Below are 60751 nucleotides of genomic sequence, written 5' to 3'. Positions count from 1 at the left end.
AAATAAATGTTTTCAACTCTGAAATTTTGGGTGCAATAATGACAAAATTGGTTTAAAAAAAATAATCCCATTTAGTCACATATTTTTTTCATTTAGTCTTTACTGTTCAAAGTTTTGCTTATGTATTATTTTATTATGAGAATGTGAAAATTTAGAAAATCAAGAATGGTGATCCTATCTTTTTCTTTAATATTTGATTATTCTCATATGCCAGAATTAAAAAATCCCCGATAACTTTTAAAGTCTCCTGGTCTTCCATGTGTTGCTCTCTGGTCTGATCTTGTGTACAAGTATGTTTCACTGTCATGAGCGTCATTTGACCCAAACTCTTCTCAACTACCATGTACATCAGAGTCGTAGCTATCTTATCACTGCTAAGGTATGCAGTGACAGTGACACTTCAGTAGCAGGGCGGTAACTGACAGTGACACTGCCCGCAGGGAGTAGCTGTATTAACTTAATAATTTTGACAATATTTTTGTTAAGTTTATACAACTGTGTTCTTGTTCTACTCCCTACAGCATGTTGAACTGTTCAGTATTCATCTTGCTATCACAGCCTGTGTGTACCATGCATTTGTATCACTGACAACTGACTGTCAGTCTGGACTCTAATTAAATTATCACCTAATACATATTTGTATATACAGGTTTTGTTGACAAACTGGATATTGTGTGTTTGAGGATGCTATGGGGAAACAGCAAGAAAGCGTAGTTGATAAATTGAACAGAAATATTGCAAAAATCATCAACAATTGCAGCTTCTGCCCTGTTACTGGGCTCAAGTTTGTTTTTTACGACAAATCGTAAATGTTTAGATTATTTCAAGATAAAAGTCAAGAAATGTGACAAAATGGTTCTTTTTCTACATTTTGTTAAACTATTACAGACATTACAACAACTGGATTACATAAAAATGGTATTCATTTTTCATTGAATTACCTACAAAACTTGGAATTGGAAACTGTCAAGCGTAAAAGGTAACCAAAAATTTTGAAGTCCCCCCTACAGGCACAGCAAAATTTTGACGTCCCTCCTCTACTATCCCCATAATTTTCGAATCCCCCCCCCGCTTTCCTCCAGCGTCCCTAACCATTTTTGTGAACGCAGCCTTGCCTAAAACAAGTTATAATATTATTGTGAAAAATGCATGATTATATATTATAATGTATTGTCTACATGTATTCAATTTATTCTGACCTCCCTGTATACGTAAGCAAACTTTCCTTTTCCTTTCTTAAGACGAAAGAGAGTGGTAAGATGAACATATTAAAATATGTGACATGTCAACGTCGATTAATAATACATTTGATTGGATAACACACAGGATCGGAAAGCATTGTCGGAAGAAAAGGTCATCCTAGAAACCCTTTGCATCAACTGGTTGACTTACAAGGAGTCAAATAAATCAATAAGTCAACCAATCGTTTAATCAATGAAGTAATCGATTAATTGACTGAATGATTGATTTCAAACAACTTTCCAAAGTGCAATGTCGTGAAAACTTAACAACTGACAAGGAAGGAAACAAAACGTTTTCGGAGACATTTATGCCACAGGACGCCCGAAATGCAAATGTTGATCTTCAACTGTCACGTGTGTTTGTTGTCGTCGTGGGGTTTCACTCACTCAAAATAGCCGAGAGGTACTACGGGGATTGTAATAGTTACAGTAACCGGAGCGCACACAAAGTAGTCAGTTGAATTCACCGTTTCAGATCTTTATTGCAAACGAAGAGAGGCACTAAGTTCGTACTCAGTTTATAATGACAGGTTGATAATGGAAAAAATAACGTCTGGGTCTTCTAGATGGAAACTTCTCAAGTCTCAGATTGAATCTTATTTTTGTTCCTAAATCATTTTTTTCATACAGTTCTGTTCTAAAATTATAACACAGTTATAAAACGTATGTTTGCTTCATTTAATCAGGCTAACTGAGATGTATTCATTTCACGTGAGGTACGTTCATTCCATGTGAGATATATTCATGTAACTCCATCGTTTTCATTTAACGTGATGAAATTATACAATGACTTTTGTGAGTAAAAGGTCAAAATATCATAGATTGAAGGTGTTACACAACATACCTTTTACCGTCACGTTGAACCAACAGTAAGCTGTATTGCCGAAAGGATCTTCCGCTATGTAAGACACTGTCGTGATGCCTATACTAAAGTTACTACCACGTTCATGGCTGACGGACAAGTAGGCGGTACCAGAGTTGTCTGAGACACTCGGAGGTGACCATGTCAATTCAATGGTACGCATGCCTATGTAAGTGCTGGTTTCAATATCGGATGGACAGACAATGACGGGCTCTTGACTGTCTGCAAACAGAAAAGAGGTATAATTAAATAATACAGATTATAAAATAGAAGCATATGCTGATAAAGTAATAAGATGGAAAATATGGTAAATCAATGGCGATATGCCATGTGAACTGAAATTGTGTAGTTGTTGTTGTTTTAGCTGGTCATCAGACATTGTACTTGCAAGCCATGTTTGCAAGCTGAAATAGAAATGTGAAGTTCTTTAACATTGATCTCACTTCTTAGACCTTCGTTTCCCTTTTATTGCAATACTAAATAGCAATGGAGAGACATATATGAATATATAATTGCTGGTGTAATCACCAAAAGGGGACTCTCTCTCCTTCTCTCTCTCTCTCTCTCTCTCTCTCTCTCTCCTCTCTCTCTCTCTCTCTCTCTCTCTCTCTCTCTCTCTCTCTCTCTCTGATTGTCTAAAACACGGTTTATTTGAAATCATATTATTTTCGAAAAAAGAAATAATTTTATATAATAATTTATTGTCTACTTGTATTCAGTCGACAATGTTTCCTCTGGTATACAGAAGAAATCTGTCCTTGTTATGTTCTATCTTTAGACCTTATACGGCACATTATGCAAAGTGTAATAAACTTAATTCATTTATGACCGCACCTTAAAATAATACCCCACGTAATTGAAATCGTGTGACCATACCTTCGAGAATAGCTGAAATGTGATTTGTAAGCGGTTGTAGAGGTGGTACGTCATGTTTGAACCAGCACAGGTGATTATCTTCGTGATAAACCAACGCCTTGCATAATGCATTTTCAAGGCAGGCTGTACAGCAATCTTCATAGGTTAACTTTTCAATTGGCATGCCATAAAAATCGAGTCCAGGACGATCAGTGTTGTTTTGAGAGAAACATTTTCGTGTCACTTCTATAATATAGAAGCACGGAAAGAAATAATATATTGTTTAAATATGACATAGAAGAACATTTTTAACAAAAATACGATGTTTGTTTGTTTGTTTGTCTGTCTGTCTGTCTGTCGTCTGTCTGTCTGTCTGTTTCTGTCTGTCGTCTGTCTGTCTGTCTGTTTCTGTCTGTCCTAATGTATGTATGTATGTATGTATGTATGTATGTATGTATGTATGTATGTATGTATGTATGTATGTATGTATGTATGTATGTATGTGTGTGTGTGTGTGTGTATGTCTGTCTGTCTGTCTGTTTGTCTGTCTGTCTGTCTGTCTGTCTGTCTGTCTATCTGTCTATCTTTCTATCTATCTGTCTATCTATCTATCTATCTATCTATCTATCTATCTATCTATCTATCTATCTATCTATCTATCTATCTATCTATCTATCTATCTATCTATCTATCTATCTATCTGTCTGTCTTCTGTCTCTCTGTCTATCTTTATCTACCTTTCTTTTGTTCTTTCTTTCTTTCTTTATTTATTTATTTCCACTATCTATCTAATCAATCAATAGGTAAATCTTTGGGATCCCAATGTGGGCAATTAGCACTGCGGCAGTGACAAATCTATATCAATTTCACAAACCACAATTGAAATAACACCTATTTAAATAATGGCAGCACACAGTAAATTCCGATAGAAAGCACGGAGGGGTAAAATGACAGAAAGAAAAAATCTAAAACCTAGTTGAATCTGTTTAATGGTCCAATAGCCCTTTTGATAAGAACATTTAGCTCTATTGCTTTTTAAAAAACGGTACTGTATAACGTCAGCCAGATGGGAGCAAGTAAAATTAATGGTATCAGCCTGCATTCATTATTCATGATGATGTTTTCTGCTGTCATGTAATTTGTAATGTTTTTCTGCTGCAAGTGGTGTACCAAGTTGAACTCTTTCTTGATGAACGACTTAGACCTTGAAAAGTACGGCAACGATCATTCCTTAAGAAAAACGATATTTAAATATCCATGTTTTCTTTTTATGTGTATTCTTATTATCTAACATGGCGCACACGTATTTCTAATAATGGTAGAATTGGCAGTTTAATGTGCATCGTTGCTCAAACGTTTTACCAAGCTCGAGCATAACCTTTGTTTTCTAGGCAAATCGACTTCAAATGAATTTTAAATCCATGGAAGAAGTCTTGCTTCCCTCAGAGATCAAGATTTATTTTCCCTCTAACGCGAGTCGCACTAAAAACAGTCTGTGTTGGGAGACAAATGTTGTTGACCTGTCGATACTTATATACTGTATTGCAATTCGTATACACCATAGTTGAGAATTTACAATATCGAAATGCAAATCAAAATGGCATCCATGCATAATTTGATAAAAACTTCGCTTTTGTGCGAATCTGATATAACGATATAGACAAGTAAGGTAGACTGCAACTACTTTATACTGCAACTACTTTATATCAGCTGTTCAAATGTCTTTATGTTGACTTGGCATTTTTCTGTTATAGGTTTGAATGGTGCATGATTCCTTTAAAAGTAATCGCCTGCCATGCCAAGTCCAAGATCTCACTTTTTCGGTTATGAAAATGTCTATTGCATTCCGTTTCACACTTCGAAAGAAAAGAAAATTCCAAAAACCGAAACTTACCCTCAGCCTCACCAGCCTGTAAATTGCAAGCCGATAGAAACCACGACACACATATGCATACTACAAAGATTCTACACCGTCTCTGCCTTCTAGCCATTGCTGTAAGCATAATGGTGATCACTTCGTGCGTCAGCACGAATAAGTACTCGTTCTGGCCTGGTGAGTAATCGATTTTCCAATTATGGAGTAATAATAGCAGATCATATCAATTTGTTCGTCAAATGAAGATTGGATATAAGACACGTAAAGGTTGCGTTGAAAAGATAATGCTTTGAATTATGAAATAGTTTTCGGAATGGAAAAACACTTAATGAAAATCACAATAATACCAACTTGTCGACATATATTATATAAAGCTCCTGTGACCTTGCATCTATTAAAGTGTAGTGCTCACAGCTACAACAATATTAACTTGAAGACTCCATCAACTCCAGACAATATAAATTGTAATAGTCACCGATTTGGCACAGGGTGCAGGTCATTGACATTCAAATTGATTTGCTAACAGCAACGTGAATTGATCTTTGTTTCCCCCTTCCCTAGCAACTGAAACCATACATAAATTATCCAAAAGATAGGTTCGAAGATGCGTTGGATTAACTCTTAAATTATGTAAAGTCAGCCGCTTTTGTAAACAACATACATTAATACTTTAGAAGCACGAATATATCACATTGTCAGTAGATTATAATTGGATGGAAAATTGTACCTGCGTGTGTGCGTGTGTGGCACAGTAGAAAGACTGACATTGTTTCTAGCAGGGTGCATTCATGTTGAAAGAACTATTGGCTAATTTCCTTTAAATGTCAATGTAATGATAAACCTAACTATCAGAGGAGGGGTTTCAAAATGTCATCACGTCCAGCAGTGCCCTTCGTATGCAAACGGTATTGATTGTCAATGCGCTTCGTATCAACCAGTCGTCAACTGACATTGCTGTAGATTAGTGGGCTAGCATTGCAAAGGTACTACCACGGGAATATATTTTTATTGAAAACACGATAAAAAATCATAACGTATGAATCGAGGCAGAGTACTTGAACTGAAGTGAGGTGAAGTGTATTAGTGATCCGAAAGCGCCAAATCTTGCAGATATATTAGTGACTTTGTGAAACTGCTGACAACATGGACCACACTTTGATTGAGCACAATTCTCAATCAACTACAATTGGAGACGCATATTTTGCTACAATTTTTGACGATATCGGACCTTTGCTCTCTCGGTAAACTGTTACTTCACCGCTAGCGAATAGCGCCGAAACCACCTTCTAGCACGATTGACACACGGACTTTAGCATATTTCTCGCAATGGGTACCTGGATATTTTTTGAAATAGACTCCCTACAGAAGTGTCAGACGTTATGATTTGTTTTGATGATGGATGAAGAGAGCCTTATCAATGCTTAGGTGCTTAGTAAAAGTAAATCTACGTAGAATTAAAGGAAAACCTAAAACATGCAAGAAGTGATTTCTCTTGTATTTGCCATCCGTATACATTCCCTTTAATTCCAAGGCCGCTTTCGTAACATGGGTAGACGTATGACACTACGTTTTAAGAATAATGAAAACCATAGACCCTCGAGTTTCTCGAGAGTCTATGTGAAAACATACTCTTTAAATCTCTTAGTTACAGTAGTTATCCAGGTAAACTACTACAGGATGAGGCCTTCAAGGCAACACTACGCCTTTTAATCGATACTTTGATGGAATTAGTTCCTGTGTGACGATTTCTTCATCAAATAGGATTAAATCTCCCCAAAACATGATAAAAATGTTTCAATATATGGTTTGGTGCGATAGATAAACAATTTACATCTGCTTTTTGAGCCAAGTATTGTTCTTAATTGATTCGGACTCGTGTCCGATTGAATTACATACTAATGCGATTTGTGTCAATGAATTTATTTATTCATAAAATAAAACAAAACATGTTTGAACAATGTTCACTTCATGTATTCTTGTAAACGCCATGACAGCCGTCAAACCTGGCAGGAAATTTTGAATCAAATGTATTTGTCACATAACGTAAATGTGTTACAATATGGAAATGTGAAAATATGTTCTTATCTGAGAAGCACTGTATATCAAGCTAAAAGATAGTCAAAAGTTTGTTTTATGCTTCAACTATTCAAGATTCTCAGATACAACAACATTTACAACTAACTCGGGGCGTAGCCTTACTTTCTTCCAATAATGTAGTTCCTAACATGTAAGAGGGCCCTCAGAGAGAACTGCACAGATTACCAGCGCGCTTCGTATAAACAAGTAGTCAACTGAACTTCATCCTGCAGACTCGTGATTCAAAGGGCGGTTCCTGACATTGAAAATGTTCTACGATTTACCTCATTGAAGCAACAGTGATGGATAATTTTATAATGTGTGTATCATGCCAGCGGTCTTCAACTAAAGCCATTCGAATGGTGTTGATTATACGAAAGCGCCAAATCTTGCAGATATATGAGTGACTTTGTGAAACTCTTCACCATATGGACCACACCTTGATTGCGCACAATTCTCAATCAACTATAAATGGAGACACATAGGTTGCTACAATTTTGACGATAGCGGACCGTCGCTATCTCGAAAAACTGTAACTACACCGCTAGCTAGCTAACTGCCGAAACCACCTTCTATCACGACTGACACACGAGCTATGGCATATTTCTCACCATTGTTTCATGGGGATTTTTAATTGACTCCCTATATACAGAAGTATCAGACGTTATGATTTTGATGGATGAAGAAGCTTCTTCAATGTCAAGGAGCTTAGCAAAAGTAAATGTACGAACAATTCAAGATAGGTCTTAAACAGTCAAGAAATGTTTTCGCTTCTATTTATCATCCGTATACATTCACTGTAATGCCTAGGCCGCATTTGTAACATGGGTAAGATGTATGTCAGTAAGTTTTAAGAATGCTGAAAACATACTTGACAGTCCTATTTTAAGGTCCTGTGTCGCTTACTTATAGAGATTATCCAGTATACTACTAAAGGATCAATCATTAAAAGGCAAGACTACACCATTTAATAGATACTTTGTTGGAATGAGTTGCTGTTTGAAGTGATCTATTGGCCAAATAAGACTAAATCTCTTCAAAACATGATATGTGTGTCAATATATGGTTTTATGCGATAGATAAACAATTTACATCTATTTGTTTGGCAAATCATGTTCTTAATTGATGCGAACTCATATCCGAATGATTTACATACAATTTAATTAATGCGATTTGTGTCAAGGAATTCATATATTCATAAAATAAAACAAGACATCTTTAAACAGTGTTCAAATTTCGAGCAAATTCACTTCTTATATCTATTCGACACCATAACAGACGTTAAACATGCCAGGAAAATTTGAATCAAATATGTGTGTCACATAACTTAAATGAGTTACAAAATGGACATTTGAAAATAATGTTCATTTCTGAGAACAAATACATTAAGCAATAACAAAAGTAAAAATGTTGTTGTTTGTTTCAACTATTCAAGATTTTCAGATACAACAATATTAAAACTAACTTGGGGCGTAGCCTTGCGTTCTTCCAATTATGTAGTTCCAATCTGTAAGTGGCCTTCAGAAGAAGCCGCACAGATTACTCTTCAGGTGAACTGAAATGGAAAGACTCTGCGGACTTTAAAGCTTGAAATTTCTCAAAGAAATAGTCCACCAACGTTCCGCTTGTAAAATCTGTAGTCTTGCTCATTTTTTCAAGTTCTCTGGCTTGACTACTGTAAAACATTTCTTTTTTCTCCGTAGTTATAATGTCAATTTCATGACAAGGTGAGCGGTATGGTTTCATTACAGCGGCTTGCTTTGAAGCATTGGCATTACGCGAAGTAGACATTGTCTAAATTAAGGTGTTGCCAACACTGTCAGGTGTAATTATCAGCTGAGCAGTAATTCCAGTCCACCACAGAGATATCAACTCTGCCAAAGTTGAAACATTGTCTTGCAGCAGGTCAGATGTAATCAAAACAACTACACCCACAGGCGACCCAGACACTATTAATAAGCTTATTATTGAGTTTTTCTCACTGTTTTCTCTATCAATTCCTCTCCTTTTCTTCGTACAGTCCCTCTATGGATATAAGGACTGTGTCTTCATGCTCTGACTGATCGGAGTAATTAAAATAAATGGTTATATGACCTAACCAAGCCTCGTGACTCTTTATTCATTCTACAACCCATTTTAAGGACGCTTATCTCTCATATAGACATCTAATTAGTCAACACAACTAATTATGCTAATCCGTGGACTTATCAAGGGTTTGTCAACATGGGAAAGATAGAGATTTCCCGTTTTAGTAACCTTTCCTATCTTTCACGATGTTGACCAACCCATAAAATTTCTTTGCAGGAGTAGAAGGTCATAAATCCTACGAACAAGCCGTAAGAGGAGCAATCAGACCCTTATATCGCCAAAAGTTTACAATTTAAAACAGGTTGTTGACAACATTTGACACCCTAGTTACTGGGTAAGGCCCCAGAGTGGTGTGTACATTTATATCAGCTGTACAATGTGTCTACGTTGAATTGGCAGTTTCTGATACAGGTTTAAATGCAGCATGATTTCTTTACAAGTAATCACTCGCCATATCAAGTCCGATATCTCACTTTTGTCAGTTATGAAAATGTCTGTTACATTTAGTTTCACACTTCCAAAATATAAATATTTCCCTAAACCCGGGAGTTTCAGTTTCAGTTATGGTACTAGGGGGAAGGTCTTTTACTAACCCTGAGCCTCACCAGCCTGTAAATTGCAAACCGATAGAAACCATGACACAAATCTTCAAACTACAAAGATCCTACACCGTGCCCACCTTCTAGCCATTGCGTGTGTCATGCCAGATGAGTACTCGTTCTGGCTTGAGGAGCAATCTATTATCCCATTATCTGATTATGGACTATTAATAGCAGCTGATATTGGAGACTAATCAAAAGGAAGCAAATAGAAGATTATATATATACACATCAAGGCCGTGTTGATAGTATGATAATAGTGACTGATTGGGCACAGGGTGCAGGTTCTTGACTTCCAAGTTGACTTGCTGGTAGCAAGTTTGTTTGTTTCCCCTTTATTGGCAACTGACATCATACATAAATAATCCAAAAGATAGACGAGCTATTGCGTTGGATTAACTCGTCAATCAGGAAAGTCAGCCGCTTTTGTAATTCAAGACATAACACTTCAGAAGCAGGAGTATAATTACATTGTCAATAGAATATATGTAGAAGGAAATTGTAATTGCGTGCCGGTTGGTAAACGCAAAATAGCGAAACACTGAAAATGTTTCTGGCACAAGCTTCATTCATGTTGAAAGAATTGTCGGCTAATTGCCTTTAAATGTCAATTAATTATACAACTTAATGTCAGTGTATTCATCAGTGCCTTCAAAAATGTCATCATATCCAGCAGTGCCGTTCGTATGTTTGCCAGTGCGCTTCGTATAACAAGTAGTCAACTGAACTTTATCCTGCAGACTGATGGTTCAAGGAGCAGGGGCCTGACATTGCTAATGTTCTACGAGAGATAGATATTTTATTGAACCAACAGGAAGGATATTCTTACAACGTATGAATCATGAATCATGTCAGCGGACTTAAACTAAAGCCATTCGAATAATGATGATCTCAAAGTGCTAAATGTTGCAGATATGTGAGTGAATATCTCAAACTGCTGATTCTATGGACCGCACCTTGATGATGCACAATTCTCAATCAACTACAAATGGAGATGCATAGTTTGCTACAGTAAAATGTTTGACAATAGTGGACTGTCGCTCTCTTGAAAACCGTCACTGCACCACTAGCGAACTGCCAAAACCACTTGCTAGCACGATTAACACACGGGCTTTGGCATATTTCTTGCATTGGGTTCGTGTGCATTTTTCCCCAATGGACTCCTTACAGATGTATCAGACGTAATATTCGTTTTGATGAGGGATGACGAGAACTTAGTCAATGCTTCATAACAGTCTAAAACATACAAGAAATGTTTTTCTTGTATTTACCATCCGTATACACTCCCTGTTATGCCAAGGCCATATTCATAACATGGATAAAATGTATGTTGGCAAGTTCTAAGAATACTAAATACATACTTGACCACCCTACTTGGAGGTCCTAAATCGCTTAGTTATATCAGTTATCCAGATATACTACCACAGAATCAGGCATTCAAGGCAAGACTATGCCTTTTAATTGATACTTTGTGGTTAGTTGCTGTGTGACGTTATCTGATATATGTCACGTTATTAAATACATGGTTGTATTCGATGGCTAAGTAATTTACATATTATATTTGTTTGCCGTTTCATATACTTATTTGATACTGACTCATAATGGATTGCTTTCGCATAAACATCAATTTCAAAAGACCCAGGCATTAATGAATTCATTTATTCAGGAAATAAAACAATACACCCATACATAAACAGTGTTCAAATGTTTGGCACATTCATTTCATGTATTCATTTCGTTACTGTCCCAGACGTCAAACCTGCCATGAATATTTGAATCAAATGTCACATTACTATAATGTCTTACAATAAGGAAATGTGAAAAATGCATTCTTTTCTGAGAAGAAAAATATACATTTAGCAATTACAAAGTTAAAGAGGTTCTTCAGCTAGTCAAGATTTTCAGATACAACGACATTTACAACCAACTTAGGGCGTACCCTTGCTTTCTTCAAATGACGTAGTTCCAAGGATGTACATTGAAAGGGTCCTTAGACAGAAGTACACAGAATACAGTCCAGGTGAACTAAAGGTCTCAAAGGAAAGATTCTGAGGATTTAAAAGCTTGCTATTTCTCCAAGTGATATATTTTTATCAACATTCTGCTTCAAAAATGTTGTCTTGCTCATTGTCCTCGAGTTCTCTAGGTTAAGTACTCGAAAACCTTTTCTTTTTATCTTTTTATTTATAACTTTCACTTCATGACAAGGTGAGCGCTATTTCATTATATCATATACCCATGCCCATATTGCTACATCCTAGTGACGTTCACCGTAAAATATCAGCCGTGATATTTCACGGAAAACGTCGAGATATGCACGATGAACGTCATCAGTTTTAGAGTTTTCCCGAACTACATTAGCAGTTTGTTGGTAAACAACGTAAACAACAAAATGGCTGCCGCTCCCCGCCTGCGAAGCGATGTCGCCGACGTAAAAACTTGAAGGGCTTCGAGGAACACGGGTATTTCTGGTTGCAAAATACGGAAATATCACGTTGAGTCTTGAAATGTTTTCCCATGGTATTTTTAAGGTCAAATTCTAGCAAACATTCTGCCGTTCGCATGACGCCGGCACTGTGCACGGTCTACCCGAACAGGTAGTGAGCGCGTGGCGTGACAGCGATGTCGCGCGCGCGACGACTGTTGACATGGCAACTCTAAAGGTAAACTAACAAATTGCGTCCCCTCTCCGCGCGAGTTCCGTGCCGTACCTCGATCGAAATCAGGATAGATTTAAAGCTGAGCAGTTTTTGATCGGTTACAGTTGTAATAGCATATTGCACCTTAAAATGTTCCTTCTGTATGACAATTTCTGTATCCCGGTGTCTTTCTTCTTGGGTTTCATTGAGATAGACGACTTGCAGCGATGTCGCGCGTGATGTTGACATCTCCGTCGTAAACTTTATGAATGAAGCCTGTTCACATAAACATTCTGATATTTATGCGCAAGGCGTAATAAAGTAAAGCCTCAAAATTAAAGGTTTTTCGTCCTATTAGTAAAAATTCCCTAAAATTATGGGCATGGGTATATGATAATCGGTTATTACCCAATATCGCCTGTTCCTTGTGTCGTATCAGCATTCGTGTCATTTGTGCTGCGTCAGACACTCGACTTCGTCTCGTGTCTGACGCAGCACAAATGACACTCATGCTGATACGACACAGGAACAGGCGATATTGGGTAATAACCTCTAAATATCTGATGAAACCTGGATGAGTAGGAATGACACGCATTGAATCTTGGGTAATTTGCTGAAATCCGACAGATACCGGTGCCATTGACTGGTTAATATTTAGTAAGGTACAGCTTCCCCAGATACTAATCGCACAGTTTGATCAAAGCGGAAAAACGATTATTTCGTAAAGAAGGTAGCACATCATAAATCCTACCAACAAAACGTTGGAGGCGCCATCAGACCCTCGGATCAGCATTATGTTAAGAATTTAAACCTTATATGACGCAACATGTACCCTAATTACTTACTCAAAGGGGCTAGGCCCGAGGGTAATGCGTACAGGTATATGGAAACGTCATTAATTGTTGGAGAGGTGTGGTGATCTAATACCCTGATGAAAATGGAAATATTTAGATATCAAAGATTGGTAAAGTGTCTCGCGTTCGCTCCTTTCCTTGCTTTACAATGATGATAAAATCATGCGGTAGGACGCGGTAGAGCAGTGGAATCCTCAGATTGAAGAGTTGAGGGCGCATTTACCAGCATTCAGTAATGAGTTTATTGGTTGATTTCTATTTTAAGTAAAATTAGAAAAGGATTCTAGAATTGTTAAATAACTCTTGTGGTGTCATGTTAAGGACGAACCGAAGAAGCCAAAAGAACACATGTGGCTACTCATGGCATCTGTCTGGCATTATGACAATGAGAATGGAAAAGTGCCACACTTTGACTATTGGGATGCCCACTTACAGACATCACGAATATTGGAAAAAGATGATTTGGACAGTCGATTGCAGACATAGATGTAATACGTGTTGTTCCATGACTCGTTTTGTGTAAAATATAAATTATAAATGATATACGCATCAGTGTAACATGTCAAACATTATGATTTTCCATTCCGATGAACTCATACAAATTAAAAATTGATATACGTGCAAATATCACATGACAATGGCAAGCTGTGAATCAAGTGAGACACCATATGTCAGATGATATCGTATAATATATTTAAGTTGTACAAGTAATTCACAAATAATATTTCAAGAAAAAACGACAGTTCAGTTTGTTTTCGCGTTGTTAGTTTGACCAGTTTTCATAACTTTTAGAGAAGTCAAACTTCACTACAAAATATGGAAAATGTTATCTAAAAGGCAAAATCTTGACTGTGTTGTTGTAAAATTGATATTCACGGGTCACATGTGTCTTTAAATAAACGACCAATTTTGTGTTAAGGTAGAATGCTCCTAGAGTAGAGATATTCTCAAACTTTTACATTTTGTTTCTGATCAACCTTTTGTTGGGCTCATTTTAAAGTTCTTACTATAATAATCTTTTTCACCGCCTTAGTTTTACGAAAAGCGAAAACTTTATTTTTCCGTAGAGTTGACAAAAGGATGGTGGTTATTCCTAATTCAAACTCTCGGTAAATCCCGGGTAATTTGTTTGTCTAGTACCAAAATTTGTACTGTGAGCCCTGCTTTTTACTCTTGATTGTGAAAGAGAATGGTTGAAAGATTCCTTGAGAAAAGCTTTGAGCAAAACTTTAAGTCCTTTACTATGGAGGCGCATACTACCTTAAGGTAAGAGCTTGTTTTATAAACATAAGTTTAAAGATTCTAATTAGTTGAAAATTAATAAATTAACACTAAATGTATGATACAAGCTTTTCAAGATGTAAACTCTAGTTACCTTACTGCTATTTTGCAAAGCTCCTCCTTGCCAATAAAAACATTTCATTCAATCATTTACAAATCAAATATCAGCAAAAAGCGCAATCCAGATATGATCATTTCTTTCAGAAATTGTGTAATAATACATTTTTATCACAAAATGTATGGTAAACTGAAGTAACAACTTTAGCTGTGGCTTTCATATTTTATGCTTGTTTAAACAATTAATGAAAGAAAACAATAGTACTTAGAAAAATTGATTCAGACACGTTTGCGGAAATTTGCTACAAATTTTGATCACACTAAAATATGTTAGTGGTGAACGATACTAAGGGATGACATGTAAGTTTATATATAATGTGCATATTAAATGAATTCTCCTGATAAGGGACATTTCTGAATTGACACTATCAAAGTTGACGAAACTTGCTATGTACATTGAAGATACTATGATAAAACACTTATAAATGTCATGTAGCTTTTTGACAATAGCAAATTTACGAATTTGCATATTTAATGAACTTTCCTTTTTATGGATAGATTTTATTGACGTTATCAAAGTTGGTGAAACTCGCTATGGAGATTGAAGTTAATATGATCTCATATTATTTAAAGACATGTAACACTGTAATTTCAGCAAATTGATGATTTGCATATTAAAAAACATTCTTTTATATATATCTGACTTGAATTGATCAAGGTTGACGGAATTTGCTATGAATAATGAAAATACTATGCAATAACAATAATAAAAGTTGTTCAGCATTCTTAGATCAGCTTATGATATCTGGATGGACTCAATTAAAATTAATGACACCTACTATTTGTATTGGAGATACTATGATGTAAAATTTATGAAAGCTGCATTAGCACGTTAAATAAACAAATAATTCGTGTGCACATTAATGAACTAACCAATAACTCGTGTGCACATTAATGAGCTTTCTTAAATTAAGATATATATCTTAAACAACGACCAAATTTGACAAAACATGTTATGTAAAGTATACTTAAGATACTATGCTAAATATTATTTACAAGAGGTAAGTACTGAATTGTATATATAACTAGCTTTTAAAGTTAGGGATATAAGATTTGAAGGACTATTATGTATATTGATGAGACAATTTTAATGTTAAAGATATTTAGCATTATCATGTCTGCTAATTTACAATTTGTATTTATAACGAGCTTTCACAGTACTTGATATATAACTCGAAGGACTTGACCAAAGGTAATTACACTGCTATATAAAGTGGTGATACAATAATAAGAGTCAAAGAAATATATTTTATTATTTCAGCTTATTACATATTTATATATTTAATGACCTTTTGAATTAATCTATAGTGATTAATGTTCATGATGTTGAACATAGCAATTACAAAGACGTTGCAAACTTGTTTCAAAAGTTTCAATTTTCAGACAACAGCGACATATACAGAAACATGGGAGCATTTTCCATTCTTATCTGGTTTAGTGTGATTTCATAATAATTGTTCTTGCGTCTGGTCTAGTTCAGGAGATTCTGTTTTTATATATCAATTGAAAGCTGACTATCACATCAATCTTGTCAGTTATCATAGTTACCGATCATTATCATGTACACTATAAATTACATCGCACTGTCGCTACTCCATTTCGGTGTTGGTCGTGAATGTTGTCAGATGATTACACAGACAGACAGTTGATGTCATGTTCGACACTGGTGATACCTAGGGATGAAAAATTTGATTTGATTATGATTTAATACTCACATTTTCGACTAAATACAGTTGCTCTCGTTTTACAGCACCTGCTTTTCTTCAAGCGGTTTTGGACCTGGAGGTAGCTAGACTTAAGTAGACAATTAAGTAAGGGTAAAAACCAATGTTTTCATCATCAGTGTGGCTTGCCTTTTTGCTTTTACCGCGGAAAGAATTATTTAAGTATGACATTTAATTCATTAATGACGTTCATATGCATCTTTATCTGTACATTCTTATGGTGTGAATTGATCTTTACCTTGCAGCCGTCATTCTTCCAGGAATCAGACTCTTCACTCAGATAATCACAAATAGTATGCTTGATTCTCATAGAGAAACTGAGATCTCGCTCTGTAATTAGAATCAAAATATCAATATGAATTCCAACAATGAACGAGCTATTTTTTGCAAACTAAAAACCAAATAACTAAAACAAAGAACGAAAATTGCTGTCAAGTAAATCGTGATCCACTTTTTATCAACATCAACACGTCGTTCTCTTTGCTTTCGACATCCATTATTGTCTATTACATCATTGACATCTTGTTTAAAATGTACAGTTACTTTGAGCAATGTCAATATCAGATTCTGTACACTGCAAACAGTGAACACCACGAATAATCGGAATTAAATGTACCAACAATGTCCCTTTTGTATGATAAACTTTAAAAATGCGCGTCGGCGAAATTCGAAGTCACGAATTCGAAGTCTCTCTCTCTCTCTCTCTCTCTCTCTCTCTCTCTCTCTCTCTCTCTCTCATACACTCACAGATAAGACACTTATCTTGTACACTTACTTAGTGGGAGAGTAAACGTTACGTAATACTCTCCTGTCACCAAAAAGTAGTGCTCAGGGATGAAAATAGTTGACATACCGCGATCAAACTGAATATCAATAGAAAACTGGTAACCACTATATTTATTGGAATACTCAACCACGTGATCAAAGATATGAGCCGTAGTATTTCCATCGATTGCGTCTAAACTCTTTAAATTTATAATAACTGCATGAAACAAATGGGTTATCTGTAATAAACATAAACAAACGATTACTTATCACCCGGGTGTTTGATTGTTCCAGTGGTTATCACAAGTATTTCCAGTTAGGTGAAATACACTGTTTAACAGTACTACATTCTGTTTATCATTTATGTCTTTCAAAGCTAGATTATTTAACAACTTTGCATTCATCTGATAAGTTGCATGTGACATGTAGAGAAAACGATGATTAAACATTTTGAGCAAGGCAAAAGTAATCCTGCAACAACAAGATGAATACTTGACATGTTTTCGGGATTTTAAATAAACTGTTCACCAAGAAGTGGTCGATTGAATATTATAGCGAGAAACACGGTAAAGTTCATAAAATTGCTAAGTTTATGATAAATTGGTAGGTGCCAAAGCGACATCAATGTCAAACATCATTCCAGAAACACCAATGGTACCTAGCAATGTTCCTAATTCTCACTCTGAATTTTATGCATATACAAGAGACAAACAGTATTACCCCTAATGTGCACAATTTTTATTATATTCTGCTACTTGATTTATGAGTGAAGGGGATCTTACTGCAAGGGTTTTGGAATAGATGTCGTCGGGAAAAAGCAGGCACAATTGAAAGACGTACATTAGTTACAGACGCACAGACAATAACCCAAGAATGGAAAGTCAGGAAAGCTAAACATAATGTGATTCATTTGTGATTTTAAAAAAATGAACACACTTTGCATGTTTCATCAAAATCGATATTAAAATATTGTGGTCAACATGCTAGCTAATATAGGTGCAGAAAGACTAAGTTTGTCATTATTGAAGTTTTTCGTATTGATGGTAACTTTCAACGGAGGTTCTCTACATGAGATATGTTGATAAACCATTTAACTTACATTCACTTCAAATCCGTAGTAGGTGACATCATCAAATTCAAGATATACACCTTCTACCAGAACGTTTGTCTCAGGTGCCTGCGCATCACTGGCAAATATGATGGTGATGTCTTCCTTTGTTGCTTTGACTAAATATTGACAATACAAGGCTTTGTTATAATGTTGCAGAAAAGCCTTAACAAGTGTTGCTCTCTACTTTGTGGGATATGAGTTTATTTTCATGCTGACTACTAAACCAAATCTTTAAGTGCTTAGAATTAAGGTTTTACTAAAAGTGTAGTCTATTTTGAAATATGTGAAATGTGTGGGAGGGACCCTAAGGTTTTATTTTCAGTTAAGTTGTACCCTAAATTTACGTTGAAGATGTCGATCGGTAATTGGAAAGAAAGTGTCACCGCAGTCGACCTATTAATCGGCATTGACATTTTAACATTTGTCAGCAATGAAGTCGCATTTTCTTTCAATAGAATATCTACTCTCGTGCTTTTGATAACTTGAACCCTTTTTGGCTTAGCTGTCTGGTAACTTACCAGAGCTACCCCTATATATTGGTGTTTAGGCCTGAAAAGGTTCAGAAAAGATATTGGATCAACTACTGAAAGAAAATATATGAAATACAGAAAATGCATAAAAATACTTCGAATAAACTTTTTAGCAAAGCAGTGCCACTTGCTGCGGAACGAATTAAGCTTATTTACCTTCTATGTCGTTGAATTGACTGTCGGTGAATGACATACTCAGTACATCATATGTATTAGCTTCATCGTTCTGGTTAAATGATCTTCTGACCAACCGTTTCACCTGTTGTTAATGCAATGCGAGTTTTTAAGTGTTTTATTTGATGAATCATTCTATTACTTTCGCACCATCTTATGCAATAAGTATTGATTATTGTATTTTCAGTCCATTGTCGGAATGATTGTCCGCTCTTTGAATTGAATCGGAAAGTAGTTTGTATGAGGAATTTCTTTCGTGTCGAGAGGGACAACTATTGAAGGTATCAAACATAATGTGAATGTGAACATAATTTGAGCGTATAATATGGAAATATATGGCTATGTCCATGATCGCAGACGCAGGATACGTATATCAACCTTATTCCCTTAGAAAAAGAACTAAATCAATGCATCGATGCAATAATGTTATTGCTCTTGCATGGTAAGTGTAAAGTATCATAATTATCAATGCGTCATGAATTGTGTTCATATGTAACATTTCCACGCCTCGAGTTTGTTCACACCTCCAGCTATATAACTGCCTGAATTTTGATCTTCTGTCAGATCAAGTGTGGACACTGATGAAGGACAAGTGATTTGTTCAAAACATGTCTGTTTCCTAATTCACAGCGGAAGAAGAGAACTTTTCTGTACTTCAATGCCAATGCTTCCATGGTGAACATACACAGTATCACAACAAATAATGTTATCTGTTTTCCCCCTTTTTCCGTGACCCACACTGAAGGTTGGGTCCGTCATTCTTAACTTACAATTCTATTGATAGGTCGTTCTACCGTCCAGTTTGAGAAAAGCTGCTCTGCCCAGGGAAGTCTAAATCCATGGCCATCTCCCATCCATACTGAAGTGTTGGTGAGCTTTTCTACAGAGTCTGTTTCTAAGTTCAGACCAATGGAAGGGGTTTTCAATTCAACGGGACCGCTGCCAGGCTCGATACTGAACAGTACAAACTTTGCCAGGTTATCTGTTGTATTTAGCACTGATTTCGTCAACAACTCTTTGTCTTGATCGTTGATTTCATTTTCAGCAGTCGATTTCACGTAAACTGCTATCCCTTCATGCATTGATTCCAGTATGTCTGTAGAGCAGAAATGTTAATTGTCAGGAATAAGTAGACAAGCTGCGGACGAAGGCCAGGTAATAATGTTTGATGTCACTGACGGGGTCTTTTCATTCAAAAACGAGGTAGGTATATTATTAACACCTTTTCTGAGGGTCTATTTACTATTCATTTAATTACAATTTGGCAAACAACAGCTGGCCCAGGTATTATGGTCAAGGGCTCTTATTAACTTGTGTGCAAGGAATATGTCTTTGTAATATAAAAAGAAGGAAAAACAATTTATGAAAACAAACATGCGTATACAATCTGTGACTACCGACTGGTTTCAGTGTCTGCTTACTTACAAGGAAGCTGACGCCATACCTTTTATAGTTATTTCATTCATTTCATTGATATCATTAGTGGCAGTAAATTTAACCACACCCAAACATAAGCCTGATGATAGTTTCGGGCCAGGTAGTACTACAAGCACTTGCCTACTTTTGGAATATATGATAGATGATAGATGAATATATGATAGACAGTACTACAAAGTACATTGATGACATTTATATAAACTTGAATAAAAATTACTGTAAAAGTATATAATATATAATATATATAATAGTGGTATTACAGATAAAAACAATTATCGTCCTGTTACACTTTCCACTATTGCTTCTAAAATAATTGAACTTATTGCGTCAAATTGATTCTTATCTGGGAACGACTGATAACCAATTTGGTTTTAAGTCAGGACATTCCACTGATATGTGCGTCTTTATTTTTAAGGAAATTATCAATTATTATAGACAACATGTTAGTAATGTATTTATTATATTTATGGACGCCTCTAAGGCTATTGACAGAGTGAACCATTGGGCGGTTTTCAAGAAATTAATTCAACGTAAAATTCCCATTTACCTTGTCAGATTTCTTGTCAAATGGTATCGAACTCAAATTATTATTATTCGTTGGGGTACATGTTTATCTGAGGGTTTTACTGTCACTAACGGTGTAAAGCAAGGTGGTATTTTATCACCAAAGCTCTTTAAGATCTATATTGATAATTTGAGTGTTCTCTTATCAAACTTGAATACTGGCTATAATATTGGTGGCATTTGTGTTAATCACTTAATGTACGCGGATGATATCTGCTTGATTAGTCCTTCTGTCAAAGGTACACAAAAGTTAATAGATCTCTGTACTCATTATAGTGATATTCACGACATCATTTTCAACAGTAAAAAGACTAACTGTATGTGCGTTTTTGCGAATCACAGTAGGATTCGGCGCATTCCATGTGTGTACCTGAACGGGGTTAAATTAGCCTTTGTTGTTAAGAAAAAACATCTTGGGTTCGTGTTAACTGACCATTTCAGAGATGATGATGACATTGAGCGGCAGACGAGATATTTTACGTAGTAGCGAATATGCTAATGAGAAAATTCCATATGTGTACTTTTCATGTTAAATGCATTCTATTTAAAGCCTATTGTTATCAGTTGTATGGGGGACCAATATGGAATAGCTGTTCTGCAAATGTCTTGAAAAAATTGAAAGTTGCTTACAATAATGCTGCACGACTATTATTGGGTTATGAGAAACGGAGCAGCGCGAATCTAATGTTTGTATCTAACAGAATAAGCAACTTTGATGCTCTTCTGAGAAATCAGATTAACAGCCTGAGACAAAGACTTTTGAAAAGTAGCAATGCAATTGTACGAAATGTATGTAAATCATTGTATTTCAACTCAGACATGGTAAAACACTGGAATAAGTTAATCTTTGTTTAAATGTCTGTTTAAAAAGAAACCCATTGGATTATGTATGTAGATATAATCAATTTTTCTATCTTTTCAACCATAATTTAATTTTGTAACTGAATTTTCATACTATTGCAGTATTTGACTTTTATATGGACGCTCATGTCCGAAATAAAGATATAACAATAAAAATAATTATAATAATTATAATTAATAAAGTATTATATAGAAATAATAACACAAATAATAATAGGTTAAATTTCCGTGAAAATTTCACCATTAGGGTATTTTGGGTCGAAAAGACCAAATATGATATCGATTTCACTACCCCATGTTTCCATGGTAACCATTTTAGGTGTTGAAAATTTCAGTTTTTCTAATATCCCTTGAAAAGTTACTTTGATTGATATAAAAATTATCTAGTCGGGAAGTTCGGGTCAGAGAACACAAATGTCAGACTTATTTTAATGTTTCGAATTGCCATAGTAACTATTTTGGGATTGAAAATGTTACTTTTTCCCTAATTCCTATTAAAGAACTATTAATTGATGTAAAAAATTGATAATAAGGGGTTTTCTGGTTAGCACACCAAAAAAATCACACTCATTTTAATGTGAGATGTTTCCATGGCAACCATTCAGGAGTAACAACATTTTTTTTTTCAGAAGTCCCACAGCTTCAATGAATTGTTTTTTAGATTTCTATATAATACTTATAGCCCCTAAACTTGTAATAATAATAATAATAATAATAATAATAATAATAATAATAATAATAATAAATTAATCGTCCAGGATGCAAGACCAACATTTCTCGGGATTCTCTTCTGTGTGTATAATATATATATATATATATATATATATATATATATATATATATATATATATATATATATATATATATATATATATATATATATATATATATATATACCAAAACGTGTTCGTATTTTCTCAGAGAGGTAAAGTGCTCAATGCAGGGATGCAGAGCAATGTTACAATAAATTTGAGAACACATCAAGTATGTTTGCTACCTATTACTCGATTTTCACGCATAAACGCGATCGTCAGATAGGTAAATTTTATTGTATATATATAGAATAATATATATATATATATATATATATATATATATATATATATATATATATTATACATACATACATACATACATACATACATACATACATACATACATACATACATACATACATACATACATACATACGATGCTATTCTACCTCACTTGCCATCAATCTAATCGTCCGTCCATCAATTCTTATGATAAATGATGGTGCTCACCTTGTGCTAATGTTTTGCTTTCTTCTGCCGACATATTTACATTTTCAAGTTGAGAGATCGTATAGGATAACTCATCAAACTTTTCAATAATCTGTCGTATAAAAGAGTTAATGAAACATATCAATATTATCGTCTTTGTGGTCCAGAAATCAAAGTCATAGTTCCATCGAGTTTTAAAAGTAATATCTAAGTTTCATTCATAAATACCTTCCGTTTATTGCACATTGATATAATCGTCACCATAATATGGTTGTCAAAACAAGCATAAATTCTGTACTTTATTAATAGGACCTTCACTAACCTCGGATGTTGAAATGTTCTCTCTGTGTCCATTTGAATCGCCAAATAAAGGCCTGGCGATAGCTGTATAAAAATTGTGTAAAACAAAAAGAGTTGTAAACTTAATCTGAGAACGCGCAAATAAATATTATTAGGCTGTACACTTATTATAGATATGGTCGAATATACAGGATTGTTATTTGAAGAAAAGGGCTGCCGAGAAGTCATAATTGCGTAGAAGAGCGGGATGACATATGTCATCAGGCAACACAAAAGAACTACCCTATTAATTAATAAATTAAGTAATCGATGAATCGATTAATTAATTATCCATAAATCAATCGACTTATCGAGCGATTTATAGATTGATCATCAAAAAAGTAACATACAAGGTAGTAGCCTACTGTTCCTCAGTCATTCAATCATTCTGTCATTCGATCAGTAATACAGTCGCAGTTTCACTAAGCATTCAATAACTTATTCAACAGATCGAATGATAATATGGCGTTGAATGCCTGCCAAAATTAAGCTATGACATTTGTAATTACGACATGCCATGATGAGATGCAAAATGCGAATATTTGACATGCAGACTTGACATTCGTAATTACGACATGCCATGATGAGGTACAAAATGCGAAAATTTGACATGCAGACTTGACATTCGTAATTACGACATGCCATGATGAGGTACAAAATGCGAAAATTTGGACATGCAGACTTGACATTCATAATTACGACATGCCATGATGAGGTACAAAATGCGAATATTTGGACATGCGGACTTGACATTCTTACATGAAGAATGCGAGAATTTGCTATGGGGACATTCAATGCGAAGTTGCATTTGATCATGCGCAATGAAGACCCGCGATGCAACATGCGGACATGCCATTATGCGATGCAAAATGCAGACATGCCATTATGCGATGCGAAATGCAGACATGCCATTATGCGATGCGAAATGCAGACATGCCATTATGCGATGCGAAATGCAGACATGCCATTATGCGATGCGAAATGCAGACATGCCATTATGCGATGCAAAATGCAGACATGCCATTATGCGATGCGAAATGCGGACATGCCATTATGCGATGCGAAATGCGGACATGCCATTATGCGATGCAAAATGCAGACATGAGGAGTAGAAGCTTTGAATTAGGCTACCTTTTTTCCAGCAAGCTAGGAGGTCACCTTACATCCACAATGCATCTGTCTTTCAACTATTTGCAAACATGGCGTCGAGTCTTGAACTCCGAGCCCTGGAGCTGGTACAAGTGAGGCCGATGAGCGACAACGCAGTGCGTTGCAAGCACCTACTGCCATGGAGAAGTTGAATTTACAAAGATACGGACTCGGTATAAAAAGGCCCGTTTCACGGATGAAAATGGCGACTACAATCACGTCCAAAAAATTTGGAAAACAATTTCCAAACTGTCCAAAGCTGAAATCTGTTGGTGGTGTTTTGCTATCGGTCGGCAGGTAGCTGTCGCCGAGTCGCCAAGTGGCTGAAGAGCAGGTGTTGTGCCCCTAACCTTACTTCTATACGATATTTCAGATTGTATTGCATAGTTTTATTCGATTTAAAACAGTCGCTGGTCTTTATAATTTTGCGACGACATTCTCTTAGTTATACAACGCCGTGCCGCCAATCGGAGACGGCAACGTGGTCCACAGCGCTAGGTAAAAATCACCATAGCAAATCTGTATCATACGTCTTAAAATCTGATGAACCCATTCTGAATATACATCCGTGCAGACTAGAAAGTAAATAAGATAATAAATAACAGTACAGTAACTACCGCAGTCATCTGAGAATTGGACGTAAATTGCCATCGAGCTCAAAACATAAAATTGGGTACACTACAGATGTTGATTATACAACAATACAGTAGAAGTGACAATTGTTTATTTATTATCTTATTTACTTTCTAGTCTGCACGGATGTATATTCAGAATGGGTTCATCAGATTTTAAGACGTATGATACAGATTTGCTATGGTGACTTTGATGCTGTTTTGTCAGTGGCACATGATGATCATATTCCAAAAGGATTTTTAAAGAATGCCATTGAAAGTTTTTCTTTTATAGTTGCTCTTCCAAAGAACATTACCACAATGTTTTGACTGATTAAACAGAAAGATTTTCTTTGTGTAGTGTTTTGATTGTGAAAAACCACCGACATACATTTCCTCATCTTTTTGCAGATTAACATGAAAGCAGATATTTTAATCGAAATTTTGGCAGGGAATGTTGGCAGAGATGAAGTAATAAGAAGGCTTAGACATCACCATCGTGATTCCAATCAAGTGTTTTATGATTTGTCAGCTATAAGTGGCAAGTAAGCAAAACATATACATACATATTTTTTTAGCTACTATAGACTAATAGTCTATAGAAGCTATTGGGATGGGTATCCGTCCGGCATCCATTGTCAGTCTGTATGTATGTATGTATGTATGTATGTATGTCTGTTTGTGAGGATGTCCGTCCACTCAAATATCTGGGGAACTGTAGTACTTACAGACTTGATATTTCCTGTGTTGATGAACATATGATTCTGACAAAATATCTTTTTTAGTTTTTAGCTCATATTTGGTTTTGTATATAAATACCAAAAAGAGCTTACATGATGAGTCGGTGGCGTCTGTCTGTCTGTATGTATGTATGTATGTGGAAATGTATGTGCGGATGTATGTCCGTCACACACAAAGGCTACCATACCGCCAAAGCTACCATCTCAGTATTTGGTGTACAGGTAGATGCAGGGGTTGAGATATGATGTTGTTCAAATGAACACGTCAGTGTCAAAAATGTGCAAATGAGGTAAGAAAAAGGGAAATTCTGCAAATGTGCAGGAGTGATGGCATGCCAGTTAAAGACAGGCTAACTCCACTGACCTTGAGTCATATCCTGTCATTGTTTATGAACTGTTACCGGTACATATTAACAGACCTGCTCAAACCATAGACAAGAGAGGGGGAAGACTGTCTATGCTCAAACTAAGAGGGGCTAGCTGTTTCTGCTATGCATGTTGCTAAAGTTGACCTCCAGTACCTAAAGTTTCAGACCTTATTTACTTTTGTTATTCTTGTTTTTCTGGTTTAAATACTTCTTGTTGTTTTCCTGGTTGTACTGTGCAGAAATCATTGTCATAACATCAACGTAGAATTATCCTGCTCTGAACAGATAGAAGCAACATTTATTGTTGATCTTTGGTACCCAAACTGATATATACCAATTCTGATCAAATTTGAGTGACACCGTATAATTGCAGTATTTTTTTTTATTGTTGAAAATATGCAAATTAGCTCAAAAAAGTCACACAGTGCTTTCAAAACAGTCACAACAGTCATATACCCAGTATCAGCACTCACAGGACCAGCTAACAGCATCGACATGTATGTCAAAGAAAGTTTATTTTCACACTCCTCATATGATGCAAGTTTTGCAAAGATGACTATGTGGTAGACTTTACCGGTTCAAGCCTCTTGTATGTGTCCAACTAAAGTTATGCTGAGTATGACACTGGTTGAAATTGGACTCTTAGTCTAAGTAAAATAGACAGTGAGATACTGTACAACATAGAATTGAAAATGAAGAGTAATCATCAAAAACATTGACATTTGCCCATTTTATATTCCAGATGAAAACCACTATGAAGCGACAAATTCAGTTCAAGATGTGATGGGTTCTACATCCATGGCATCAACATCAACAGACCATGGACCTACAAGTGGTAAGCTAAATGATTCATTTCCCTGTACACAAAGTACAGCGTAACAGTAATAATATCTGTTATCATATACCTAGATTCACGTGCCTATATAAAGCTTCGTGAGAAAGCACCCTTACATCCATGCATTTTTTTAACGTATCACGCCGCAGCCCAGTGCCCAAATTTGGATGAACACGCGTTGAATTCTGCACGTCCAAATATGGGCAATCGTGTTCACTGTTGAACTATATGAACTGCTTCAATACTTGTTACAACGCGTGTTGCTATCGGGGAATGTTATATTTGTACATAAAGTCAAAGCAAGATTAGGAAAACGTCTGCTCGCTAAGATTGTATAGTGGCGACAGTGGAGTCGGGCTGGTGACATTTAATATTTCTAAAGTCAAGTGAAATCCATCGTAGGCCTATCCTAAGTGCGTGCCAAATGACACTAATTTACATCATGCATTTGTCCTTCTTTAATACACCTTGATTACAACTTGGATCTCTGTTGCTCATGTATGAAGCTTTGCGTGTTCTTCTGCAGGTAAACAAATAACGTCATTATGTAAGTAAATCAACTATGTGAAGAGGCCATTGCTTTTCTGAAAAATTGACACAAATGGCAATGAATATTTGATATTGCACAAATTTTTACCTCAGAACAAAACTAAATATTATGTTAAGTACATATTTATCATTCCATACGGTATATGATAAAACCTTTACGGCCCAGATACAAGTTTTGCGGACCATAGTCGCACGGCATATGGGCCCTCACACTCGGGCCCTTCCGCCGTACGACCTTGACCTGCTAAACTCGTATCAGGGCTGTAAAGATTATACTTAAGGTCCATGCATCCTTCAATCATCAGACAAATGAAGTTAAAGGATCCTTACCCCACTTTCTTTTAAATCTTTGGGACATACCATTCTATTTGTATGTGGTGTTAAACTTTGATAAATAATATTTGTTTTGATGGCGACATTTTGAAACCAACTCAGATTGTTTGTTTAACAGCAAAGATTTCTCAGTATTGATAATGTGCAGCTTTTCTGATATGCAGAGATTGCATCGCTTGCTTATGTTAGAGTAGCTCGTCAATAATTGACCATGAAATGTCTGTCTGTGTGCCTGTATGTGTCTGTATGTATGTATATACATATGTACGTATGTATGTACTATCTGTCTATCTATCTGTCAGTCTGTCTGCAGTTACGCATTTAGGTATTTACCCATTTCAACAACGTATGTCTGTAAGTATGTCTGTGTGTATGTATGTGTGTATGTATGTATGTATGTATGTATGTATGTATGTATGTATATATGTATGTATGCATGTATCAAAACCTCAAAACCACAGCACCTGCCATCTTATTCTTCTGTGTACAGGTGGGCCCTGGGGTGGAGATTTGAATTTGGTAAAATATCAAAATGTCAATGTCAAAAATTTTGCAAATGAGTCAAAAAAAAGTAAAATCCTGCCAAGTGCTGAAGCTCAGTAACTACTGGCCAGATTTGGCTGAAACTTGGTATGCATGTACCTAAGGGTAACCTTAGTTGTGAGTCTTATAATTTGTATTTTTTAGGCAAATTTCCCCCATTTTTGGTAAAAAAAAAACCATTTTATCTGAAATTGCTTGTCCACTTCTTTTGAAAGTTGGTATGAATGTTCACAGGGGTAAACCTTGGTAAGTATGTCCAAATTGTGACAAACCATGAAATGTAATCATGTAATCAAAGTAGCCATTAACAACCGGGGCTGCGTCATCAACGATTACTTGTCACTCAGGACAGTCATTTTAGGATCACGATCAGTAGGAATTGTTTAGATCATGCAAATGTTATGTAATCAAAGTTACTTGTCTTTTTATTTCTTCAGACACTGCAAAACACACCTTCTGCTATGACACCCCTGGAAACACTTGAAGAATGGAGGAAAACAACTATCAGTGGGCATGCTAGACCACCAAAGATATACTCCATCCAAGATGCCAAGTCACCATTTCAACAAATGTTTGGCATTTATGAGAAGAAAGTTGATCTTTTCATTCATCCATCTGTAACATTAATTTCTGGTATTAGGGAAGAGGCTGCAGTGGATGTTTGGGATCCATCCAGAGAGTTCTTCCACCTGACATTTCAAACACTGACAAGAAACACAGAGGAACCTTTGTATGAGGGCAAAATGGAACATCTGTTACAAGTACTCAAACAATCAGTTATAAGTCAGGAACTTTTTGAACTTGTGGTAAAGCAATTGCACATGGATTAAAACTGATATGACACCAATGTCTTGCAATTACATGTAACACATGCATTTGCACTCTATTTTTTCATGTTTAGTTACATTGTTGCAAACTTAAATGCTGAACTTTTGTTTCATGTCACTGCTGAAGAATGCTGCTAAATTGTGGGGAAAGATTCTGTGTTATATCCCCACGGATACTGTCCAGGGGGACTTATATTTTGGTTGTGTGCGTGCGTGCATCCGTTCATGGAGATATCTCAGAGACGTCTGGAGCGATTTCATTCAAACTTGGTACAAGGGTTACTCCTTATGTCAGGCATATGCACATCAAATTGTTTTGCGATCTGACCAAATATGGCCGTGTGACGGTCATTTTATTGAGAAAGCGGGGACTATGTCATTGACAATGACTTTTTGAAAAAGAGCTCTATTTCTAAAGCGACTGCACTAAATTTGATGAAACTTTGTGAAGATGTTTGTAACACAGAGCTCTGATAGCACACTGTCCGTGTTGCATCAATTAATTGCTAATTTGCATATTTGATGAACTTTTGTAATTAGGGTGATATGTATAGAAATACTGCAGCAAATTTGATGAAACTTGGTATAGATCTTTAGCACACAGTGTCATATAAGTTTGCAAAGACACTTAGTGGTGTCACTCAAATTAATTGCTATTTGCATATTTAATGAACTTTCCTAATTAGGGGGCTTTGTCCAGAAATACTGCATCAAATTTGATGAAACATGATACAGATGTTGATCTTCAGTACTGTAATACTGTGAGAAGTCATTAAGCAGTATCAAGTCAATTGATTGCTATGTTGCATATTTAATGAACTTTCATAATTAGTATGATATGTCTAAAATGCTGTATCAAATTCATGTGTTACAGATGTCGAACTTCCAGTACGGTTATGTCATGCAAATATATGTAGAAGTATCATGTCAATTATTTGCATTTGAGGTGCATAAAAATTTTTAATTAATCACACAGGTGATTCCTAAGAAAGTGAATTTTCAGAATGGAGAAAATTGCCTAAAAATTTAAAACATTTGTAGTTTCATTGCAATTTGAGCAAATCTGCCTCAAATCACCCCTGAGGTTATAGACACTAAATGTCGAGGCTATTTGAGCAGGTTTTGAACAATGTCTCTTTAAATTTATCATTTTTGCAGTTTGTACAGCTCATTTGCATATCTCCAATGCTACACAAAAAATAATCTGTCCCATCCCCTTACATACCTTCACAGCAACTATCAGAGTAATGAATACAGCACTTTTCAACTTTCACAGTTGATGGACAGACAGACAAGCATACCAATATAACTACGACAGATACGTACCTACAATATGTTACCTTGTCACATATTCACAGAGTAGTAGCTAAAATTCATAGATTTGTAGGCAAAAAGCTAAACGGTAAAGTCCTACTGGTATTCAAATACAGTGTTCTTTGTTCATGAAACCTCCAAAAAACCTGTGCATGTGTGAATGCAAATCCAAGAATGTAATTACTCGGGCCTTGTGATAAGTCTAGTAAATCATACACTTTATACTATCCCTATTCTTAGCATTTTGTGGTAAAGAGCAAACATATATTTGAACCATATCTGATACAAAGACATTGCAAACATCTACCAATTCACACATGTTGCTAGGTTTTTAGTGATTGGCAGTTTATGGCATTACATACTCTGTGCTTCCTATGCTTGCAGAACAAGACTGATGAGGTCTTCCCCTTGAATAAGTTAAGCCTGGTTTAAAATCACTACACATGTAAAACTTAAAGTCCATATCACTGGGTATAAGTGTGGCCCATACTGCCACCAGAGTTAGGGGTGTATGGGTCCCACCACAAATTTTTGTTGTGTTGTTTATTTTGATAGTTTGGAGTATGATATGTATTGCCAATGAAGATTTATACCATCAACCTAAAGGGTCTTGGTCTTATAAAACTGGTTTTCTGAAGATTTCTTGTTGAGGTTGTTCTCTTCACTCAGTGACACTATCATAGACCTTAGTTTCCTCTATACAGGCTATAACTGAGTTTCCTCTATACAGGCTATAACTGCATGCATAGTGTCATGTATTTGTCCTGTGATAATCTCATGCTGTTTCATCATGAGTGTGACTGCCTATTGCACTAAGGAAAGCAAGCAAGTTGTAAGTTGCTAATCTGTGGCTGCTGTCATTAGATTATCACCATTGCTAGTGCGTTTATTGTTGACAAAAGACCAAGACGCCAAAAAATCAGTAGATAAAAGTTTTGTTGGCAATGTACACATCATACTCATATTATATACTACAACTTATATAAATAAATTAAAGCTGCAAGCTGCGTTGGCAGGCCCAGGCAGTTGCCATGGTTTCAGATGCTTGCAATGATGATACTATGAGCAAAGTTTTAAATGGTTTTTGGTTTTTGTAAAGATGAATTCTGAACACCATGTCATGGTTATTTAGATTTCGCTGGTAATGGTAGGTGTAATGCAAAACCCAACTGGTTGCCAAACAATGTAACCGATGTAAATGCCTTTGCAAACTTGAAAGTGCTCAAAGTAAGGATGACACAAGGAAACTCAGTTCAATTGGGATAAAGATTTTAAAGATTAAATTGGATTTCAATATCAGTGCAGCAAACAAAGTCTGGGAAAGTGAGACTAACCACTTACTATATCTAAAGAAAGACAATACAACACTTCGTACAATTTATGATAAGTACACACAAGCCAAATTTACTGCATGTAAAGTGTGTGATTTTTAACTGTCATAATTTTGATACCATGACACAGCACTCAATTTTAAAATATACAAGAAATACTTGACATTTAACCATCTATTTACTGGTCAGAATTTTTTCACTCATTGGAACAGTACAGTATGACTTCATGTAGTCATGTTTGTTATTTGCTACACAATGATATATGAAAGACTATGTTTATAGATCTACACTGAGGTAGAGTCACAAATGCCATCTGTTCTCATACTTGTATGAGTATTGTGAAAATTGAATGAAGTTTAAGCGATTGTTAATAAATGCATATATTTATTGATATTGTAAATTGTGTGGTACTGTTCTTTCAAGTCTTAATAACTGTGGCTATCCACCCTTTGTAAAATATATAGCAAAAATACTATGCATGGATCAGACAGAGTGCTGTCACTTGCACATCAATTAATACTTTATTCACAGTGTACACAACAGGTACAATCAATGTCTCATTAGAGATGGTCCCAAACATTGCTCCTTGTTCAAATATGCCAGGCGCTTTTTTCACATCAAAATTCATAGACTGCATACTGGTCATGTTAATTTATTTAATGCACTATACAAAATTTTCATCGCTTGAATACAGTAAGCTACCTTTACAAACAACAGTGACCATCACTGTTAATATCAGCCACAAACAACAGGAGGATAATATGTAAGTTGTTCACATCTAAGGGCAGCACGTATCATGCTTCAGTTTTCCAGCAAACACACACATATGCCATCAAATGTCACGTGCAGCCCTCAAAACATTTGATTACACAGTTGGTACTTGATCCTCAGTAATGCTGAACGAGGGCCGTCCTCGGGAATTTGCTGGTTTCAACAACGGTACTCAGGCTTCAAAACCATCATCACAGAGCTATCCAGAACATCAATGGCGCCAATGACAAGCTGAACAGGGCTGACAACATCGTCGTCGATTATTCCAAAAGCATTCGAGTTAGAAAGAAGACGATGGACATTCACATATTTTCTTTGGAAGAAATCGTGAAACTGATCATCCATACGTTATGAATTGAGATCGAGAAGTAGAGATTGAATGCTCCTACTACCTCCATGCTCGAGCGTACATGGCGATTTATAAAATCAGAGTTCAACGGATTGCTTGATTTTGACATTTGGCATATATGTATACTCTGAGTAACTGGTGTCCTTGCTAGCTTACCACAGAAGGCCACACAAGCACTTCTCTGATGCTCGTTCGTAATACCATAGACCCTTCATGGAGCTCAAGAGACCGTAAGGTGGTCTTATTCGAGGCCGACCATGTTTGCGAATGCACCGGTGCATTGTGGATATGAGGTGACCCCCTAGTTTGCTGGAAAAGGTAGCCTAATTCAAAGTTTCTACTCCTCATGTCGGCATTTCGCATCGCAGAATGCATGTCTGCATTTTGCATCGCATAATGGCATGTCTGCATTTTGCATCGCATAATGGCATGTCTGCATGTTGCATCGCGGGTCTTCATTGCGCATGATCAAATGTAACTTCGCATTGAATGTCCCCTAGCAAATTCTCACATTCTTCATGTAAGAATGTCAAGTCCGCATGTCCAAATATTCGCATTTTGTACCTCATCATGGCATTTCGTAATTATGAATGTCAAGTCTGCATGTCCAAATTTTCGCATTTTGTACCTCATCATGGCATGTCGTAATTACGAATGTCAAGTCTGCATGTCCAAATATTCGCATTTTGTACCTCATCATGGCATGTCGTAATTATGAATGTCAAGTCTGCATGTCCAAATATTCGCATTTTGTACCTCATCATGGCATGTCGTAATTACGAATGTCAAGTCTGCATGTCCAAATATTCGCATTTTGTACCTCATCATGGCATGTCGTAATTATGAATGTCAAGTCTGCATGTCCAAATATTCGCATTTTGTACCTCATCATGGCATGTCGTAATTAAGAATGTCAAGTCTGCATGTCCAAATTTTCGCATTTTGTATCTCATCATGGCATGTCGTAATTACGAATGTCAAGTCTGCATGTCCAAATTTTCGCATTTTGTACCTCATCATGGCATGTCGTAATTACGAATGTCAAGTCTGCATGTCAAATATTCGCATTTTGCATCTCATCATGGCATGTCGTAATTACAAATGTCATAGCTTAATTTTGGCAGGCATTCAACGCATCATATGATAATTAGTTAAGAGAATGACAGTTTTCGAAAAAAGGACACGTCAATAGGAAAATCGCGGTTGGCAAAGGAAGTGATAATTAAGGTTTCAGAAACAGGGGCTAAGATTTTGCTACTCGCGTTTGAATTGTCCTTCACATGCTTCTAGTGAACGACTCAAACATGCAAATAAACAAGGAAGAAAACTCCTCGTGATTGAAGACGTTTTAATACCGTAGGACGCCCCCAACACAAATCGTGATCTACGATTACCTTTCACCGTCACGTTGAACCAACAGTAAGCTGCTTTGCCGTTTAAATCTTCAGCTTTGTAAGACACCGTCGTGACGCCTATACTAAAGTTACTACCACGTTCATGGCTGACGGATAAGCTGACACAACCAGAGTCATTTGGCACACTTGGAAGTGACCATGTTAATTGTATGGTAGGTATATCTATGTACATGTTTGCTTCAATGTCGGGTGGACAGATGACAACCGGCGGCTCTTCGGTGTCTGAAATCAGAAGGGGATGATAAAGATTAAGAAAATAGAGGTATAAATTAACGTTCAAGATTACATTAATGCGGTTTTGTAAAACTGAATATCACTTCCATGACTTCCGTTGTCCTTTTTGGCACCACCTAACGTCACGAAGCAAATGTTAAGCTATATCGACAGACATATATACAGATATCATTGTATCTACCAAACCGCGATTGGAACTCATTTGGGATAACTGGATGGTGAAGTAATGTCGGTTTAATCTGCAAATGTAAGCTGATCACTTTTCTTTTCAAGTTATACACTTGATTTTATGAGTGATTTGTAATATTGCAACATTCAGCTATTGGGCACCCAGCACTTTTGAGAAATTTGAAAAAATATGACGATCCAATCATCGAAAATCAGTTTCAATCGTGTTCAAAATGGACCCTGTGTGTTTGGAAACACGCTGACTAGTGTTCTGTCATTCTAAAATAGGAAAAAATAATTTCTAGTAAAATTTAACTGTCATCTTCGGCTAGTATTTTGATGAGTTACCCGATACGGCAAATATGGCTGCATTTACTTTCACATACAATCCAAGGAGTTGGCCACGATATAAAATAATAATCTTTAGACATATATTTTCACATTTTATACGAGTAATGACATGAATATAAAATGTGATAATATATGTCTAAAGATTATTATTTTATTCCTATCATAACTCGTCTTTTGACTTTGTGTTTACAGTACCTTGCAGAGTGCCTGATATCACATAACTATTCGGTGAGGGAGGAGCTACACAATATTTTAAGAAGCACATGTCACTTAAGGAGCCACTTTTTGCATACGTCCATGCTTTGCATTCGGAGTTTTCATGACAGGCTGCACAGCAATCTTCATATGAGTCCTTTTGCAACGAATATAAGTCAGATCCATAATGATCTATGTTGTCCTCAAGAAAACAAAATGGCATTTCTGTAAAAATAACAGAAGCATATTTTAACATAATAGATAGCGATCTGTCTGTCTGTCTGTCTGTGTATGTATGTATGTATGTATGTATGTATGTATGTATGTATGTATGTATGTATGTATGTATGTATGTATGTATGTATGTATGTATGTATGTATGTATGTATGTATGTATGTATGTATGTGTGTATGTGTGTATGTGTGTATGTATGTATGTATGTATGTATGTATGTATGTATGTATGTATGTATGTATGTATGTATGTATGTATGTATGTATGTATGTATGTATGTATGTATGTATGTATGTATGTATGAGTGTGTATGTATATATGTATGTTTGTAAACGTATGAATTCACAATATAGTCTTCAATAGTAACACCAAATCATGACAAACATCCATAGACCATAAATCCTAAAACAACTATATACAGACACACAGGTACAAACACTTTGATGTTGATTTTTCAATTTAAATATACTTGATAAGATGGGTGGCAAGATATTGACAGAGACATTAATACATTGTCATTGTCCATGCGAAATGACATGCATAACGAACATGACTGATTACACTGGAGTGAATTAAAATGAAAAACTTGAACAGAAAAATTGAAATAAATGTCATTCAATCTAATTATCCCGGGCTTAATCATCGGCTTAAACAAACATTCAAGTTTACGGAACGATCATCCTTACTTCTTCCAATGCTCTCGAGGAAGGTCAGCATACAAAGCACATATAACGACTCGTATTCTGACATGTCGTACTCAGGTCAAACAAATACAAATTTCAGACCAAGAGGGTTGAGCTTGTTGTCATGTAATACATTTCAGATATATACCATCCTCGTCTGGGATGCTTGTGCAGACACGTTTTGATAAGAGTGGCGTGCTGTTTGTTTATCGTAAACTTTCGTTTAACATATACAGGAACACCAAAACAATTTATTGATACAAAGACATCAGATTAGCGAAATGGCACAAAGCAGACGATAATGATCCGTTGACGTTTACTAGTATCGTCTCCTGATCATAGAATGGGTACAGACGTGCCTCCCAAAGTCCGTCACAATATGCATTTTCAATTAATAACTTCTCATCCGAAAGAATTTCAAATAGTACAGAAAAAACGTTCCGATAGGTCTGAATTCCTTCTTTGGCACAAATATGTTGTTATCGTTCAAATACTTTGTCACCAACATTAGCGATAAAAGGGGAAGCCCATTCACGTTTAGTTTCATGCTGTTGTCTGCCACTACTATAGTTCTAAAATTAGCAACAAATTGTATGATACAGCTTGGTATTTTATAGAATGATGTACGTCTTTGTAGCTATTTTATGGTAGCAAACAGTAGTAAGGGAAAATTCTTTGTCATGCTATTGAAATAAAATGACCTTCCTTTGCTGTACGGAAAACATAATATTCATAAAAACTCTTACAAAAACCGCTTTATGGTAGGATTCAACAAATGCACAACAAAACATTTGTCACAATTATTAACTGTGATTTTATCATGCATTAAAAATGGTCCTTTTTCGATATCACGATAGAACTTACGAAAGTAATAAATTGAATCAAATGAGGATACTTAAAATTCGAAGTAGGTCATTGACCTTGCAAGATTAGAATTCGAAATATTAATCTCTCCGTTCATGTGACTTTGCTGCCATGTACACAACCGTTATCCACGACAAAACTGACACATGGCTGTCAACACTTTTAAAGAGCGTTTGAACGAACATGGAACAAACATGGCAGCAGAAGGTAACCATACACTGTTATCTAAGTTATCTATCACTGATCAGGGTATGTCAGTATCAACATAGATACAAAAATACATCGCCATCAATGATGAAATTGTTAAAATTGTTAAATTTTAAGGTGACAAATGCATATTTTGTTTTCATTCAGAGAAATAAATAACGTCACAACAGCATGCCAATGGGTACAAACTGTGTACCATTTCTTGCTAATTTATTCTTATAGTGGTAAGAAGCCAAGTTCCTTCAAGCGCTGTACAAGTCAGGGTCAAAACACTGGCGAGACGTTTGAACAACACCAACATATATAATTACGATCTGTTGAGCTCGGATAATCCAGCCATATCGAATTACCTTGATCACATTTATCCTGACGGGTCAGACACTGAGGAAACAACAGACTGAGAGTACGATCAGGGCTTCATATCATGACATGTTGCTTTCTGTCGATATTTGTTTCGTTTTATAGAGCGCGATCAATCAATAATTGCCAGGAGTGTTGTACAATCTATTATTTTCTTCATCCGAAATATGCTGAATATAAGGAAACTCTTTCTGACGATAATATTGATGGGGGTTCTGTCGATCACAGTTGAAATGAAAGTGCATCGTCTGAGATAAAGTCATGCGATTTGTCGTCTTGTGTATACCCCACTTAGCTTTGTTAGATCCTAAGAAAGATATGTAGATAATTCCTAAGACATCACACAACACTACACGAATTTTACATCCTCCTGGTGGCCACATTTGAAAATAGCATTTTGTAAGCTTCATCTGTATTTCTATAAATGAGTACGGTTACAAAAAACCAATATATTGACAATACAACTATTAAAAGAAGGGTAAAAAAAGTGACGCAACGTTTCAGGTGGTGATTGATTAGTCTTGTGCCTACCTGTAGACCGTTCGGCCTGTACACGGGACAAAATGAGAAACCACAACAAACATACTACACGGCGCGTGCACAATCTCCACCGTTTAGCCATTTCAATTGGAGTCGGCATGATACCTCGGTGCACCCGACGCAGTGACTGTGCGTCCTGACTTAATTTACAGTCAGTTATTTGATTATCAGGTAATGGCAAAAGGTCTTGCATCGGTGCATATACTCTTTTGATAAAAAGGGGAGGGGCACTAAACATCTGATATTATTATTATGGCAAATAAAGTATAAGGGACGATTCAGGATCGCATCTATTTCAAAGTTTTTGAATAAGCTGAATGTTGAAGTACTGTTATCATTGAAGTACTGCAGTATTTGTTCCAATGGTCTTGCTGTAGAATAGAGTCCAGGGCTTGTGTTTTGTCTAAAAATAATCTCCGAGTCAAGCTCTTTGTGATCTTCTGTTTGTGTCGGTTCTCTTAAGCCTATTGAGTGCAAAAATAGTATTGTAAGTCCATGATGATGGTTGAGTAAATATCTATATCATTACTATCCTCATAATTGATGTTTATCATGTCGTCTTCAAAATTAATCTTCTCAATCAAAATACATCACCCATTATATAGTGCGCATTAAAGGGATTGTACTGGACTCTTTGAAAATAACCCAATATTAATGTCAACAGACTATGTGCCATGGGGATTTCACGACTACTAACCTAATACATTTCAATTTGGACTCTAATAACAACTCAATCATCCTGGCCAATTAAAGGAAGAAACTAAGGTACATTTCACTTCGTAACTAATACGCTTGCAAAATGATTGCCTTCGAAATTCCCAGGCATCTATTTCTACTGGTACTGGTATTGGTTTCGGACGGCAGAATACTGACTGCTCCGAAGTTTGTCTTGATACCCATTAACCCCCACTTTTAAAAAGGAATATGATATCAATTATCTATAATTTTGACAAGTCGGAAGGTGTAATTGTTTTATTAGCAACATTCCAACGAGGGAGTAAGTCTTCAGTCGCAGATTTGAGGCCTTGTGGATTCTGCTCTCTTAATCAGGAAAAGTTGTAGCAATGACTTTGAGGATAAATATCCAAACGGGAAGTAAAAGGAAAAACAGAAAGGCAACTTATCTGTTGAAAGTCGTTTTGAAAAGTTTGCTTGGATATTAGAATGTTTGTCCGTTTATTTGCTCAAGGCATTGCTGACCGCTGCTGATGAAGATACATCTATCGACCAAGTGTGCTAAATAACTTTTCTTGCCTAAAAGTTGTGTAAATATCAAAAGCAGTCCTAAAATTACAAAAAGATTGATAAGATCACGATTCTGTCAATTTTTGTATTGTTGAATATTGTTAAATGCTTTTAATGATTATTACTTTGGAGGAAAACAAATTAGGTACGGGATAAAAAACCACACTTTGCAAACGTTGACAATGTTTGTGTAATCGATAAAAGTACGCTACCTGCATTGAATGAGCTTAGTAACCTCACGTTAACTCAACTAGCTCGGCGTCAGTCTATTCTATGATATTTCACTCAGTTTAGCAGCAGGGTTGAAAGATAAAAGTGATGCTTAGCGGCCCAGTCTCATATAAATCCTTTTATGTAGGAAATTTACTCAAAACCTTAATCCACAGTAGACATATTGGACATATGCATCTTTTATGAGCGAGAATGATTAGGCGAGTTTTGTCGCCTAAATTTAATTTTATTTGTGATAAAAAGTGGCTCAAAATTATCATTGTCCAAAATTAGATCAAAATCACTGTATGGATCTTCTGATCATCAAGTGGTGAGATATATCATTAATTTTCAAGTTCGATCATTAATTCGTAAAGATATGCTTAAAAGGTCTGCAAAGGTATGAAAGAATATTAAAAACCTATTGCCTGGTCATGAGGGCTATAGCGCCCGTCTATAATCCCGTGTGTTACCAGAAACACATCGCTATTCCCTCGAGGCCGTAGGCGAAGGGGTATAGCGATGTGTTTCTGGTAACATACGGCCACGGGGTAATAAATGGGCGCTATAGCCCGAATAAAGACCAGGTTATAGGTGTTTTATTATAACACATCACATGCTCATGTTGTATTATGTTATATAGTTTTAATGTGTTTTGATATTTTGCACGGCAACAATCCATTGTGACACGTTTACTAGGCTATGTTTCCACAGCGGTTTCAGTTGTACGCGGAATCACTTACTTTCAAAAATATTCTAAGCATACCCAGCGACGTACTTAGTTGCACTTTAATTTTTTCCGTCGATGAGATGTTCAAGTTCCTACGCTGTTGGAATGTTTGAAAATGTTTCTAAAATCTGTTTTAGAGAGTGTCGTCCCTTATCCCGGACGCTTATAACGTTGTAGTCACCCGCCATTGATGCAAAGTGCATACGACACAACGGTCACTTGATCGGGCACTTTCCAAAGTTGGTCAAAACTGAGGGCCAAAAATTTGGTCTTTCCAAAAATACCCTCTGACGTCACTTTTTCGATCCGGTGGGGACTAGACGTATCTATTTTATCGTCACGTGACGTATTCTGGTCAATCGCGACTCGGAAAGAGCATGTTGTGTGTTCTACAACGACTATGATGAGGGTGAAGATACTTTTATGACGCATATCTGTAGGCCTACTTTCATCCATTTAAAATACACTTTCTATTGTTATTCTTGTCAGTCCACCACAGTGTCCATGCTTCACACCATGTTATCGATAGCCTTTTAAAGTGAATATGGCCTGACAAAATTATGAACACAATAGTAGTTCTTAAAAGGATAAATTACCGCGACAGTTCATAATTTTGTAGCATATCATTCAGATATAGTCGTTTTACGTACAACTTTAAATTTTGATTTGAACAAATATTGTTGTGTTAGGTCTATAGCCCAACAGATCACGGCAACGCTGAGTAATCGATATAGTTGACTATCAAATAAGAACCAAATGAAGTTATATACCTTTAGAACTTCTTAAGTATTGTTTTACATCAGTTTACTGCAAACAGAACTATCTAGAATTTGCCAGGCTTTCCTCATGCCCAAAACTATGGGATACAAACTGAAACCGGTATCTGCGTACATACGACCACAAATACTACGCATTAGCAGAGTTCCGCTCAAGGGAATAATAGACCCATGATCTGTAGAGCAAGTTTAAACCTGCTCCGTGTTAACCAAACGCTCATCTTGACACGACTGTGCGGCAAAACTTATTATGTAAATTACGAAAACGAAATTTACAACACTCATGCCTATGATGTATAAATTGTTGGGAAACCTCTAAGTTTTGATCTACTTATATAACTCAACGAACGTAAATGTATGAGATGTTGACGCGAAGTGGCTTATTCATGATATGTCAGCATTGCACGGACATCACACTCAACAATTTCCGGATATCTCACTGAGCACGATAAAAGAGGTGATTCAAAAACTCGCACTGGAAAATATTTGTATGGTCCAATTCAACATAAACACCGCGCTGTGTCAAAACAACGCCGATTTCGACGGCAAGAGATAATAGTACCATACTGGAGTAGAGAAGCGGTTCTTTAATTATTTACAGTAAGAGTTCTCATATCAACAGTTGCCATGTCAATATAGCACTAGCACTTTCATCAGTTGTTCAGTCCTGCTAAAATGTTACTGAGCCAACGTCTGCTTACTGACCGCCAAACAATCAATTTATCCGTGCACATTAAGGCTTTATGGCTATTTATGTTCAAGCATAGATATCCTTAAATCTACAAATATATACAATAAAATATTTAAACATGATCATTTTAGTGTATAAGTATACAAGTTCTATCATATGAATGTCACTAGATGAGAAAAAATCATCCATTTATGTGCTGAATGCAAAAACACAACGGGTCGTGTCCAGTAGAATATATGTTAATACACATTTAATGTCTTCTTTCCTCCATGGGGACAATAAAGGTTCAAGGAAACTAAGCAGACAAACCAGCATGAACCTTAGTCATAGGACATTTTACATATTCAAAATATACTACAAAAATGGATGGACAAAGTAAAGTCAATCGACAACAAAGTCAAACCCAAGAAAGAATGATACTATTTATTTCCATGATAAACCACAGAAGCGACATACATTTCTTCCTCTAGTTCTCTGTTGATTCGTCATCAAGACAACTCATCTATATGGATATGCGAGTCTAATGAGTCTCATCTTAAACGTTCAAAAAGAATTTAGTCAATGCCTTCACTTATTTACTTTTACTGATTAAGCGGGCGGGTTCGCCGTGCTATAACATATTAACATTTTTTCGTTCTGACTCTTTCTGGAACAATTGTTGATAAACGACAACCAAAGGGATATGCTGGGTCTATATAATGATATACACCATTTGTTATAGGTGAAAAATATCACGGTATCCGCAAAAGTAAGTGGTTTTTCAAGCGATATTTGTGACAGATAATTGTTCATAACGTGGCTGACCATCATGCAATGTAACTCATGTTGCATAACAGATCTCATCACTTTGACGATATCCTAATACACATGATTAAAAAAGCAAAGAATCATTAAGATCATCTTATTCAAATCTAAGTATGAAAAAAACTACAGTATGTAGCTGTGGGCGACTCACAAATTACAAAAGAATAACCAACTACAGTTTTTGTAACTTTACTAATAGGATGCACAGAAGATAATGGCATTTTCACTCTATTTTCCTGCAATAATTTTCTCGTTAATTGTCCAATACAATATCCTCGATGAGTATTCAAACCAATCTCAGAGGACACAATGACTTGAAAGTATCTGCACTACCAATGGCTCCTTAGACGTGGTATATCGTTTCGTTTTCGATTATTGGATAATCATGTGCAACATTTTTTTAAGTGCGATTCTATTCAAAATTTGCCATACCGTTTTTCCTTGGGTACACAGATTCACACTTATTCAGGCTGTATCTCATGATACAGATTTGAATCAATTTCAGATCAACCGAATTTACAGTTTCATTATGAGATATTTTCAGTATCGTGTCCATATAATACCGTAAATAACTAGCTAAAAATTTACATTCATCATAAAATGTAGCATTGAAAGTGTCACCCTTCTAAAAGCTAAACTGAATTTCGAAAAATGCTACTCTTCCCTACGGGCAGTTTTCTGCAATATGACCATTCCATAGATACCTCCAGTCACATTCACTTAAGGCTCCCTATGTGCATCTTTTTAAAACACTGATTTGAAATACGTTTGAATTATAAAACATGTGGTGTAAGAAAATTACATCTTCACTTATTGAAGACGATATAAAATCACAAAAATTCGTATGATGTACAATGTCCACGAATCACTCTGCTAAACCGTACAGTATATAATGTTTTATTTAATAATGATATATATCGCGTGTTACTTCGTTTTCAGTATTTAAGTTTGGTAGATATAAAATACACGCTAATGATTGTATCCATCATTTCAACTATTACCATTGCGGATCAACAAAGCTTTAATCACATATCTGTAACGTAACGTGGCTACTCTATTTCGATATTTGTCTTGAATGTTGTCAAATGATTACAAAGGCAAACAGTTGATGTCTTGTTCGACGCTGGTGACACCTACGGATGATAAAGGGATTTGATTACGGCGCAAAGATTAAGTGTTCGACTCAATACAAGTGCTTGTTAACTACCACACAGTTTTTGATTTGGGACTCTAGAGGGAGCTGCAGTGACATATTTACATTTGGCGAAAGCAACGTTCCTGGGTAAGTATAATTTCCAATATAGCTTGCATTTTTGCTTTTATACTTGCAGTTATCTTGTAAGGTAACAATTGTCTATTCGTAAACTAGCACTTTTTATTTGAAACAAGGCAATGTTATATTATGTTCTTTGATCTTTAAATTTACCTTGCAACCATCATTCTTCCAGGTACCAGACTCTTCATTCAGATAATCAAAAATAACGTGCTTGACGCTCACAGAGAGCTTGAAATCTTGCTCTGCATTAAAATACAACAACACATATCATTTATAGTTACACATGTTTCTTGCAAAAACACCAGAATGATAATATTACAGTTTGAAACATTTTGTAATGGTGTCGTCATGTCAACAATTGTTTATTTTCCTGTTGGGTTCATTTCCTTGGGTGTTTCATCATCCTGCACATAAAATGCAAACATAGATCTAATTGATTGTCGTCATGTCAACAATTTTTTATTTTCCTGTTTGGTTCATTTCCTTGGGTGTTTCATCATCCTGCACATAAAATGCAAACATAGATCTAATTGATTTAGAATAGAATAGTGACAATCCGATGCTACCTGTTGAATCTTTTGCCCTGTTGATTAAAACCACATCCCTTTTTATAGAAACGTCGTCATCTGAACCCTGTGTACAATGAATTCTCTCGGAACAGAACGGTAATCATCTTTCTACAATATCAAATTTGTACACTAATCTTGAAAGACGACTAACTTTATGAAGCAATGCACCTTGGTGATACACGCGAGCCATTTTAGCACACGCAGTCTTTCAAAATCAGCTTTATTGAACGCTTTCCATCAGCACAAATATCAGGATAATTGTTTTGCTTGTTGTAAGACTCGACACTTTTCTTTCACAGTTATATACTTGTTTTTTATACTACTCAATTTATTATTTTTAAAAGAGCGTATCAATATATATCTCTCTCTATATATATATATATATATATATATATATATATATATATATTATATATATATATATAATATATATCAAACACACTTACTCGGTGGGACAGTAAACGTCAAGTAATACCCTCCCGCCTTCAAAAGGTAGTTCTCTGGAATAAAAATACTGGAATTGCCACCATCACACTGCGCATCAACAGAAAATTGGTAACCGCTGTAGCTGCTGGAATACTCAACCATGTCGTTGAAGATGTATGCCTCAGTAATTCCATAGACTGCGTCTGGACTCTCCAAATTGATAACAACTGCGTGGAACAAATGTGTGATCTGTAATAGACATCCATAGTTAACGTTTCGCATTGGGTATTAATGTTGGTGTTAATCACAAATATTCCCAGAATAATAACTGCAGTAACACATCGCCGATAACGAACAACTGATTAACAGTATACAAATATTAACTGCCATGAGGGTAATATATATTTTTTCCATGGAACTGTTTTATTCTGGACAAAACAGGCAGTTTTATGAGCCAGGCGAAAGGTCTAGGAAAACAACTTCTTTTCGGCGACTCTTATTGACTCTTTAATACGATGTGACAAACAAATGAGGAAAAACAAGTGACAAGTTAATTTTATCAGAACACTGTACTTACATTTACTTCCATTCAGAAGTAGGTGACATCATCAGCTTCAAGATAAACACCTTCTACCACTACAGGCTTCTCTGGTGCTTAAGAATCGCGGACAAATATTATAGAGATGTCTTCTTCTGTGTCGTTTACTAAGTGTCGAAATTTCAAAATTTTGTCATTTGCACTGTAATTTAATACCTTATTTCCCGGAGGGGAACTATATCAACATTTATTGAATTTATTTTCATAGTGGGCAGTAACATTACTGTCATCTAGACTTGCCTGACAATAGACATTCTGGCTACGGTATCGGATCACTTGCGAAAAGGAAATGGTTTAAAGCAATTACTTCAAAAATGCAACACGAAAAGTGCAACATGAAATATTCGTATAGAAAGCAGCGCTTAGGCTAGTGGCTGTAATTTTGACTGTTTACCTTCTAAGTCATTTAATTCCTCGTCGGTAAATGACATGCTGAATGCATCATACACATTAGCATTGTCGTCATGTCGCAATGATCTTCGAAGCACCCGTCACCTGTTTGAATTTTAATTGTTTAGTTAGGTGGAGTGATGGACAATTCGATTAGTGAAAAAAGCATTGTAAGTGAGAAAATGTATTATTCCAGTTTATAAATATCTCAAAGCATAATATGGGTGACTTGGTGCACTTCACACCTTTACCGATATGACTTAGTCTTTTCTTTGAGTAGTATCAGCAGGTAGACAACTTCAAAGGGGATGGTTTGATATGTAAAAGTATTGATGTGACTAAGATTCAGACTTCCAATGCAGTTGTATGAGTATGACCGATTAGCTTCTTGGTACCGATTTACAGTGGTTTGCTTTGAAGCATTTGCATTAGACGAACTAGACATATTGTCAAAACCGAGGTGTTGCCAACACTGTCAGGTGCAATCAACAGCTAAGCAGTAAGATGAGTCGATCATAAAAAATCAACTCTGCAAAAGTTGAAACATTGTCTAGCAGCAGGTCAGACGTAGTCTAAACAACACCACCCGACAACACATATCACGTCTGCTTAGAAAGCAGTCATTTGTTGTTGCTTAGTTCAACAAAATATAAATACTTACACGAACTACAATTACATTACAGCATTGCAATTGTTAACCCACACAAAAATTTGAAAGTTCAAAAATTTGTTATGCGAAAGGCATTATCAGGTACCTAAGAAAGTGTAGCTTTTAAATGAAAACGATAGCTTTGACACCGTGCAGCATAGCTTGGGTAGGATAACGATAGTTGTTGGAATGGAATCCGTACGTTTGGTCATCTAAAACGATAGCTTTGAAAATATTTTGAATGTTGAGGGCATAAAACAAGATGGCTGACAGCAAAAGCAGTGGTAGCGGCGGTAAATATTTTACCCGTTTTCGACAAAAAATCAGCAAGTTGAGTTGTGTAAGATGCCACGTTCAGTAAGGTTCAGGTTCGATTACACTTCTGTAAAGTTTCTGCCCCCATTTTACAAAACTTGCAGAAAAATCTCCATTCCCGTTTTCGAACTGAACAGGCTATTAGGACGTCCTATTCTAATACATGTTAATGGATTGTGTATGTGATAGTGTATAAAAATGTGCTCGTGCAGACATTGAAGGTAGAGAAGATAACTATTCATCTTATGTGAAGCTAACTTTGAAATTTTGGTAAGTCTTAACTCTGGAAAACAGACACTGCCAACGTTAACACTAACGACTACGTCTTTACACTATCATATACATTCTCTTCCCTGTACATGTATTAGAATAGGACGTCCTGATAGCCTGTTCACTTCGAAAACTGGAACGGTGATTTCTCTGCAAGTTTTGTAAAATGGGCGCAGAAACTTTACAGAAGTGTAATCGAGCCTGAACCTCACTGAACGCAGCATCTAACACAACAGAATTTGGTGTTTTTGTTGAGAAAACGGGTAAAATACTTACCGCTGCTACCACTGCTTTTACGGTGGCCCAAAACTACCTGTTCTCCGCATTCAAAGTCTGCGTCGCATTCAATTGTTTTTCTCTCACATATGTCTCCGCATTCAAAGTCTGCGTCGCATTCAATTGTTTTTCTCTCACATATGTCTCCGCATTCAAAGTCTGCGTCGCAATCAAATGTTTTTCTCTCACATATGTCTCCGCATTCAAAGTCTGCGTCGCAATCAAATGTTTTTCTCTCACATATGTCTCCGCATTCAAAGTCTGCGTCGCAATCAAATGTTTTTCTCTCACATATGTCTCGGCATTCCAAGTCTGCGGTCGCATTCAATTGTTTTTCTCTCACATAAGTCTCCGAGGTATGCCTCAGTGTACGTTATTCCGCGAAGCATAATTTCTATCGAACAGCGCTCTCAGACGGTCGCTATTGACAACGACGAACATTGTATCAAGTTATTTTCAATAGATTATCGATCGAAAATTTGTTTGGACGCCGCTTGTGCCGGGCGCTCGTGTGTTGAGGTCACGTCATAAACATTTCCACAATAACCCATATATTGACTTATACACTTAAATATCAACATTGAAGGTATCCGTTGGTTTCCTGTACTGAAATTAAATCGACGACAATTTTTTTAGTTTTGGTGATACTTTTACGTACGTTTCGGCACATTTTGGCGCACCTCGGCGTAGTTTGGCGCCATTGTGAACGGGGACTACACGCGAGTGAGCGAGACAACAATGTATCAATTTCGGACAAAAGGATATCGATCGATAACGTTCACTGCACGATTACAGTGGAGACTCTACGCCCGTTCGCCTCTGTTCTGTGTTATTCTTGCAGTTTACTGGGATTTTCATAGTTAATATTCGCCAAAATTTGGTATAAATTACAACAACCTGACTGGTATTTGGTCTGTATAATTGTCGTCGATTTAATTTCAGTACAGGAAACCAACGGATACCTTCAATGTTGATATTTAAGTGTATAAGTCAATATATGGGTTATTGTGGAAATGTTTATGACGTGACCTCAACACACGGGCGCCCGGCACAAGCGGCGTCCAAACAAATTTTCGATCGATAATCTATTGAAAATAACTTGATACAATGTTCGTCGTTGTCAATAGCGACCGTCTGAGAGCGCTGTTCGATAGAAATTATGCTTCGCGGAATAACGTACACTGAGGCATACCTCGGAGACATATGTGAGAGAAAAACAATTGAATGCGACGCAGACTTGGAATGCGGAGACATATGTGAGAGAAAAACATTTGATTGCGACGCAGACTTTGAATGCGGAGACATATGTGAGAGAAAAACATTTGATTGCGACGCAGACTTTGAATGCGGAGACATATGTGAGAGAAAAACATTTGATTGCGACGCATAAGCTTATGTGAGAGAAAAACATTTGATTGCGACGCAGACTTTGAATGCGGAGACATATGTGAGAGAAAAACAATTGAATGCGACGCAGACTTTGAATGCGGAGACATATGTGAGAGAAAAACATTTGATTGCGACGCAGACTTTGAATGCGGAGACATAAGCTTATGTGAGAGAAAAACATTTGATTGCGAGGCAGACTTTGAATGCGGAGACATATGTGAGAGAAAAACAATTGAATGCGACGCAGACTTTGAATGCGGAGACATATGTGAGAGAAAAACAATTGAATGCGACGCAGACTTTGAATGCGGAGACATATGTGAGAGAAAAACAATTGAATGAGACGCAGACTTTGAATGCGGAGAACAGGTAGTTTTGGGCCACCGCTGCTAGCTTTTGCTGTCAGCCATCTTGTTTTACACCCTCAACATCAAAATGTGTTCAAAGCTATCGTTTTAGATGACCAAACTTACGGATTCCATTCCAGCATAGCAACTATCATTTCCCTACTCAAGCTATCCGGCACGGTGTCAAAGATATCATTTTCATTCAAAAGCTACACTTTCTTAGGTACCCCTGATTATAAACCTGACAGCATACGTCCTGGATAGTTAGCGGGCTGTGCAGTGCGTGGATATGTGTGGTGTGGTGTTGTTTCGACTAAGTCTGGCCTCCCGCTGGACATTGTTTCAACTTTTGCAGAGTTGATTTTTATGACCGACTCATGTTACCGCTTAGCTCTTAATTGCACCTGACAGTGTTGGCAACACCTCGATTTAGACGATATGTCTAGTTCGTCTAATGTCAATGCTTCAAAGCAATTCACTGTATTAATTAGGGGCCTCATTAATTATGTTCATATCTAATTCTGGGCAAGCCAAAATAGCTAGAGGTCTGATTTTTTTGTATGCCGGGATAACCACGGGAGCAAAGATTTATGACAAATTGTCACGTGACCTCGATGAGCTTTGACGCCTAATATACTTATATGCCTATAAATCAGTAGCCATAAGGGCTGGAGCTTTCATATTTAGTAAGATGGTAGTACTTATGGTGCCACATTACGTTTGTCATTAATTATGTGCATAGCTAATTCTGGGATAGCCAATTGAGCTAGAGGTCTGATTTTTTGTACATAGAGAAAACTATCGAATACAATTTTTTGACAAAACATCACGTGACCTTGATGACCTTTGACCTCAAATATACATATATGTCCATAACTAAATAGCCACAAGCCTTACCTCCATATTTTGTATGGTAAGAGACCTTATGACAGCTAATGTTATACCTCATCAATTATGTACATATATAATTCTGGATAAACAAATAGAGATAGAGGTCTGAATTTTGGTACAGAGAGATAACTATGGAAAACAATATTTTAGACAAAATGTCATGTGACCCCAATGATCTTTGACCTTAAATATACATATATACCTAGAACTGAGTAATAATTAATGTGACAACCTTCATATTTGGTATGACAGGAGACCTTAATATGATACAAAATGTAGCTCATCATTTATACAAGCTGCGTCGGCCCCTACAACACTGCTTGCAGCCTTTCATCTTGGCGGCCGAATTGGATTTTCTAGAAACCAAAAAATGGTTTCTTCACATGACCTAGGGGGTCTAGTTAATTTGAATTTTTTTGTGTAGCAAGCTTGACCTGAGAACTTTGGAATTTGCAAATAAAATTGAGTACTTTCACGTGACCTTGGCCGCCATATTGTATTTTCATATCGTAGAGATGATTTTATTTAAGTTATAGTGACAATGTATGGGAGCATCGGTGTTACGAAACTGAGATATTTTTGGATTTGAGCATTATTTATACACAAAGTGAATGCGTATTAAGATGTTGCGATTCAAGTTGCAAATTCTTTTTGCATAACTAAGCTCACAGAATTCTTTTACTCACCCTTAGCCCCATGAGCCTGTAAATTGCAAACTGATAGAAACCACGACACACATATTCAAACTACAAACATCATACACCATCCCCACCTTCGAACCGTTGCTTTAAGCGTAGTGGTGATTACTTCGTGCGTCAGGCCAAATAAATACTCCTTCTGGCCTGACGAGCAATACATTATCCCATTATGGAGTAATAATAGCAGATCATATTGGAGACTAATCAATAATGTAGAAAGTAGAAGATTGGATATAGACACATAAAGGCTGTATTGATAGGTTGAACAATCTGAATTATGAAAGGAATTGCGGAATGGAAAACCCAACATCGTGAAAAACATAACAAAGGTTACTGCTTTCAGTGGCGATAGCAATGTGAGAGTGATGTCGATCTTGTCGATATATTAAGTTTTATACAAAGCGCTATGGACCTCGCAACTCTTAACACGTACGGCTCAGAGACAAAACACCATTAACTTGAAGACGCAATCAACTCCTGAAAATATAATTATGATAGTGACTGATTGGACACAGGATGCAGGTTTTTGACTTTCAAGTTGACTTGCTGGTAGCAAGTTTGTTTGTTTCCCCTTTATTGGCAGTTGACATCATACATACATTATCCAAAAGATAGACGAGCTGTTGCGTTGGACTAACGCGTCAATGAGGGAACGTCTGCCGCTTTTGTAATATAAGACATAATACTTCAGAAGCAGGAGTATAATTACATTGTCAATAGAATATATGTAGAGGGAAATTGTAATTGCGTGCCGGCTGGTAAAGGCGAGATTGCGAAACACTGACATTGTTTCTGGAATAAGCTTCATTCATGTTGAAATAATTGTCGGGTAATTGCCTTTAAATGTCAATTAAATAATACACCTTAATGTCAGTGTATTCATCAGTGCCTTCAAAAATGTCATCATATCCAGCAGTGCCCTTCGTATGTTTGCCAGTGCGCTTCGTATTTACAAGTAGTCAACTGAACTTTATCCTGCAGATTCATGGTTTTCTAATGTTCTACGAGAGATAAATACTTTATTGAACCAACAGTGAAGGATTTTCTTACAACGTATGAATCATGTCAGCGGACTTAAAGCCATTCGAATAATGATGATTTTCTGAAAGCGCTAAATGTTGCAGATATGTGAGTGAATATCTCAAACTGCTTATTCTATAAACCACACCTTTGTGATGCACAATTATCAATCAACTACAAATGGAAATGCATAGTTTGCTACTGTATAATTTTTGACAATGGTGGACTGTCTCTCTCTTGAAAACCGTTACTGCATGACTAGCTAACTGCCGAAACAACTTGCTAAAACGATTCACACACGGGCTTTGACATATTTCTTGCATCGGGTTCGTGTGCATTTTTTCCAATAGACTCCCTACTGAAGTATCGGAAGTAATATTCGTTTTGATGAGGGGTGACTGAAATTTGTCAATGCTTTATAACAGTAAATGTACGAACCATCAAAGCAAAGTCTTAAACATACAAGAAATGGATTTCTTGTATTTACCATCTGTATACACTCCCTGTAATGCCAAGGCCACATTCATAAAATGGATAAAATGTATGTCGGCAAGTTCTAAGAATACTGAAAACATACTTGACCACCCTACTTTGAGGTCCTAGATCGCTTAGTTATAGGAGTTATCCAGATATACTACCAGAGAATCAAGCATTCAAGGCAAGACTGTGCCTTTTAATTGATACTTTGCTGTTATTTGCTGTGTAACGTTATCTGATATGTATGACGTGATTAAATATAAGGTTGTATTCGATAGCTAAAACATTTACATATGTTTGTTTGCCGGTTCATATACTTAATTGATACTGACTCATAATGGATTGCTTTCCGTATAAATATCAATTTTCAAAGACTGAGGCATTGATGAATTCATTTATTCAGGAAATAAAACAATACACCAATATATCTACAGTGTTCAAATGTTTGGCACATTCATTTTATGTATTCCTTTCGTTACTGTCCCAGACGTCAAACCTGCCATGAATATTTGAATCAAATGTCACATAACTAAAATGTCTTACAATATGGAAATGTGAAAAACGCATTCTTTTCTGACAAGCAAATATATATTTACCAATAACAAGAATTTCTTCAGCTAGTCAAGATGTTCAGGTACAATAACATTTACAACCAACTTAAGGCGTACCCTTAATTTCTTCAAATGACGTAGTTCCAATGATATACAGTAAAAGAGTCGTCCTTAGACAGAACTGTACAGAGTACTCTCCACATGAACTGAAGTGCTCAAAGGAAAGATTCTGAGGACTTTGAAAGTTCGCTATTTCTCTAAATGATAGATTTCCATCAACTTTCTGCTTCTAAAATGTACAGTCTTGATCATTTTCCTCGAGTTATCTGGATTAAGTGCTCGAAAACCTTTCCTTTTTCTTTGTGGTGATAATTTGCACTTCATGACAAGGTGAGCGCTATTTCATTATATCTGATGAAACCTGGATGAGTAGGAATGACACGCAAAGAATCTTGGGTATTTTGCAGAAAAAAACAGACAGATACTATGATATAACATTATTGAAAGACATGTAAGATTGTAAATTCAAGTAATTGATAATTTGCATATTATGCAAACTTTCTTAATTAGGGATATATATATATATATATATATATATATATATATATATATATATATATATATATATATATATATGACTTGAATTGATCAAGGTTGATGTAACTCGCTATGAACAATGAAAATACTACGAAATAACAATAATGAAAAAGTTATTCAACATTCTAAGATCAGCTACTTACATCTGGATTGAATTGATTAAAATTGACGAAACTTACTATCTACAAAGGAGATATTTTGATGTAAAATTCATGAAAGTTTTGTTTGCATTTTAAGATGAACTAATTACTCGTTTGGTTTTCATATTAATGAACATTCCCTTTTAGCGATGTACATCAGAAATGATTTGATCAAATTTGACAAAACATATTATGTACAATGAAGATACCATGCAAAAGTATTATAGAAAGCCGTTTAGCATTTTTACATGAGCGAAGAACTAATTTGCATATATAACTAGCTTTCCAAGGTAGGGATATTAGACTGGAAGGAATCTACTAGCGTTTACGAAACTTTCTATCTATATTGATGAGACAATGTTATCAGTGAAAGATATTTTGCTTTTTTACGTCAGCTGAGTTACAGTTTACATTTATAATGAGCTTTTACAGTTACGCATGTAAAGCTTGAAGGACTTGACCGAAGGCAATTATACTTGCTATATAAAGTGGTGATACAATGATAGCAGTCTAAGAAATATAATTTTACGTTTAGCTAATTACACATTTAATGACCTTTAGAATCAATGGGTGGTGAATAATATTTATGATACCTATCATAACAGTTTCAAAGAAGTTGCAAACTTTTGGCAAAAGCTTCAATTTACAGACGAGCGCAAAATGTACATAAACACGAGGCATTTTGAATTCATGTGGTTTAGTTTTGATTTCATAATAATTGCTCTGGTCTAGCTGTAGACGATTCTGTTCTACATATCAATTGAAAGCAGACGATTGCATCAACCTTGTCAGGTGTCATAGTTGCTGATCGTTATCATGTATACTTTAAATCACATTGCACTGTTGCTATCCATTTCGGTGCTGGTCGTGAATGTTGTCAGATGATTACACAGACAGACAGTTGAGGTCATGTTCGACTCTGGGGATACCTAGGGATGAAAAAATGGATTTCATAATGTTGCAATGCTCACATTTTTGACTAAATACAATTGCTCCTTCGTGCATCACCTTCTTGTATAAATTCCGGCAGTTTTGGTCCTGGATGGAACTAGACTCAAATATAGACATTAGATTCAACAGCAACGTTTGGATGTTAATATACGCGTCAGCGTGGCTTGCCTTTTTGCTTTTACCGGGGAAGAAATAGTTAAGTTAAGAATGACCTTTAATTCATATATGACATTCATATTCATCTGCGGTAAATTCTTATGTTGCGAATTTTACCTTGCAGCCGTCATTCTTCCAGGAACCAGACGCTTCATTCAGATAATCACAAATAGTATGCTTGACGCTCATAGAGAAACTGAGATCTCGCTCTGTAATTTGAATATGAATTTCAAAAATGAACGAACTATATCTCGCACAAACCAAACACTAAACAAAAAACCAAATTAATTAAAATCGCCGATATGTAAATTATGATGCACCCTTGTTTGTGTAAATAAGTAATGGGTATATCGACATGCAAGACTACGTTCTTATTGCTTTCAAACATTACAACATCAATAATGTATATAAAATCGTTGACGCGTAAACTTCATACAGTGAACACCACCAAGGATTGAAATTATTTTCCAATAATGTCCCTTTTATACAATAAACTTCATTCCATTACTTATTTGATCAAAAAAATTCACGATGGAATTTTAATGGTGATCACCTGTTTAATTACACATGATGGTTTGAAAAAAATGTGCTGGTTTCAGCGAAATTTAAAGTCACAAAGGCTCTCTCTCTCTCTCTCTCTCTCTCTCTCTCTCTCTCTCTCTCTCTCTCCCTCACTCACACACACACACACACACACTATAGGTGCGGTGCAGACAAGACACTAAACTTGTTCACTTACTTAGTTGCAGAGTAAAAGTCAAGTAATATCCTCCTATCACCAAAAGTAGTGCTCAGGGATGAAAATAGTTGAAATACCGCAATCAAACTGCATATCAACAGAAAACTGGTAACCACTATACTTATTGGAATACTCAACCACATGATCAAAGATATAAGCCATAGTATTCCCATCGATTGCGTCTGAACTCTTCAAATATATAATAACTGCATGAAACAAATCGGTTATCTGTAATCAACATGCAGAAACGATTACTTACCACTTGAAAGTATATTAAATATTCCAGTGTTTGGGCAAAAATTTCCAGTACACGGTGAAATACAGTTTAATAGCACTACAATCTTTTTATTATCAGTGTCTTTTTTGTATTTATAATTTTTTTATTCGAATCACCTGAAAGGGAAGACATTCTTTTAAAGCTAGATTATTTGACAACTTTGGACAACTTGGATTCATCTGATGAGTTACGTGTGACATAGAGATAAAACCGTGAATAATCATTCTGCACAAGGCCAAAGTAGTAGTCCTCTATTAATCCAATTATTAGGCTGCAAGTATCACATCAGACTTGACACGTTTGCACTATTTTAAATAAACTGTTCTTCTGAAAGTGGTCGTTTGAATCGAACGAGAAACGCGGGAAAGTTTGTAGAATTTCTAAGTTTGTGATGGATTGGCAGGTGCCAAGGCGACAACAATGTCACATGTCATCCCAGAATCCCCCTATGGGACCTAGCAAAGTTTGTAATTCTCACTCTGTACTTGAAGCATAAACAGACATAAAGAATATCACCCCTAGTGTGCACAAGTTTGATTTTATTCTGCCTTTTGGTTTATGAGCCCCCTACTATGAATTTGATCTTAATGCGTTGGTGTTTGAATAGATATCGTCGGGAAGAAGCAGGCACAGGTGATCACAGTCTTGATCATGCATATTAACAGCGATTACTATCCTTAATATTTAGTGCTTAAATGCCGCTCATACAGTTATAGGAAGGGGAATTTCCACTATCACACTGTAAATGGGTAAATTGTCAGTCATTAAATAACCTACCAGGTTCATATTACAATTTACGACTATGGACTGTAAAGCACAGCGGATGGCAATGCTAAATTGACAAAAAGTATGTTAGAAGAAGGGGCCAATCCCTGCCAGTGTGAGAGGGTAGCCAAAAAAGAATATCTTCACCAAGGGGACTAAAAGATCGTTGCTTAGAGATGTAATTTGTATGTTTGAGTCGATTTTGGCTTCTGAACCTCACCTATACACCTTTGTTAGCAGCTAATCCACTCAGTTCATTAACAGTATCTGTAACATTAAAATGCTTTTCACTATGCACATGATTGGTTGAAGTAAGGAGAAGGGGTTTCCAGAGCATAAGTTGAGATACTGTGCTTAAATGCTCTTTAAAGCGGCATTGATTTGTGTGAAGCCTTTGCAAATCACTTTTTATTCTCAAAGGTATGTTTCTTCAGAAAGGATTAGCAAGGAAGTATTGTCTTAAATTGTATCCCAATTTACATCACCTGAGTGCCCAAAGTTAATACAATACTCGTAAAAGTCCTAGAGTTTTATTGCCAACATCAAGCTTGTGTTTGTTTATTAATGTTATAGTGTAAGCATATACCCTGACTTTCATTTCGAAATTGATATCGAATAGGCAATCAATCTTTGAGTAGTAACAGGCTAACATTAACAAGCTGCCAGATTGCTTCCCTCTAACACTTGCCTTTAGCCACGGCTAATCAAGACCTCAGCTCAGGTGTATGCCTTGTCACGAAAATAAAACTACTTCTACAATGTTTACTCCTCAAAATACTAAAACCCTTCCTTGAACTTACACAGGCTTTGAGAAAAACAGTTGGGAGTTGCTATAGGAAATGTGTGCTAAGTTTCTGGTCGCGTGATTCATCCGGCGCGCCGAATGAACAGATTGAACGTTCTGGTAACCTTTAACAATCAAAAGAAGTAAAAATCAGTTCCAGACGCACAGAAAATTCTCAAAAAATGCAAGATCAGGAAAGCTTAAAATAGCGTGATTCATTTGTGTTTTTTGGAAAAGGATTTATCAAAATGGATAATAAAATATTGCTAATATGCCAGCTAATATGATGCAAACGATTTAGCTTGTTTTTGACTTTTTTGAAATGGCGCCAACTTTCAGTGAAGGTCCTCTACATGATATAAGTTACACGACGATTTAACTTACGTTCATTTCAAATCCGTAGTAGGTGACATCATCAATTTCAAGATAAACACCTTCTGTTAGAACATGTTCTTCAGATGCCGGCGAATCGCTGGCAAATATGATGGCGATATCTTCTTTGGTTCCATTGACTAAATATTGCCAATACAAGACTTTTGTCATTAATGCTGCAGAAATACTTTATGGATTCACTATGAGATGAACAGGCATTGCACTAAATTTAGATTTAGATGTCGATCGGCAATCGCTTATTTTGGGGAAACGTGTTACTTCAGCCGACCTAAGAACCAGAATTAGCATTGTACCCAACACTTCACGTCAGCAATCATGTCGCATTTCTCCGATAGATAATCATCTATCGGGCTTGTGATACCTTGACCCCTTTCAGTCCTGACTTGCTGGTAATTTACCACAGGTACCACTATGTATGAAAGGTAAGCAAAAGAAACTGGATCAATTACAGAAAAAGACAATACAAAAAGCAGAAAATGCACAAATATATGTTGAATAAGGTTTTTTAGCAAAGCAGTTCAATTGGCTATTAAACGAGTTATTTACCATCTAAGTCGTTGAATTGAGTGTCGGTAAATGACATACTCAGTACATCATATGTATTAGCTTCATCGTTCTGTTTAAAAGATCTTCTGACCAACCGTTTCACCTGTTATTAATGCAAAGAGAATTTTTTAATGTTCTGTGTGATAAAGTATTCGATGACATTTGAACCATGGTATGCAATAAGTATCGATCAGTGTGTTTTTAGTCCTTTATCTGGCTGTGCATACGTTGAGCGGTCTCAGTTGGTACCCTTGCACGAAATAATTAATCTCATACAGATAGGGACAACAGTTAATATATTGAGGACAAGAGCATAATGTAAAATGTTAGTGAATAATATTGAAAGATGTGGCTAAATGTATGTCTCTGATTTCAGACTTGGCATACGCATATCAGCACCTTTCGCATACATAGAAATAGAACAAAAGCATCGATGCAACAATATTGCTATTGTATGGTCAGCAAAGAACATTATAATTAGAAATGCATCTTGATTTTTATGTAATTTGTAAAAAGTTTTAATTTGTGATATAGATATACTGCAAATTTTTATCTGAATAGTGTAAATTAGTGTGTTTCAGACCTCCGTTTGACTGATTTTGTCAACTTCGAGCATTATCATCCAAGGTCTTACGATAGTAAAAACTGAATATTACTGGGAAACCGCTCTGCTGATACTTGCATCAAGGCACAAGAACACAATTTACATAAGACTGAAACGCATCCAACACGTAAAAACATCATAAGCGTACGCCAGCGAGGGAATACACACACAAAAATCGTCATTCACACTAAATGCATTTTCTAAATGATTTCCCCCGTTATTATTCTTAACTTACAATTCTATTCATAGGTCGTTCTACCGTCCAGTTAGGGAAAAGCTGCTCTGCTGAGGGTAGTCTAAATCCGTGTCCATCTCCCATCCATACCGAAGTGTTGGTGAGATTTTCTACAGAGTCTGTTTCTAAGTTCAGACCAATGGAAGGGGTTTTCAATACCACGGGACCGCTGCCAGGCTCGATACTAAACAGTACAAACTTTGCAAGGTTATCTGTTGTCTTCAGCACTGATTTCGTCAATATATCTTTGTCTTGGCCGTTGACTTCCTTCTCAGCCGTCGAATTTACGTAAACTGCTATCCCTTCGTCCATTGACTTCAGTATGTCTGTAGAGCAGAAATGTTAATTGTTAGGTAATTTTTGATAAGTAGACAAGCTGCGGAAGAGGCGCAGCTAATTATTTTAATGCTACTGAAGGGAGACTGTTTATTCATTGACAAGATAGGTACATTCTTAATACCTTTCTTGACTTATCAGTTATATTAACTATTTATTTAATTACAATTTGACTAAAAACAGCTGGTCCTGGTCAAGGGCAGTTCGTTTAGAGTGTAGCAATAGAATGTAAGCAGAAACTTAACAATTGATGAACGTAGCTTGTCTAGTAGGAGTTTAGGACACATGTTCGAGAGCAGTCACTTATTTATTAAATAGGCAAGGCACAGAGAAAAAATCAGCAAACTTGAATAAACAATTATTGTAAAGTATATATTAATCATCAAGGATACCAGACTAACATTTCTCGAGATTGTCTTATTGACGGATCTTCAACAACACCTTCTTTCAATTTTCAAATAGGGCTGATGTTGCCTAACAATGTGAACCACTGATTGGTGACTCATCCTGTATGTCAGACCATGCTGATGTGAAAAACACTTTACTAACACGTACACATTTAACAGACATCAATTTTAATTCAAATGCAATCAACAAATTGATATGGTGTACAAAGAAGGAAAGTATTAAGTGTAAACTAAAAGAGGTCAAAATCAACAATCACTGTGGCTGCTTCGCTAGCTATATTATTCGAACATAATTTTTCTGACTGAAATGTACTTGCTGATCATAAAAACTTAACGCCAGATCACTCGCAGTTCAAAATTACCTCTGCAAATATTTATCGATGAACACTTATAATGCGCATAGTCTTTCAATGAATAAGTATAATGCTAATCAATTATGTGCATGGCATATTATCGCTAAATATATAATCACTGCATTCAGCTTTGCCAAATGTAAAATGTACAACCACATCAACGGATGCACAAATAGCTTGATAGATAAAAAGATTGGTAGATAGATAGATGGATAGATAGATATAGATCGATAGAAATATAGACAGATACATACATACGTACGTACGTACGTACGTACGTACGTACATACATACATACATACATACATACATACATACATACATACATACATACATACATACATACATACATACATACATACATACATACATACATACATACATACATACATACATACATACATACATACATACATACATACATACATACATACATGGGCTCGAAATTAACTTATTTCCCTGGTAGTCCCATTTGACTTCCATTTTCTGAAGTTGATAAGCCAGTGACAATGTCTAGTAGCCGATGCATGAATGAAGAGTTTTTTTGTAAAAGATGTTTTTATTTATATCTCGACAATGAAAGATATATTTTGCATGATTCTATCCAGGAAGTGAATTTTCTAGTCATTTGACATCAATACCTGCAGATGATAGCCTTAGG

At 36.1% G+C, this 60751-nt stretch overlaps 1 protein-coding gene and 3 long non-coding RNA genes across 4 annotated transcripts; 1 reads left to right on the top strand and 3 right to left on the bottom strand.

Annotated features, from left to right (window-relative positions):
- Positions 1-15717: 15717 nt before the first annotated feature.
- On the bottom strand, positions 15718-17216 carry LOC139136146 (uncharacterized). The gene is made up of 3 exons (XR_011553123.1): positions 16988-17216; positions 16451-16542; positions 15718-16161 (listed from the first exon to the last, which is right to left on the bottom strand). It is a non-coding gene; the product is annotated as an uncharacterized lncRNA (long non-coding RNA).
- Positions 17217-19553: 2337 nt separating this feature from the next.
- On the bottom strand, positions 19554-45965 carry LOC139136356 (uncharacterized). Its single transcript, XM_070704080.1, has 9 exons — positions 45929-45965; positions 44957-45163; positions 44092-44183; positions 38201-38216; positions 35321-35545; positions 34352-34594; positions 23221-23282; positions 22920-23010; positions 19554-19888 (listed from the first exon to the last, which is right to left on the bottom strand). The coding sequence occupies exons 1-9, from the start codon at positions 45963-45965 to the stop codon at positions 19554-19556; spliced, it is 1308 nt and encodes a 435-aa protein (XP_070560181.1).
- LOC139136947 (uncharacterized) lies at positions 25000-29666 on the top strand. Its single transcript, XR_011553275.1, has 3 exons — positions 25000-25542; positions 26848-26940; positions 28803-29666. It is a non-coding gene; the product is annotated as an uncharacterized lncRNA (long non-coding RNA).
- A 6671-nt stretch (positions 45966-52636) lies between the features above and the next one.
- LOC139136946 (uncharacterized) lies at positions 52637-57728 on the bottom strand. The gene is made up of 4 exons (XR_011553274.1): positions 57601-57728; positions 55391-55618; positions 54769-54860; positions 52637-54473 (listed from the first exon to the last, which is right to left on the bottom strand). It is a non-coding gene; the product is annotated as an uncharacterized lncRNA (long non-coding RNA).
- Positions 57729-60751: the final 3023 nt, after the last annotated feature.

This window comes from Ptychodera flava, chromosome 7, assembly GCF_041260155.1.
Source record: "Ptychodera flava strain L36383 chromosome 7, AS_Pfla_20210202, whole genome shotgun sequence".
Lineage (NCBI taxonomy): Eukaryota > Metazoa > Hemichordata > Enteropneusta > Ptychoderidae > Ptychodera > Ptychodera flava.
The sequence above is the reverse complement of the archived record's forward strand: the minus strand, read 5'-3'. Positions and strand labels throughout refer to the sequence as shown.

Excerpts from the sequence above, each read along its gene's own strand:
- LOC139136356 (XM_070704080.1), bottom strand. The coding sequence starts at position 45,965 with ATGTCATTTACCGACGAGGAATTAAATGACTTAGAAG. Across the intron at positions 45,164-45,928 it reads GGAATTAAATGACTTAGAAG|TTGTTATCAATTTGGAGAGT; the intron begins GTAAACAGTCAA and ends TGTTCCACGCAG. Across the intron at positions 23,011-23,220 it reads AGAACATTTCAACATCCGAG|ATTATTGAAAAGTTTGATGA; the intron begins GTTAGTGAAGGT and ends TTTATACGACAG.